Here is a 65,034-nt window from a genome sequence, read left to right as displayed (position 1 = left end):
CCTTCAATAATAATAATAATAATAATAATAATAATAATAATAATAATAATAATAATAATAATAATAATAATAATAATAGTTGTATTAGTAATACCTACTTATACAAATATGTGTCTAATGAGGCAAAACAGACCACAGCTTCGCTGCTTGTCCTTCAGATTCGAAGAGCTCATGAATTTTTTTATATTGAAATCTATGGTTTGCCTAAAGCTCTTCTTGTCAGTAATGATCATGGTATAGTTGTCTAATAAACAGGGACACCGGCCACGTAAATACTAAAAGTTCAAGAGAGCAAAAGATAATCGTGAACAATGATTGCCTGTAGGAGCAGAAACGTATTCTGTTCTTTTAATTTTTTTGCAATTTTGTAGCCGCTGTCCATGTTCTACGCAAATGTCGTGTCTCCCTTTTTGCAGCACGAAGCAGTTGCACAGCCGATTTTCTTCACTGCGCGTCACCGGGATCCCTGAGTTTATGCGCCGGTCTTGGCTATATGTGCTCCAACCGGGTGATGTCACAGGTATGATGTCATCTTGGAGTGTCCGCTTTGAGAAAAGCGCGCGCGTTTTTCTTTGAATTCCCAGCTGTTTTTGTGGCTTCGTCGGTGTAATATTGGTGCAACCGCACTTGCTCGTTCGCAATGCTAAAACCTGGTGTGGGGCCCTTCAGGCTTCATAGCAGTTGTAGCTTCTTGTTGCCAGGTAAGCTTGGATACTGATGCGGGGAACCTTCAGCATCCGCTCATGCAATCGTCGTTTTCTCGATAGTCTGCACATAATACAACATTAAAACAGCCATGCGTGCGTTGCTGATTGGAATGTTTTATGTTCACCGACTCACAGAAAGGTAACGCCCGTTTGAAAAGACGACTGCTAAAAAAAAAAAAAAACACGCGGACGGCGCCGAGACAACAAAAACGAGCACCGTCACTTGGTAACTGGACACTGACGTGAAAGCAACGCCATTTGTAAATGGTTTATAGTTCCCTGTAGCGCAGCAGACCATATAGACCAGAATTTCCAGCGCCCGTATGCGATCGCCATAGTTTTGTGGTGGTGGTGGTGGTGGTGATGATGATGATGATGATGACGGGACTGCGGGAATAGCGGCGGGCCACTGTGTGTTTACGGTTGTCAATCGCCTGCGCTGACTGATTCGGAAAGCGCTGCAGCCGTCTTGTCGTCTCTGAATGCGAGTAACTGTCTTCCTTAATGGGATGGTAACTCAGATCAGAAATATGTAACATGGAGGTGATTTATCGATAGCACCCTTCCGCGTCGTCTACTTCAAAGCAGTTGCCAACAGCGTCGTCTGCTTGGCTGCAGTTGCATGACCGTGCAGTTGGCCAAGCTTTCTTTCTGCGAGGTCTCATTAACTATACATACATTTAGGCACTTGACGTAATCTATGAAGGTACTAGACTACATCTAGTACGCTATACCTTGTTTTTTTAAAGACGAGTATCATATTTGTGTCGTAGGCTACCGCCATATTGTGTCCCATAGACTGCGTAGTGATCTCGATCGCCATGTGATTTTAGTATACCACAATCGATATGATTACATTAAGGTATTTTCTATAGAATAAAAGCAGGAACAGCGCAACACAGGACGAGCGAGTATAGAGCACAGGACTCACTCGTCCTGTGTTGCACTGTTCCTGTTTTTATTCTAAAGATGAACCTACCAGCCCCTCGGACACACTGTCATTTTCTTTGTTTGGCAAGCTCCGCGCAGTCACAGGGGACAGCTTTACCTCCTAGTATTTACGTCTGACATTCCTTTCTTTTGCCCTTCTCACTACTTCAGTGTAGGGTAGCCAACCGGAGTCTTGTCTGGTTAAACTCCCTGCCTTCCTTATACCCCTCCGCTCTCTCTCGCTTTCTCTCTCTCTCTCTCGAGAAGCAAGCAAGAAAAGCATTTCACACCAACAACGAACATATTTAGACGCATAACCAATTAGTGGGCTAGTGCAGTCTGCACGAGACAGATGCGTTGCAATTTGATGTCACCTGTGCTGCCAGTTACAGGTGCTTTATTATTTCAACGCGAAAACGTTAAGGGCCCCGTGTCGAAGAAAATTAGGTCTGAGCGTCGGCGTCGGAGTCCAGCATCCAGGATCGGACATCGTTCCATAAACAAAAAAAAAAGAATTTACGAACCACCCTTACCCAGGCCCTGTTAGATACAGGACATTTTCCTGAGCCTCCTTCGAGTTCACCAGACCACATCGAATTGCGCCACAGCTAATTAAGGAGCGCAGAAGCACGTATACCACATTTCCGAGGCGCGGCACGTGCAAGCAAGTTGGCGGCCCCCACCTCGTACGCCTCATCTGGAGCTATTCACTGCTTGACTCTTCCCGAAGGAAAAGTCAAGCAGTGCCAGGCAAGAGCCTGGCACTGTACCAGGTAATGTGGGTCCAAGAGGCAATACGGGTGTAATGCACCGTGAAGCCCTGGCAGCGATCTCCCCGTTCGCCTTTGTCCCGGTAGTTGCACACCGGGAAGGCAAGACCACAGAGAGAAGTAAGCACTCGTACAATTGGGGATCAAGGAGCAACCCTCTCCACCGGGTGTGACACAATCGCACGGGCGCCTACCATTGGCCGAAAATGGCATCACCTGACCGGGCTCGCCGATTGGCCGAAAATGGTGTCACCTGAAGCGGGCTCGCCGATTGGCCGAACGTGACGTGACCTCGAGACACCGAAGGGCTTAAAGGACACAGACCGGGAGCAGCAAGAGAGCATTCCTAGAGCACTCCTTGATTCATCTCTTTCGAGCTTCTTGCCACGGGCCGCAGCGTCCGAGTTGCTGCCGGCGCGTAATGACTTTTATGACTGTTAATTTCCTTGTACGATCACTGTAAATAATGTAAATAAACCTCCAAGTTTTTCATCCCGACGTCCTCCTCAACTCTTACAGCCCTCTATGTGGCCCAAGGAAGTTACTGAACTAATTGTATTCACACATCCTATAGACAGAATAGCGTCGGATTGTAATTTGAATATACCAGAAAACATAATTATGTTGCGCGAAAACTCCAACAAACCCCTTCCCCAGCATTTCTACCATTCAGAGAGCTGCCATGGCGTCCGCCATTTGCGCGCGCCGGCGCGTGAATATCTTGGGGTCCACGGAGTGGCACGCCCATTTCCTTGAAACACTTCCAGATGGCGTTTGCCTCCGCCGCATCGCGGCCCACGCAAGAGGCCGCGTTTCTGCCAGAAATCCCGCTTTCGTGCATAGTGTTCACCGCGAGCGTTTCCCGGTAAACGTTACGGCTACATACGCAGGCGTGGCCGGGAAGCATGAGAAGCAGTCAGGGATCTTTGAATGCTGTCGCGTTCCACTCTTAAAGGCGAAGCTTAAGCACCCTCCAAATTTTCTTCCTCGCAGTCAACAGGGAGCAGAGAATAAATCAATTTAATATTCATGTACGAGATCTCTGAAGGGGGCAGCAGTGCTGTCAGGAACGGCTGAAAATGTTTCTTGCGTGGCTGAGCGTGAGCATCACACAATTTAAGCAGTTCAAGCACTCACACATTGCGCATAAGCAAAAAAAAAACTATCAATCAAATGAAGCATTGACGTGTGCGCAGCTCTGTTTCTGTGCGTGCTAATCATATGCTACCTTTTCTTTTTCGTGCTCACCAGTATAAGAATTCGGCTTATTCATGGGCATGAAACACACAGGACGCCAGAACCGAAAAGTTCCGTGCAGTCTTCTTTATTTGCCGTAACGTAACAATCAGTGCGCAAAATGACGAAGTCAACGCGCGCACCCCGAAGCTTTCTGCTTGCATTTCTTTCATATGCAAAACGCAGTTTTGCGTACGGGTTGATCTCTGTCGGCTTACCGTTCGGAAAGTGAACCTTGCAGACCCCAAGTAAAGAAGCCGAGAAGTCTTACACGGCGCTGTAATGCTTTCTATCGCAGGCCCGCAGCACGGGAGTGCAAGACACCCAATGTCTCGTAGTTCACGACGACAAAACGAATACCCACCCGAGAAAGCTCACCGAGCACAAAGACGTTTTCTATTCAGAGCGGCTATCCTATCATGGCATTTTGCAGGCCCCACGGGAACCTTGTGTGCACAGCGAAGACACTACACACGCACACGAAGTTATTGTGTCTCCGTGAACGTCGATGGCACGACTCTTGCGTCAGCAGCTTCCTCTTTCCCTGGTTGCTGGTGCCGCCACCGACGGCATACTGTCCCTCGGACAAATAACCTGTGTGCATACCGCTAAGAATACGTCAAAAGCAACCACTTCCGCAGATGCGGCAAGAAGTCGTCTATAACCACAGCAAAAGTTGACAGTCACTTTAGCATACGTGAAGGAAGATAAAAGCGAAAGCCTGCGTGCTCACGAGACATTCATTAAATGGTTTAAACATTCTCATTAGAATGCATTGTGCCTTCCTACATCTAGTAATGACCACTGATCCTGCGTGTTTAATGACAAGTTAGATAGGTCGTGGCAAGTCAATGAAGACAATTAAGACACATAGGCAGATTCACTCAATGAATTTTTTTAACAGTTTAATCAATGAGGGTCACTACAAGCCTTCTCCTTTTTCGTAGCTCAGAGAAAATGAGAGGAACACGGAAAGGCAAATTAGACAGACAGATACCGCTGACTTTCAACAACAGATTTATTTACAGTTTTCGCAGGCATACTTATAATACTCAAAACGTCATGAGACACGGCAAATACGAACAAACTGGGAAAACGGTACGCAGACACTTTTGTGGGTACAGTGATTATTCAGGAGCATTTCCGTTCAACGCTAACAGAGATAATCCAGGTCTTTTTTTATTATTGATAAAGAAATACTGGCACATGCACTTGAATTTTGGTGCCACAACGCCGGACGGTCAAGCACCGCACGCGCAGCCACTTTCTCCCGTCTTCCGCTGTCCCCCATAGAAGGCAGCAACTGGGGTCGAGAGTAGCGGTGCAGCTGATACTCGTGCTACGAGGCTATCGAAAATCTTCTGCATATCATGAGATGGCCGGTACCAATTAGAAGTGCCGAAACTGTCCTTTCGGGTCAAATATAACATCAATGGCACACTCGTTGATGGTGAACGGCCACTCGATATCAATAAACATTCTGCTCAATGTAACACTGCGCGTCATTCTGCGCATCATTGCTGTAGAATATATACGCTGAGCTATTGTTTGATCATGAAAGGCGAGAAGGTTACGCAGGTTTCTTCAGATTGTATTCACGAGTGGATGGCTTTGCACATTGAGTACAAAGGAAGAGACCGATACGAATAGCACTGCCAGTTGCTTTGCGCGGGCATTCGTAACTCTTGCCAGCGGGAGTGGCAGAAGCGCACCACCATGAACGAGGAAACGCGCACGGAATCTGGTAAGCGCAACCACCACTTGTGTTTTCGTCAAGTTAGCGCACGAACGCTGCTGAATCGATACCGCCGCGAAAACGACGATCAGGATTTAGTGCCCGAAGAGATGAACTTGCTCGTTCCGTCATCCTTGCCTTCATTTTGGCAGAGCCCAGATGCTTACAATGCTCGCAGTATCCCGTCCTCCGACACTGACCCTTCGCAATCAAGTGCAATCGCACGCCAGCCTGCATGCGTGGACTCGAGCTTGGAGGGTGAAGATCAAGCAGGGAAAATGAACGTCACCGCATGGTCCAAGGACGCTCAACTGTCTTCGCTGCGAAGTTCTGAAGCCATAAGCGACTCTGAGGATGAATCCACTGGTTACCTCGACGAGACTGGAAGCAGCAGACTCACGTGCTGGATCTGTTATGAAGGCGACGAAAAGGATCCACTCGTATCCCCCTGCAGCTGCTCTGGCACCATGGGCTTCGTGCATGTGTCTTGTCTGGAAAACTGGCGGAACGACCAGAACGTAGACTACTGCGATCTCTGCGGTCAGCCTTTCCACGTGGCGGCCCAACCCAAAAGCATGCGCCGGTTCCTCCACTATGTTTGGCAGAGCGAGGAGCCCCAGCGACTCGCATTGCTCTGCGCCATATTCTGCTTGGCCATGATAAAATCAGCCATAGTGTTCTCCTTGGTCAAGCTTGTGGCAGCGTTGGGAGGGATTCAGTCGGAGGGTGTTGTCTGGCCCATCGTAGTTTTAGTAGGCAGCGGCTTCCTTGCTTATTGCTTGCAATTTTCGTTCCAAATAGTGCGCAATCAGTACCATTCGTTCTGGACGTGGACTTTTGCAAACCCAGCGTGCCGGTTCGTGGCGGAGCCTTCGGCCAGTGAAGTAAATGTTGGCCAGACAGAACGCAACGACGCGCGGGAAGCCGGAGAACCATCGACGTGCGGTAGGCGTTGTCTCCGCTACCATCAACAGGAGGGCCGATCTTATGGCTACGAAGGATTCTGAAGATAGAGGCGGCTAATAATTGTCGTTAGAACCACTGCCAGAGGTGCTTTACCAGAAGACTTCCCATCTAGGTCTACGGGCCGCAGAAGACCAGCTACGTGCTTGAGACTCTAGTGGACTGCACCGATGGAGCGTTGAATGCATAGAGGTGTTCCGTATGCTGCTTGATCATTTTATTGCTTGAATGTGGTGACGGCGAGATATTATGTATTTCAGTGGTACACATGTGCTCGATAAACACAAGCCTCGTATGTGAATCTGGTTCTAGCATGTTTAATACTCCAGCTTCGTCCAAATAAAATCCTTGTTTTATGTATCATAAAAGTTGTAATGTGCGGACAGAAATTCTTTCAGTTGGAATTTTCCAAGAGTTAGTAGTAATGAGCCGAAGGAACAAGCATTAGCGGGTATGAATCTCCGTTTTCTACGTGCTCTTTTCGGCACTATCGTACTAGCTGGAGCAAGAGACGCTTAAAATGTCGTGGCTACGCAGACGCTCCAGTTCATCAACAAATAAATGGTATTCGAGCGCTCGGCAAGTGAAACATTCACTCTCTCGCTTGTTCCTTTGGCTGCTTACAACACTACCGGAAACCAGCGCTGGCCTGGAGACCCCACGATAGTTTCCATGTGTAACTAAAATATGTTAACACCGTCGGGTGGGGAGGCTACGAAGATTGCACGACATATTTAACGATAAGAAACGCGTGCCTGTAACAAAGTTTGCTCAGAACGCGGCGCCCAACCAAGTTCCGTCCATGGCCATGCGCGTCGCGCTAAGCGCATCCGCTGCTACGTCCTAGCACGTAGCTTTCCTGCCATGTTAGGAGCCATGAAAAGTGTGTTCAAGACGTTCGGTGAGTACGGTGACACGAAATCGCAGCATGTTCTACTGGAAACTGTGTCTACCGCTCGCTATGCTGTGTGTTACGGCACTGCTGATGGCGCGTGAAGTTTTAGCGCTGGTTGCCCATAGGCAATCGAAAAGCGATAAAGAGTGTCTATGGCCGCTACAGGGCGTCGACACCTCGACATGCGTGGGCGTCTCATGCGGCCGCGATTCGCACATTATGTGGCATCACGAATGGATGTCTACAGGTGAGGCTGTATATTTTGTTTTCTCATTGACACGTATTTCGGGATCGCCTGTGAAAAAATAACGCAAATGCTGTCTGTTCAGGTAGATTATATATGACGGCGAAGTTGCACACTTTTCGTCTATTCCTGTGCTCAGCCTTTTGTTCGCGCATGTCTTCCTAACATACGCGAATATAGGCCTCGTGCACTGCAGCTTCAAGCCGCGCACGTAGCGCCCTCTGCCGCGGGTGACGGCGATTATAGGTTGGGGGTGAATGCGAAGTGGACGCGTTGACAACGTAGGGGAGCATGGCGCCTCGTCGCGTGGTTGTGAAAACCGGGTCCAGGAAAGGCAATTCGCCGTATTGCTGCGTTTATGGCTGTCACAACAGCTACAGGAACACTGCTGGAAAATTGCCGCCGATCAAATTCTACCGTTTTCCTAGGAATCGTATGAGACTGAAAGAAGACAGAGGTGGATCGCAGCTGTCCGCCGAGCAAGGTAAACATGTCTTACTATCGATTAATGCCGGTATAATGTTGCACATTGGGCTTCTTGGTATATCATGATGGAGGCAAAGTAGTTGCGCATCAAAAACAGAACAAAAGAACACAGACAACACACACCAAAGCGCCAAATGTGTGTGTCGTCTGTGTTCTTTTGACCTGCTTCTGATGGGCTGTGCCTTTTGCCTTTATAATGCCCGTCTGTGCGCCTTACGTATTCAGACACGTTATCTTCTTGCTTTCTAACAGCTCAGAGGGAGAGCTGTGGCAACCAAAAAGGAATGAAATGCGAATATGCAGTGCTCACTTCGTGGGAAACGAGAGAAGCAACATCGCTCAGCACCCAGCGTACATTCCAACAATATTTCCACCTTGCTACAAAAAGAGTGATGCCGCCTTGCCCCAGACCATGTTTTCACTTTTCAGAATAAAAGGAGAGGTCGAAGTGACCCTTAGCGCACTGTGTATGCTGTCCTCCTTATCTAGTTTTTTTTTAGCAACTCTCGGTCGAAGCTGTCGTCTGCTAGATGCGCCGTCGACGGCACCTGGATCATGTACCTGCGTTCCTCAAGCTCCTTAATGGCAACCCGCCGTGGTTGCTCAGTGGCTATGGTGTTGGGCTGCTGAGCACGAGGTCGCGGGATCGAATCCCGGCCACGGCGGCCGCATTTCGATGGGGGCGAAATGCGAAAAACACCCGTGTGCTTAGATTTAGGTGCACGTTAAAGAACCCCAGGTGGTCAAAATTTCCGGAGCCCTCCACTACGGCGTGCCTCATAATCAGAAAGTGGTTTTGGCACGTAAAACCCCAAATATTCAAAAAAAAAATTCCTTAATGGCACAATTTACACCTGCAAACTGCGAGAAAAGAGCTGCAGGGTTCACCATCTGCAGAATTGGTTTTCGCGAAGGTCGACTTGCAAAATTGATTGCGTCAATCAGCGGCAAAGTCGCATCACACACACAAAAAAAATTAAAAAACGAACTTCCCGTACGGGAAAAGACTTCCTTGATTGATTTTTTGACATCGACGTTGGGACGCGATGATGGTTTCTTCCATGCGCATGGAACATCCATGCACGATGTATATTCGTATTCATTTACGAATATCGCCATGGCCGCGGCGTGCTTGCACCAGCCTCCGCAGCCAGCTTTGCATGTACAGCTTGCGTGCAAAATGTTTCTGCAATTTTCTGACAACTAAAAAAGAAAAAAAATGAAGCGGTTAGCGATATTGAGGCACTTATTTATTTATTTATTTATTTTTGAAGAAAGCATTGGTTCACCTGAAGACGCACATCGTAGTCCACGCTTTTCATCTGCGACACATTTGCCGACGATGTCCGACGGGCCTCTTGCGTTCACCGATTCTTCTCTTACTGCGTAAACGTGCCTGCTATAGTACAACCTCGCACCCATGCGTAAGCAGCTCTTCTTGGAGTAGCCATCGATATTTTCTATCTTTAGAAAGCCGCAAAACAACACACGCCGATCACTCGTCAACGCCATCTCCACCCATAGCGCAGTGCGCGGCGCGGCCGTAAACAGTAGTGCCCCCAAGCTGAAATCTCCGAGGATGGCCGCATGTGGTGCTGCATGTACCGGTACAGTGGCGCCGCGTAACCAGAGCTCGAGGCCTATAAAGAGACAGTCATTCCTTGCAAGTTGCGTGACAAGTTTAACTCACCATGTAGCTGTCAAGCGAAATGCGCCAATAAAGTTCCACAGCGAAATTGTATATGACTAGCCGATTCGTCCGTCTGTCGGTCGCCTGGGTGCGTTCGCAGATCGTTGTTCGGCGCGTTCGTTTGGTTACCGGCGAACGCGATTGGCCTACTCCGCGCAGATGTCGCCAGCCGCGGGGCGCGGCCACGATTTTGGTGACGTCAAAATGACGACACGCTCCTGTCAATCATCGTGCAACCGAGCACGTCGTCTACTAGGCGCCGAATCCGACGAAAGTTGGGAAGTTTGGACGATCATACGTCGGTACGAGACGGGATTCGCAAGGCGCGTCTGGTGGATTGGATTGGATCCAACCAGCGGATGCGGAATGGCACATTCCAGGGCGCTATTCTAGACACGCATGGCGGCTGCACGGCCGCCATTATCCGCCATGTTGACTCTCTGATTGGCTGTGGCGAGCTCACGTGCCTTCAAATTTGTGCCGGGAAACAGAAATTTTGCGAAATGTCATTTTGCGTTTTCATCAAGATGACGAAACGTGACGTGAAGCTGCAAATTTTATGGACTAATGCATTTTTTTTGGTCCTTGGCAGAAATATTGTGATGTTAGCGCTTCAAAAAGAATGTGAGCGGTAACATGTAGAAGCCAGTGCAATGCATCTGCAATTGCGCGAATATGTGGTGACGACCCAAGATATGCGCCATGCCAGCTTGCTGATTGCCTGAAGGGATATCTCGTGAGGATCGATACAGGAAGGGCTGTTTCGTAAACGTCATTTTGACGATGCGTGACGTTGCGCTGGGCCGCCATTGCTGAGATTTTCCGCCATAAATTTTGCTGCGACGAGCCGCGCGAATTATGCTAATGAGCAGCCATATGCAATGGCAGCCGAGAGGAATGCGTATCGCCACATTTTCGCCGTCGTTTGGCGCCACGAAAATCTTTTGTTCATAACGCGGGCTCATAGTATTTGCATGGCTCTCGGGTGGTGTTGGAATTTGTGTTTGGGGCCATCATTTTTTAAGAGAACGCGTTTATACAAAATAATATTGGTTGAACATAGCAAACTTTCGGCAATGTTGTCCACTTTTCACTGCTGCATTTGTATTGTAATCAAGGTTAATGCCTTTTCGCACAATGAAAAGTTATGACAACGGCCTCTTTCTAATTTATAAAAAGAAATGTACGCAAGGCGGCGCCTTAAAGTTTCCTCCCGCGGTGCGAGTAACCAGCGAAATGAACAAGAGATGGCAGCGCCGGCGCTCGCGTCGCGCTAGTGGATATCTCTGGCGCCCGCAACGCTATCGGTGATGTTCGGCCGTTTCTCAGCCAGCCGAGTCGGGCTCAGTCACTTTCGTTTCAAGAGATAGCGATAACGTGGTCTAGAACGTGCGCGCCTCACCACTGGTAGGTCGCGTACGTTGTCTCAAGCAAGAAAACAAGAGCGTTGGCGCCAACATGCGATGACTGATTCCATTTTCCGGAGACACGCATCCTAGCTATCGAAGCAGACGACGTCTTGTACGCAGCAGACGACGGAAACGAGAAGCGTTTTCGACGGAATAATTATACGCTTTGAGATAGCTGCTTTATTTTTACTGCGGAGGAAAACTGTTTTGCTTTACCGATAACGCTACATTCAGTGCCTTCATTTCAGTTTCTTAAGCGAAACGTCAAGTTGGCGTCACGTTACGTAAGCAAAACGAGGCCACCAGCGCCATTTTGTTTGCGTCGCGCCTACGTCACGCATCGAAGAAAATGGCGGAATGTCCAGAATAGCGCCCCCAATCCATAGTTTAATTGGAGAAAATGGCGCTTGCGTTGGGAACTTTGCTTGGGGTGCTATTCTCGACACGCATGGCGGCTGCACCGCCGCCATTATCCGTCATGTTTACTCTCTGATTGGCTGAGAGCTCACGTGCCTTGAAATTTGTGCCAGGAAACGGAAGTTTTGCAAAATGCAATTTTGCGTTTTCATCAAGATGACGAAACCTGACGTGTAGCAACAAATTTTATCGACTAATACATTTTTTGTCCTTGCCAGGTATTTTGCGACGCTAGCGCTTCAAAAATAAGGTGAGCGGTAGCGTACAGAAGCCAGTGCATTGCATCTGCAATTTCGCGAATATGTGGTGGGGATCCAAGATATGCGCCATGGCAGCTTGCTGATTGGCTGAAGGAATATCTCATGAGGAGCGTCAAAGGAAGGGCTGTTTCGTAAACGTCATTTTGACGATGCGTGACGTTAATCTTGGCCGCCATTGCTCAGATGTTCCGCCATAATTTTTGGTGTGACGAGCCGCGCGAATTACGCTACTCAGCAGCCATATACAATGGCAGCCCAGAGGAATGCGTATTGCCACATTTTCCCCGTCCTTTGGCGCTATGAAAATCTTTTGTTCATAATGCGTGCTCATAGTATTTGCATCGCTCTCGGGTGGTCTTGGCATTTGTGTTTGGGGCCACCATTTTTTAAAAGAACGCGTTTATACGAAATAATATTGGTTGAATATAGCAAACTTTCGGCAATTTTGTCCACTTTTCACAGCTGCATTTGAATTGTAATCAAGATTGATTCATTTTGCACAATCAAAAGTTATGAACGGCGTCTTTTTAATTTATAAAAAAGAATGTACGCTAGGCGGCGCCTTGAAGTTTCCTCCCGTGGTGCGAGTAACCACCGAACTGAACAAGAGAGACGGCAGCGCCGGCGCTTGCGTCGCGCTAGAGGATATCTCTAGCGCGCGCAACGCTATTGGGGATATTCGGCCGTTCCTCAGCCAGCCGAGTCGGGCTGAGTCACTTGCGTTTCGCGAGATAGCGATAACGTGGCCTAGAACGTGTGCTCATCACCACTGGTCGGTCGGGTACGTTGCCTAGAGGTAGAAAACAAGCGCGTTGGCACCAACATACGATGACTCATTCCATTTCCCGGGGACACGAATCCTACCCAATGAAGCAGGCGACGGAAGCAGAAGCATTTTCGACGGAATAATCGTACGCTTTGAGATAGCTGCTTTATTTTTAGTTGGGAGCAAGACTGCTTTGTTTTATCGAGAACGTTAGGTTAGGATCCTTCATTTCAATTTCTTAGGTAAAACGTCAAGTTTGCATCACGTTACGAAAGCGAAACGGGGTTATCAGCGCCATTTTGAACGCGTCGCGTTTACGTTACGCCTCTAAGAACATGGCGGAATGTCCAGGATAGAGCTATGAGGTCTCGATTTGGCTACACTTTCTGCACTAGTTCAGGGGGTGCTGCACTCTAGCACTCGATTTGCCAGTGCAGCTAGCGCCACCTGCACTTCGGCACTCTATTTGACGTCGTGTTGCACGAGTTCATGCACACTTCGGCACTAGACGCCGCGTGAGTTCCTTTCTCGTGCACGTAGTGCAAGGCGCTTGATGGCAGACGACGCGTACGGCTCCGTGGCCATGCGGGTATTGGTAGACGGGATAGAAACGGCAGTGTTTCCCGTGACAGAGAATGGCTGTCACGTGCAGTACGACGGAGCATTTCTGTATGAGACAGAAGGTGAGTGCTGTTATTTCAACACGTTGGCGATCGGAACGTTTGTATTGATTCGCTACAACTTTTCTTTTTGCTTAGATGGCCTTCACATCACCATTGGACATGAGGCAGCGCCAGTGTCACCTCCGCTTGCGGCAGCGGCTGGCTTTGATGTCGCCAGTCAGGCCGTGCCTTCGATAGCAACACCATCTATGGCCACACTGCCGCCGACATCCACGCCGCCGCCACTGTCCGCAGACAGTGAACGCGAGGTGTGGAACCCCAACAAATCAAAGTTCCTTATCACAAAATATAAGGAATTCAAGGAGGTAATTGGCAAGAAGGGCGGCTTCAGGTAAGTCGCCTACATTGCTACCAACATGTCAAATGGCAACTAGAGAAGCGCTACTAATCTTGTGCACGCTTCGGTAATTGCTGTGTATGCACGATAAAACATCACATAACGCAGCTGCAGCTGCGCTTGTTATTAGTAACGCAGCACGGACGCCAGTTTTCTTCAGGATGTGTACGCAGCATCTTGTTAAGGGCGCTTTTCGAGTTCGGCTGCTGCCAAGTGCACTAGAGGCCGGGATTTTCCCACAGGTCACAGTCGTTTGTATTAATTTTTACGAGCTTACCGCTACCACGACATTAAGTTTACGCGAAACCACATCGGTCCGTCGTTTGAAACGTTGTACCATATATGATTCAGAAAGGTGTGAAAACCGCGCTTGGTCATGCTTTCTGAATAATGCCGAAGTTCGAACTAATTTCCAGGTACTAATACATGAATTTTTTCCACAGGACCAAAAAGGCTATGTGGGAGAAACTGGCCCATGAGATTAATCAGGAGTTCTGATGTCATATGACGCCTCTGCAAGTGGAAAACAAATGGAAATCAATGGAACGAGCGTATAAGAAAACAAAAATAAGGAATAGTTCATCCAGCCATTCCCGTGCAGCCTGCGAGTACGAAGGGTATGGGCAGCAGACGTTTTCACATCATTGTTTTACTCATGTCCCGACCCAGCATAATTTTTTTGAATGCGGTTTCTTAACAGAGAGCTTTCCGAAGTGTTGGAGCGGGAGCACCACATCACCCCTGTCGCACTGCTCGCCCCGGTGAGGATTGTTGCGTAAGTTTTCATTTAGCATTATCTGTATCTTATCCTCAAAACAATTCTAAAACGTCACCTGATCATGCATGCAAATTTTGCTGACAGCATATTTCAATTCCACTTTATGTGCATTCACACATAGCTCTTAGCCAGCTTTAAACTTGCATATTGTGTGCGTGCATATTTTTTACTTAAGACACTGCTCCCATTAGTGTGGCATGCAAGGACAATTTATTATTTGTACAGAATTGTTAGCAGACCCTAAACTTGCTGTGTAAATCCACGTTTTTGTGGTAAAACACTGCTTCCATTAGTACGGCATACACGGACCATTTATTATCACAGGATGAGGTCACTAATGTGACCTCGTCTGTTTCTCCACGTGCAATTGAATCCTCTTTGCAATGAAGATGTATTCAGCTGTAAGAATATTTGCACTTTACCGTAACACTGCTTCTGATTACAGCATTGGTGTGAGTTGACGGTACCCAGAACATGTACAAAACAATTTGACACTTGTTGACATTAATAAAACTTTATTCATGGAAGTAACAGGAATGGCGAAAACATCCTGCCGGAAAATGGGCCAGCTGATGACCCAGCTGAGGAGGCACCAGCCGAGGAGCTACAAGCACCCCGCAGAAGTGAAGTTGAACCCAGGAGAGGTCGTGGTGGTGGCCGCCACAGGGGCTCGTCGATTGGCAGCCTGATCAGTGTTTTGCAGGAAGCCATCGCTGCGAAACAAGCAGCACGACGAAAAAATGAAACTACTTGAACGTCTTGTACGCGCTGCCGAGGGCAATAAATAAGTACTCCTACACCGGCAGTTTGTTTTCACGTTATTCCCATGTGCACTTTAGCATTGATGTTGGGCAATGCGTCGCCTTCGGCTTTCACATTGCAATGTGGATGTGTCGCATTCGCTTGGCTCATTATCATTGCCAACATCGTCGTGAGGGGGCAGGTCTGCAAGTTCTGCAATGAAGTCTCTTTCAGAATTGCACATGTTGTGAAGTACACATGTTCCCATAACAATGAGACAACCCTGCATAACTGTCTTGGCATCAACAAGATACAGCCTTCTGAAGCGTTGCTTCAATAGTCCAAAGCAGTTCTCAATGGCCACCCTTTGCTGACTGTGAAACTTGTTGAATTTTTTTTCCATGTTGGAAAGCTGGAGCCGTTGTCCTTGTATGGCGTCATAAGCCAAGGCAGCAAGGGGTATGCTGAATCTCCAAGTATATAAAAGTCACCGCACTTGGCTGCAGCCTCTTCAAAGAAGGTGCTTCCTCTCAACACCCAGGCGTCATGCGCAGAACCAGGGAAGCCAATAAAGACATCCAAAAATCTGTTTTGGTCGTTGCAACCTGCTTGGCGGATTATAGACGCCCACTTCTTCCTGTTTATGTATGATGCAGTTTAAGAATCTTGATGTGGCTGCCATCAAAGCATCCCACGGTGTTGCGGGGGCCTTTCCCGCCGCTTTTTGTCAGGAAGGCCATTTTGCTGCGGGCCATGTCGGCAGCGCTAGGCCAGCATATCACTTTAGCGCTGATCGCCTGTAGAAAATTGAGCGCTCTCTGCATGCACAGCACAACTGATGATTCAGAAACGTCGAATCTATCTGCCACCGAGTACATGCTTGTTTGTGCACCAAGGTAGCTCAAAGTTATGAGGCAAGTCTTTTCTGCTGTGATCTGCGGACGGCCGGAGACACTTTTCGGGTAGAATGGCGACAACCTGAACCACGCGCACAGACTGTCAAAAGTCTCACGCGAAAGCCTAAACAGCATTTTGAATTCAAAGTCCAAGTATTCAGTTGTGACCTTCTCAAAGTACCCGTTGATTCGGTGACGGTCGACCCGTGCCACTTTGCACAACGCAACGGAAAGAGCTGCGTCGAATTCCCCGTCACTGTCGGAGTCAACGAGTTCCATAGCCGTTGCCAACAAAGACGCCATTTCGAACAAATGCACAGCGTATCCGTGTTCTTAAAACTAGTAATAATTGCGCACACGTTTGAACGCACACGCTAGCGGCACACACCAACAAAAGAAAAGCCACAGCCGCCCAGCCGCAGCAGACGAAGGCCTGTACGTTTCTGCACTTTTCTCCTCGATTTAACCGCTGCACCGAAAGCGCTAGTGTCGCGCTACACTCACACTTCAAGAACTGGCGCAGCACTGGCACGGCACTTTTCTGGACTAGTGCAAAAAGTGCAGCCAAATCGAGGAGACCTATGGAGGCTAGGAAGTTCTCCTATTGTCAGGAGCGGTTGCCCTTTTCCGAAGCGCCGGAGAAACCAGTTTGGATGCTTGGCGGGGTAGTTCGAAGAGGGCGCTGCGCTTCTGTGGCGGGTTACCGACGCCAGCCGAAGGAATGCAGACACAAGTCGTCGACAGTTTTGGGTAGCCCGTGTACCGACGTAGTTCACTTTGTTCCAGCCTTTATTTTCTTTGACACCGTAGTGCCACGGCTTGGTGCGATGCGACGTTCTGAACTTCTGTGACAATGCCTTCAAAAAAAGAGAGGACATGTTTTGTTCCACTTTGTAAGGGCGGTTACAAGTCGTCTATAGAAAAGGTGTCGTTGTTCCGCGCTCCATCCGACCCTGTTCGCTTGAAGGCATGGGCGAGGAACTTCAAGAGAGACGATAAAGTGCTGAGTGAAAGTTGTGTTGTGTGCTCTCGCCACTTCGAGGAGCGGTTCATCCAAAGGAAGTTCAAGCACGTAATTAATGTCGACATTGTAGAGCTCGACCGTGATCGTCCGGCGCTTACTGAGGACGTCATTTCTACTATTGTTCCGGACGCACCACCTAATCTCACGAAGCAACTACCGAAAAAGAGAGCAGAAAGAAACATGGCCAACAGCGATACCCCGCCAGCGAAACGCAAGGCTCCGAACAACGACCAAGCTGAAGCCGTTGAAACACAGGACTGCACTGATGAAACGCCGCAAAGACCGCGCCCGTTCGAAGAAATCGAATTACCGTCGGCATTCTGCAGCAAGATTTCACTGCCATGTGATGTCACTGTTTTGTGCTTCGCGTGGCACACCGGCACGCATCCCAGCGATGACCGTGTCTTAAAACACGTTACTTTTTCGACGTCCACGGAAGCTGCTGCTACGCAGCAAAATTCTCATATTTGCACCGTGTTTTGCCGCGGCAATAAAACAGAAGAGTTCTGTGTAAACAACGAATGCAATGCTGCCCAGGCATTGAAGAAGGTCGACGAACTACAACTTTGTCCAGGATATGGTATTGAGCCTGTCACCGGCGGTCAGTGCATGCAGTTTGGTTCAGAGCACTTCGCAAAAAACTGCCGTGGGGTCAGCCCCGATGGAAAGCCCTGTTTGCACTGCAAATGTACCAGGAAACTTGTCAAAAACCAAATGTGTAGATTGAAGAAAAAGCAAGCAAAGACAAATTTCAAGCGTCGCATGGCCAGGAAATCGCTTCAATTGTTCCGAACAAAGAAAAGACTGGAGCAAGCACAAAGGAGTGTACAAGACCTTAGAACAACCAACCAGAATATTTCTTCTGGAATTTTGGACGACAGAATAAAAGGTCTTCCTCCGAAGCAACGCCTCGCTGTGAAAGCATGTTTAGAGGCGGCCACTAGAAAGTCAACGAGAGGCATGTTGTATGACAAAACATGGGTGTTTGAGTGCATACTCATGCGCATGAAGAGTCACAAGCTTTATGAATATGTAAGAATGATGATGATGATATGTGGTGTTTTGTGGCGCAAGGGCCAGGCTTGGCTAAAGAGCGCCATGACAAGTGGTGATGTTGACGATGTATGGTGGAAGATGTGACTTGGCTGTAAAGTGGCCTAAAAATAGTCGCTGTAGAGTGCGTAAAATCTACTTGCTATAAAATTATGGCGATGACAGATGACGAATACTATGAACATTAAAATCCATCGTAAAAGAATGATGCAGAATAGAAAATATATGAGATGGTAAAAATGCCTGGAGAACTGTTGCCTCGCCAGAGCCCTTGAAACACAAGGGCCTAGAGGCACGTGCTATACGAAAGAACTATCACAGCGCCATCCTCTGAAAAGAGGAGACGCTACGAACATGTGGGGCTAACAATATGCAACACAACATCTTTCAGATAACTTAGGACTGCGTTAGTGTCGAAGAGTGGTTCTGGGCCGAGTAACATTACAGGATGAAGGGGAATATGCTGCCGGTATGCTAACGGAAAGTGTTTCTTTCTGTCAGATTCGGCTTTCCGACACTCCAGGAGGACATGGAGGACGGTCAGCCTCTCTCCGCATCTCCCACAGGCTGGAGGCTCACTTCCGGTGAGTAGGAAATTATGGGTGCCAAACGTGTGTCCTATTCTGAGACGACAGAATAGGACATCTGTTCGGCGTGATTTTGTAGTAGACGGCCAAAATCCTAACTGTGGTTTTATCAGGTGGAGCTTATTATCCGTTTCCGCATCCCATATGTGTTGCCAGTGATCTCGCAGCCTCCTTCGCAAGAAATGCCTCAGATCTGTGACAGGCACTGCAGCGGTAGGGTTAACAGCTTGCAATGTGATTGACGTGGCCATCTCGTCCGCCAGAACGTTACCTTCGATTCCCCTATGGCCAGGGACCCAGCATATTATGATATTCTGGTTAGATGAGTACGCTTTGCACAAGACCGAATATAGTTCATTAAATACGGGATTTTTATGTTTGCTGAGTGACATTAAGGCCTTCACGACGCTGAGAGAGTCTGTATAGATCGCTGCTTTTGGAAGTTTCGATTTTCTTATGTGCTTTACAGCAGAGAGTAATGCGTAGGCCTCGGCCGTAAAGATACTTGTTTCCGAATGCAGTACATCGGATTCCGAAAACGATGGGCCGACGGCTGCATAGGATACCCCGGCATTTGACTTCGAAGCATCTGTGTAGAACTCTGCGCAGGAGTGCTTGTGCTGGAGCTCTAGGAAATGCATTCGGATTTCGGCCTCAGGAGCGTGCTTTGTAACTTTTATAAAGGATATGTCACACTGTATCACCTGCCACTCCCAAGGAGGTAAGAGCTTGGTTAGGTGCATTAATCGATGCTCGAGGAGTGGGACATCCATTTCATCGCTAAGCTCCTTCACACGCAGCGAGAAAGGCTGTCTTATGGAGGGACGATTGCTGAAAAGTGTAGCGCACGTCATATCGGTAACGTTATGAAAACATGGATGTTCAGGATTGGAGCGTATTTTAAGGAAATATGTAAAGCTGATGTATGATCTCTGTAGGTGGAGAGACCATTCATTTGATTCTACATATAGACTTTGTATGGGACTCGTTCTGAAAGCGCCAGTGGCCATTCGGATTCCTAAATGGTGCACTGGGTCTAGCATCTTTGGTGCGCTCGGGGCGGCAGAGTGATAAATCACGGCACCATAGTCTAGTCGCGATCGAATGAGGCTTTTATATAGATTCATTAATCACTTCCTGTCACTACCCCACGTAGTCTGGGATAGAAGTTTCATTATGTTCATTGTTTTCAGACATTTTTCTCTAAGATGTTTAATGTGGGAGACGAAAGTGAGTCTGTAGTCAAGTATGATACCTAGGAATTTGTGCTCTTTGCTGATAGGTATTCGTTGTCGACACAGTTCTAAGGAAGGATCCGGAACCAGGCCTCTCTTTCTTGTAAAAAGAACGCAAGAGCTTTTGTTAGGATTGATCTTAAATCCATTCTTGTCTGCCCACACTGAGACTTTGTTCAGGCCATGCTGTACCTGTCTCTCGCAGACTGCGAGGTTACAAGATTTGAAAGCTATTTGAATGTCGTCCACGTAGACAGAGTAAAAGATGGCGGGTGGTAATGAAGCACGAAGCGTGTTCATCTTCACGATAAAGAGCGTGCAGCTGAGCACGCCTCCTTGGGGTACGCCCGTTTCTTGCGTAAAAGTGCGTGAGAGTCCATTGCCGACTTTTACCCGGAAGGTACGATTTGACAGATAGCTTTCTATTATATTATGCATATTACCGTGGATGCCCATTTCTGACAAGTCTCTTAAGATTCCGTAACGCCACGTCGTATCGTACGCCTTCTCCATATCGAGGAATATGGATAAGAAGAATTGTTTGTGTACAAATGCGTCCCGGATATTTGCTTCTACACGTACAAGGTGGTCAGTTGTGGAGCGTCGTCCTTCTCGGAAGCCGCGCTGATACGGATCAAGAATTTTGCTCTGTTCAAGGAAAAAGATGAGTCGCCGATTTATCATTTTTTCGAACACCTTACAAATGCAACTTGTGAGGGCTATCGGGCGGTAACTTGCCACTGAGGAAGGGTCCTTGCCTTGTTTCAAAACAGGGATCACGATGGCTTCCTTCCATGCAGCTGGAAGGTACCCTGCATCCCAAATGGTGTTGAAAAGTGTGAGTAGTGTAACCTGCGTGTCATTGTGTAAGTGGTTGAGCATTTCATACATGATTCTATCAGATCCTGGTGCGGAGCTGTTGCATGCGCTCAAGGCAGCTCTCAATTCGGCAATACAAAAAGGACGGTTGTAAGGCTCATTCTCTCGACCTTTTCTTGTTAATGGCTTACGTTTTTCTGTTTGTTTGTATTTGAGAAAGGATTGTGTATAATTTGTTGGACTTGAAACGCTCTCAAAATATTCCCCAAGTGAGTCTGCCTGATCTTGTAGGGTATCGCCTTCTGTGTTTACCAAAGGGAGTGCATGTGCCTGTTGCCCTCTTATCCTATTGACCCTGTTCCAGGCTTTTGCCTCATCTCTGAACGAGTTAATATTCCATATAAACTTCTGCCACCTTTCTCGTCTGGCCTATCGGCGGGTTCGCCTGCCTTCGGATTTTACTTTTTTTAAAGTTGACTAGATTCTCTGCAGTGGGAGAAGCGCGTAGCAACCCCCACGCCCTGTTCTGTTTTTTACGAGCGATCCCACAATCGTCGTTCCACCATGGGACACGCCGTTTGCAGGCCAAGCCTTTTACTTCTGATATGCATTTAAATGCGACATCTATTATGAATGCTGTAAAAAACTCGACTGCAGCGTCAATTCCTAACGAAGACAGGTCAGCCCATGAGATACTACTTATAGATCGAAATTTCTCCCAATCAGCTGTCTCAATCTTCCACCTAGGAGCGTATGGTGGATATTCGTTTTCTTTGTGTGATCTTAGCAGTACGCGGAAGTGATCGCTCCCGTAAGGATTGCTCGTACCTTCCCATTTGAGTTCAGGCAGTATAGACGCGGAAACTATACTAAGATCTATTGACGAAAAGGATCTGTTTGCAAGAGAGTAATATGTGGGTTCTTTCTTATTTAGAAGGCACGCTCCAGAAGAAAAAAGGAACTGTTCAACGAGACGACCTCGCGTATCGATGCGAGAGTCTCCCCACAAGGTGCTATGCGCATTGAAATCGCCAAGAACAACATAAGGTTCTGGCAATTGATCTATATAGGATTGAAATTCATGTTTCGTTAATTTGTAATGTGGGGGTATGTAAAGAGAGCTAATGGTGATGAGTTTGTTTAGGAGCTGTTGACCTGTCGACCCTCCCATAGTCCAGATGGTGAGGTCGTCAGCATATATTGTGTGACCAATCCCTTCTATTTGCTTCAGTTGCTTTGGTAGTGAGCTGATCGCCAGATTGAATAGCATCGGCGAAATGACGGAGCCTTGTGGCGTTCCCTTTCGCGGTATGTCGAATTTCTCAGAGCGTAAGTTGCCTATCCCCACTGTGGCTGTACGTTCTTTCAGAAAAGCTTTGATGTAATTATATACTTTTTCACCGCAGTTATATACGTTGAGGTGCTGCAGTATGGCTTCATGTGACACGTTGTCGAAAGCCCCTTTCACGTCAAGTGCGAGGATGGCTCTTTTGCTGTGCGTGTCCAGCTTGTCGATGACTTTTTCCTTGATTTGCAGCAACACGTCTTGCGCGGACAGGTGAGCCCGAAATCCGAACATAGTGCTTGGTACGTGTTTGTTGTCTTCGAGATAGTCGATCATGCGGTTGTGCACCATGTGCTCGTAGAGTTTTCCAGCACACGAGGTTAGGGATATAGGTCGAAGGTTCTGCACGCTGATGGGCTTGTTGGGTTTAGGTATCGTGGTTACCTCGGCATGTTTCCATTCCGGTGGTACTTTACCTTGTTGCCAGCACTCGTTGATGTATTTTAAGAGCGCGTCTACAGAGGGTCCGTCAAGGTTCCGGAGTGTCTTGTTGTTTATTCTGTCGTACCCCGGCGCCGTGTTGCGGGTGAGCTTGCTCAAGGCCCTCTCGATTTCTGCTTCTGTGAAGGGCCGATCCAGTTCTATATTTGGGTTGCCTCGATACTCGTCGAAGTGCGAATCTACAGTTATGTTTCGCTCAGTACCGAGGAACTTCTCCTTCACTTCTCTGATAATGTCTTCCTCTTTCCCCGGGTGGTTGTGTATGAGTCGCTGCATTTTCTGTTTTGCGGCGTTCTTGTTCTCCTTCTTTGATAGGAGAGTCTTGAGCACCGCCCAAGTGCGCTTGCTGCTTAAGGTACCTTGAAGTTTGTTGCATGTTTCGCGCCAGTTCTTTCTTTCAAGTTGTTCAGAGTACTCTTGCGTTTCCTTGATCAGCTTAGAGATTCGAATTTTGAGTTTCCGGTTGCACTTGTTACGCTGCCAGCGTTTGGCGAGACCCCTCCGCGCCTCCCACAGGTGGAGTAAGTGCGGCTCGACCACGGGGGTGATTTGCGACAGCTGGATTGTCCTCGTATGCTTCTCGGCTCTTTCCACGACTCCTCTGATCCATATTCTTATGTCGTCTATCGTCGCATTAATGGCACTCTCATCTTTGCGAAAGGCCTGCCAGTCCGTGATCTTGGCTTTTCCTATCTTCATCATTGCTTTGTGGTGCGGAATGATCGTTTGCACTATATAATCGTCGCTACCAAGATTCTCGTCCATGCAGCTCCACACATACTGTTTGAGTCCGTGTACGAATGTGAGGTCGGGGCTGGTGTTTCTTGATACACTGTTGCCGATGCGCGTGGGTGTCTGCGGGTCGTTCAGTAGCGTGAGGAGGTGTTGTTGGGCTACGTTGTGCACATCTTCTCCTTTTTTCTTTGAGGCCGCATAACCCCAGGCCACATGGGGAGCATTAAAATCTCCGACGACTATCAGCCCGTTACCCTTGCTCAGCTTCTTCACCTCTCTCATATGCTTGTCTAGATCCTTTAGGTGGTCCTTTGGTGGGCTGTACACGTTTAACACAAAGAGGCTTTGCTGCTGTTTTTTCTCGGGTACGATTTCGACGAGGGTGTGTTCGATGCGGTGTTGGATGTCGTGTCGTTGAGCGTTGATGGCTTTCTTGGTCAGGATTGCTGTCCTCGTTTTACCGTCAGTGACGTGAGTGAGGTAACCACTGACCTTGAAGTCTTCTATTTCGGTTTCTTGTAAGGCTATAATGTCTGGGTCAAACTGCTTGCAGAATTGTACAAGGTTGCTTCTCTTACTTCGAATAGAATGACAGTTCCATTGCCAAATTTTGAGCCGTGGGTGTTGCTTGTAGTCATCTTCCTCTTTAGATTGCCTCGCCATCTTGTTCGCTTAGGGTCTGCATTATCTTGGCTTCTCGCGCAGGGTACTTAGGTTTCTTGCGAGCATTATCTCTTTCTTCTAGCATGTGAATGCGTTGCAGAAAAGAAACTTCTTTTTGTAGGAAAGTGGACCCAGATCCTTGGAGTTTTTGCTGCCAAGGGCAATGTCAAAGCTGCTGTTTTGTCGAAAATTCTTGTGGAGGCCACTATATTGGCTGAGAGGTCTGGTCGCTTTGTTCACTACTGGACCAGTGACAGTGCCCCTTGGAATCGGAGTCTGTGGAAGCTGTTTGGCATTAAAACTAAGCAGTTTGGGTCCTCACATTTGTACTTAATCCTCTATTGCTTGATGAGTTGCTCTCATTACCACAATTCTCTTTACTTCCGCAGCTTCCATGAAGAAAATAACGTGCAGAGTCCCCCAACCAGTTGACCCAGGAAGAAGCCTCCTTTTTATTTCCGATTTTCCGCACTTGGTTAAATGTGTACGGAATGCTTTTGTAACTGAAGGTGTACAAATTCCAAGTGGCCATGCCAATGCAGATGTATTCATAGAAGCATGGAAGAAGCACATTGATTCACTAACATTCACTAACTCTTAAAGTAATGCTACACATTACCCACTCGCACATTCATCCAAATGCATTTTAAAAAATGCGCGTGTACCTCCTCGCTAAATAGCCTTCCAGCTATTTAGCGAGGAGGTACTAAAGGGGATTTTTTTTCTATAAAGTTCCTTTGGACAGGCACTTTAGAACAACTAAGCCGACAAAAGAGGTGGGAAGCTTATGGAAAAGTTAATATTTATAATGAAGTCAAGAACACCATCTAAGGGCCTCCGACCCAACTCTCTAAGTGCAATGTTTCTTGAAGAGTTCATTGCATTCCTTGCAGAATGGGAAGATTATGCTGCCAAGCATGGTGGTGGATTTCTTAGCTCAGGAACTGCACTTGGTCTGCGTGTGACAATAAAAATACCCTGTCCCTTTTACACTACTCAAGTAGCTCACTAGGCTACAAGTACTTATTAACAGCTAATCTTAGTCAGGACAAAATTGAATATATGTTTGGTGTCGTAAGGCAATCCTTTGGTTGTAACGACCATCCTTCGCCTGAACACTTTTTAATTATAATAAACAGTTTGCCATTCTACAGTCTGCCAAGGCATCCTAAAAATGGGAACTCACCAGGAAATTTGGTAACCGCACTCTTAAAGCCATCTGATGTTGGAAAACGAAAGGCGGACCACCTAACTGAAATTATTGATGAGCTATTGGATGATGGCAATTTGGGGTGTGCAGAATCTGTGTTGAAAACACAGGGCAAGCAGTTGGATCATGACAACTGTGTCGAAAAGCACAGTGACAGACGATTAGTATATTATATAGCTGGCTATGTTGTCAGAAAGTCTTTAAAAAATTTTCCATGCCCAGAGTATGCCTCTTGCCTTTGTATTTTGCCCCTACACGCAGATTGTGATGTAAATTCTATACTAACAAGGCAGTTTGGTCGTGGGGGCTTGATCTACCCTTGTAAAGCTGTTGAGTAGCTTATTTGTAAAGTTGAGGACACATTTACTGTGTATTTCAGCAGGAATCAGCTTCATGCTGAAAGTATGGTCTGCCTTTTGCATTTCCTTCAGGGAGTGAAGCTTAAAGAAGTGGGTTGCAGTGAGCATGGGCGGTGTTTGACAACAAACATAATAAAGTTCTATGCCCTGACGAGGCTGCACTTTGCAAAAGCAAAGAACATGGAATGGAGCACACAAAGAGAAAAACAGAAGCTCCTGAAAATGAGGCGATGCCAGTAGAACGACAGTCGTGAAAATGCTCCCTGCTTTTGTACATACCTACCTTCGTTGCGCAATAAAAAAAGAAAAACTTGTAACATAGGTTTTCAAAGCTCTCCCCATACAGCGTTTTTGCGGACCGTAGTGTGCAATTTTGTAAAGCTGCAATAGACTATATGCACGAGAAAAACGGAATGCATTCAATTTTCTCTCTCCACGCTTGTGGGCTGATTAGTGCCGTTTCTCCCGCGGAAAAAAAAAATACCAACCCCATTTTATTACGGCTGCTTGCGTAGCTTCCGTCACTTTGGTTAAAATGGCAGCACAACAGAGACGAAGGCAAGGCACATAGAAACACATGACAAGTGCACCATCTCGTTTCTGTGTCTCTTCATCTCAGTTACGCTGCCATCATAACCAGCTATGGGCGAACTAGCCCAAAACAAAGTTGTATTTCACCGCTCGTCGCGATAAGAGTGCTCGCTAATTCTGCAAGGTTGACTGGTCCTCATAGATCATTGCGTGCCTGTTTTATGAACTTGCAAATCGGCGGAAAGCGCCAGTCGCTTGCGAGCGCCCGCTGAAAAGCGCGCCGGAGCCCGCAAGAGAAACCCGCCTGCGAGCACTGGCGCCATCTGCCGGAGCATAGCAAAGTATCTCACGTCGGCTCGCGCCTTCACGACACTAGGATAGGCTTCTAGCCGCTATACGCGTAGTGGGCGCCGATGGAAGCGCTACTGGTGGCGGCCTTGCGCAGAACACACGGGAGAGGAGCCAGCCGCGCGCCGTAGTTTGTTGGGTCGTTGATAGTGCTTCTCTGTCTTATTCGCGTTTTCAGAGCAACATAGGCAACACCCTTCGCAGGTGTGGGGTTTTCAAAGCTTCAAGGAATGTCGAAGACTTGTTGCACGGTGGGGGGCTCAAATACCGGCGAAAACGTGCCGGCGATACGGTTCTAATCATTCCCCGAAAATCCTCATCAGCGGGAGCAACGGTAGCAATGGATCGTCGCTTGGGCGGGAAATTTCTTGTTTTCATCCTTTCCTTTGTGTCGTCTGTGTTTTTGTCCACTCGATCATAGTTAGACGCGTAAGCGACGAAGTTCGTCTGCAGTGCAGGCTTAAAGTCATTTCCCTAAAGTTCGGAATGCCATTTGCCGCTTATATTGTTTTCCGCTTCATTACTGCGTTGCACTAGCTAGGCAGCACGACTGCACGAGCGCATTGTATGGCATTTTAAAGCTACAGAAGTTGGCAAGAACTGAAATTGTTAGTTTTATGTGGCCCGGTAAATCCTCGCACCAGCTGTCGCGCACTTCATATTTTTACATCTATTTTATGCGTGGCTTCGCACATGTTTAACTGCTGCTAGTTGCTTCATGCATAACCCTTGTTGATTCTATTGAGCTGCGAGGTTTTCACCCTGCCTCGTTTGTAAAGGGTATAAATCACGCTATGTCTTATCGGAATGATACCAAACAAGTGCTTCTTTAATAGCTTTATTCTTTTCGCCTAGGGGCATCTTAGATATTGGGTCTTTTTAGAAAATGCCTTTAGAAAATAGTTAGTTCAGGGCGAGAATTGCTCATAGTTGCTGCATATGGTATTTTTGTTCCATTTTCCACTGAAAAGTTCGCGTCACGTTTGGGAAGTCATCACACCTCGATGCTGTCTGAGCAGACTTAAAACGTCGAGTGATTTATTGGTTTCACAACGTAGGGGTCGCTTCTTGCATGTGAATATTGTACTCAACTGGATTATTTCTTATTATGTTTAGGCTACAGTGGACCAAACCCGGCCTTGCCGCCAGCGCTCATTTAGTTTGACTGGCGCTGCTCTGCCTTTAAATATATAATTTGGCACCTCTCTCTAGTAAAATTTAAAAGAATGTACTGAAAAGCTAGCAAGACTTTAGCTTTGTACTTATCCAAGCAGCTCCCTTGGGGAATTTAAAATTGCAAAAATTGCAGCGGGAACGGCAGCTCGTCGTCGGTACAGCGCTAACACGCGCTTTTGTTAACCCGTGCGTTTGGTGACTTCGTTGACTATAGCGTACGCGTTTCTATCAATAAATTCGCAATTACTCTTCTTGAGGCGACTTTGACTGAACTTATTCAGCGATGTCACATGTATTCATCGGCAGAAAAATCAACGGCATATGCAGACATCGCACCGTGAGGATTTGTTTGATATAAGTCTGCACTAACGAAGGGTGCTTATTATTGAGGTACACAAGCAGCATTACGGCAAAAGTACAATAAAAAAACACGATCGAGACATCGCATTAGTCAACAAAATTTATCGGCTAGTTCACATGAACTCCACTTAATGTAAATGGGGTTCATGGCGTTTGTCTGCGGGACGCACCTTGCACGTATGTGGACCATGTTGTCCCAAACGCCAGGTTGAAGCTTGAAGCGAAAGAGGGCGCCTTATCACCGCATGCGCGGAATGCTACGCGGATTGCCTTGCAGTTCTCAAATAGTCGTGCTGCCACCGCGCACAAGCCCGAAACTGAAGGAATACGCATGTCGAACGACTTGTTGTGTACCATTATACCGCTTTTTGGATATGAAAGAGAGGTCAGCAGAAAGCTTTTGGGTGCCCGTGTCGACTACGTCATTTCGCGCACTGATTGTTGCGTTACGACAAATGAAGAAGCCTGCACGGAAATAGTCGGCTCTCGCGTCCTGTGTGTTTCATGCACATGAGTGAGCCGAATTCCAATACTCGTGACCACGGAAAAGAGAAAGCAGCATATGACTAGCGTACAGATAAACACGGCTGCGCGCACATCCATGCCTCATTTGATTTATTTATTTTTTCTGTCTTAGGCGCAATGTGTGGTTGCTTGAACTGCTTGAATTGTGCGACGCTCACACTCAGCCACGCGAGAAACCTTTTCCGCCATTCCTAACAGAACTGCTGCTCCATTCAGAGATGTCGCACATGGATATTGACTGCGTGGCGTCAAGAGACGCAGATGACCAATGCACTTCTACGTAAACCTAACGGTACATATATATATATATATATATATATATATATATATATATATATATATATATATATATATATATATATATATATATATATCAATCAATCAATCAATCAATATTTATTTTTGACAAAAGAAATACAAGATGGGTATAAGTACAACATTCGGAGGTCCCGAGGTAACAACTGTCGGGGGGACCTCCTAACAAAACATGAAAAGGGGATAGTAGGATCGAGGCAAACAGTGAGTCATGTGATATATTGCTATACAGTTTCTACATTGGAAATAAACGATGAGATAGAAAAAAAAATCGGTTAACAATATCACAGGTATATTCACAGAGTTAAGAAAAAAATAATTGATGAAATCTTAAAAATAACATGCAACAATTAAAACGAGGATAAATGGCACGTAAAGCTCACAACGAGGAGAAGTATCATTTAAGGCAAAATTTAGTAACTCAGTAATTGACAAGTACATTGCGTAATGGTAAAGTGAACAACATACTAATTAATTCTAGGTTTGTTAAATTATGCTACGCGTCAGATAAAGTGTTCATGAAATGCTCCTTCGTTCTACGTTTGAATGATAATAATGTAGATGTCTTCATGTCAGATGGTATAGAATTCCAAACAGAAACGCCTGAAAACGCGACGGTAAATTTCCCATAGTTAGTTCTAGCTTTTGGAAGAAGAAGATTGAGTTGAGTTGAAAATCTTGTGTTGTTATAATTGATGAGGCTAGAGCGACTAAAACCTGGAATATTAAACTGGGTATTTATAAGACGAAACATAAGTAGCGACAGCTTATGATTGAATAACATGCGTAAAGGTAAAACATTTAGGGAACGGAATATTGGAGCAGAGGGAGATGTATGCGATTGGAATGAAATTAATCGTAATACCTGCTTTTGCAAAACTTCTAACTGATGAAGATGTGTGGTATATGTATTACCCCAAGATGACAGGCAGTATGAGAGATGACTGTGTATATACGCGTAATATAAAGACATGAGAATGGTTTGCTGGAAAAAAGAGCGAGTTTTTATTATGAAGTGAATACCAAATGAGATTTTTTGAATAAGTGATTGAATATGACACTGGAACTTTAGGTTTTCATCTAGTACTACACCAAGAAATTTAGTAGACGTGGATCTTGCAAATACATTATTATTTAGAGACACTACAATAGAATCAATGTGCAAAGATTTTGAAGAATGGAATACCATAAATGTTGTCTTAGATGGGTTAATGGTTAGCTTGTTTTTTACACACCATGAATGAACATTCGTTAGGTCAGCGTTAAGTTTATCCTGCAATGCAAATAAATTTTTATCAGATGCGAAAATGGTGGTGTCATCAGCGTAAAGAAGGCAGTGCGCATGTGTTAATATATCTGGCAAGTCATTAATGAATATGAGAAATAAAAGTGGCCCAAGTATTGATCCCTGGGGGACACCTGTATTTACAGTTTTTGAAGAGGACAAGACACCATTAAATTCGACTATATATTGTCGGTTAATTAGGTAGTTGCGAATTATTTGTAAAGGCGGTCCAGAAATGCCATATGATTCAAGTTTACTTAAAAGAATACGATGGTTAATTGTATCAAACGCCTTCGTGAAATCAATAAAGAGAGCACCAACTAAGAGGCCTTGATCGATGGCTATTTTGACCCTCTCGGTAAATGTAATAAGCGCTAATTCAGTTGAAAAATTGTCACGAAAACCAAATTGATCAGGAGTTAAAAGATTAAATTTGGATAAGTACTTAGTTAAGCGATTATGTATAAGTTTTTCGATGACCTTACTAAAGAAAGACAAAATGCAGATAGGACGATAATTACTTGTGCACTTATGGTCACCTTTTTTAAATACTGGGATTATTTTACCTGTCTTGAGGCGGTTAGGAAAGATGCCATCTATAAATAGTCTATTTACTATATGTGCTAACGCAGGTGAGATTTCGTTAGACACAAGCTTAATGCTAGAGGGACGTATCAAGTCGAGGCCCGGACCGGTAGTTTTAAGAGAATTGATAGTGTTACATACTTCCAGATATGTTGTGGGGAACAGGTAAAATGAATGAGAACAGCGCGGAAAACTAAGCAACGTTGAATCAGGCTGACTACCGTCTGCAATACTAAAATGGTCACTGAAAACATTAGCTATGTCTTGAGGGTCAGTAATATTAGCAGAATTGTGCTTCATACACGATATGCGATTTTTAGTTGTACTGATGTTTAAGAATTCTTTAATAACCTGCCAGTTTCGTCTGGTATCACTTCCATTTTTTCTAATTTTATTTTCGTAGTAATTACGCTTGACATTTTTTAAAGTGGCTGTTAGAACATTTGAATATGTGTGGAAGCGCAATCGCAACGCATTAGTGAATGGCTGGACTTTAAGTTTCTTACGAAGATTATCTCTTTTTTTAATGGACCGCAATAAAGAATCACTAATCCAAGGCTTTCTTGGTGAGCTAAACCAACGCGTCACCATAGTGTTACTTGTGCATAAGTTAGAGCATTCAGATATTTTTTCGAAAAAAGATTCAAAAGCCCTTTCGCCACATTGCTCTTCAAGCACGTCAGCCCAGTCAATTGCACGAATCATACCAGTGAATTTATTAGAATCAAAGAAAGTCCTGACATATTTTGCTGGTTGAGAAGGCGTTACGGAACCTATGCAAAAAAATATAGGGTAATGGTCTGTTACAGCATATTCCACTATTCCAGCTGTGCTAAGATCAGTAGGTATGCTAGACAGTACATGGTCAATTAAAGTATTAGGTCCGCCTATTTCACACCTCGTTGGAGCTGTAATTTGTGAGGAGAGACCGCAGCTAAGATAAGTACGTAAGTACTCAGAGCAACATTGACTGTCAGGGCTGATAATGTTGATGTTAATGTCACCACATATCACAATATCCTTGTTTTCATCAGTGACTGTGTTTAGTAACTGCTCAAATTCTTTACAAAATTCGATGTAAGAGGAAGAAGGTGAGCGATAAATGCATGCAATTATGATGTTACGTTTGGTAGGCAGCTGCAGGTTATTACTCTCTACTTCTAGCCATACTGATTCACAGAGGCAATGACGAAAAAAAAGATCATGGCGACGTTTATATGACAATAAGTATATGTATATATATATATATAAAGACATACATGGAGGAGAAAAATTATCAAATATTCCAAATGCACTCGTTGAAAAAGTGACAGCTCCCGACCGGAATATGCGTGTTTCGTTTAAAAGCTGCACCAGCCCCAGGTGAACCAATCAACCTTGGCCGCACACGTCGACGGCACAGAAAGCCACGAAAGCGTTGTCGAAAGCGTTGTTGAAAACTTCAAGTCGACAGGTCTTGGCAACCGTGTGTAGACTCGGTGCGAACTTTCAAATGTGCGCGAAACTGTGCTCTCTTTATCTCCTCTCTTCCTCTTTTCGTCCCCACACCCTCTCCCCCAGTGCTGGGTAGCAAACCGGGCGTGCGTCCGGTTAACTCCTCTACCTTTCCTCTCTTCTGTTTCTCTCTCTCCGAGAAAAGCAATCAAGGCAATTATTGGTCGTTAATATGAACAACAGTGATAGGGAAAATATAATGCATATGTACTGACATTGAATCGGGGAGACAGGGAAGTCTTTACCTATGTAATCTCCGTGGCTTGTTTGGTGATCTCCTACAAAAGGCAAGCAGGCGAAATGAAGTAGAAACATACAAGCACATACAAGTCCAATCGAACGATTTTTGCTGTTTGAATCTTATTCCGCTTCAGAATTCACTATTACAAACTATCGAATAGCTGTTCCCGTTTGAATGTAATACATAGAAGCTTTTTTGAATTCTCGTACGTGAGGGGCTGATGCAAGTCAGGACTGCTATTCCGAATTATTGTGATGTTGTAAAGTCATGGCTGTTGCGGAGAGGCGCACCAGTTCCTGAGAGAATTAACGCACGGGTGCTAATCGGTTGTGCTGAACATGTTCGCAGCTGTCATTCAATATAACAGCCCCGTTTTGGGGCAGCCTGTAAATCTGCTATCTTGATTCAGGCAAGGAAAACACCTTTTTTGGCAGTATCACCATGTATGCGACCAATTAAAACTGGGTGCTCAATGTGGCACCACACTCACCTGCTTCAGCGAACACTGCAGACCTACAAATATCTCTACGTGTATATATGTGATATCATAAGAAGCGAACAAACACTGACACTAAGGACAACATAGGGGAAATTACCTGTGCTTAATAAATGAAATAAAGAAACGATAAATTAATGAAAATGAAAGTGGATAAATAAACAACTTGCCGCAGGTGGGGAACAATTCCACAACCTTCGCATCTCGCGTGCGATGCTCTACCAATTGACCTACCGCGGCGCTGTTTCCCCAACCACTTTCTTGGGTATTTATGTTTCCTCGTTATCGAGGGTCTCGAATCCGGCAACATTGATGCCTTCAGGTAGCATATGTGGGTTTATTGACCAGTCGCCTTCACCCAAAAAGGTCACGTTCGCGTGACGCTTGCGCAGAAAGGACGTTCCACGTCCGCCACCAAGGTATGTGAGTGGTGCCGCTGGCTAACACTCCCAGGGTTCTACTAGGAAACATAAATACCCAAGAAAGTGGTTGTGGAAACAGCGCCGCGGTAGGTCAATTGGTAGAGCATCGCACGCGAAATGCGAAGGTTGTGGGATCGTTCCCCACCTGCGAAAAGTTGTTTTTTTATCCACTTTCATTTTCATTAATTTATCGTTTCTTTATTTCATTTATTAAGCACAACTTACTTCCCCTATGTTGTCGTTGGTGTCAGTGTTTGTTGGCTTCTTATGATATGACTAATAAAAATCGGACCCCTCGGTTAATCTTGTTTTTTACGTGTATGTGAGGCATACCATTCCTTTAATTGCTTCATAATTGTTCTTATATTACTGCGCCGGTTAACTGAAAGCAGCCGTTTATAATACAGAAGCTGTGTAGTTGAGCGGACGCACAGTTCGGAATGGCATTACATTTATTTATGAAATATAAGATAAGCTTAACACATTTTTCTCATAAATCAGACTCGAGAATAACTTATTTGGTTTACACCCCTGAAGAAACCGAATGACGCAGCTGCCTCCTTTTATCTATATTTCTTTTAATTAAAATAATTTGCCGTTTTGCGTCTGGCGATATAATTACTAAGCACCCTTTTCAGTTCACCACACCTGGGGTTCTATAAGTACACCTAAACAGAAGTACGCGAGTGTTTTTCCATTTCGTTCTCATCGAATTCCGCAAGCTGGTTTGAACCCGTACGTGAGATCGAGTTTAGCAGCGCAACGCTTTCACTATGTCACCACTAATAAGGCTACAGCGCCGCCTTTTCTTTTTCATTATTGTTGTTAAGCGTGCATTGGACAAAAAGATTCACACGGCTTACAAGCCAAAGATTAGTATATCTAATGGCCACCTAAAACTGTTTTCGGCGCCCGAAATCCGACAGCAGTAAATTTATTTATTTATTCAAAATACCCCCAAAGGCCCTCATTACGAGGGTATTACATGGGGGGGGGGGGGGGGGTCAATCACAAGCACTGGTTGTAGTTTGTACATACTAAAAACAAGAGAGGTTAACAGAAGTAATAATACAGTGAAACATAGTTAACATACAAGATAATTAGGTCACAATTATTACAGAGAAAACATTAGTACATATTAGGAGAACATAAGGCAACTGCACTAAAAACACCAACAAATATCGAAAAACACTGTAAAAGTCCCAAAAAAGAATAATAATACGATTAGTCGACAAGTCGTGAGCGAATTAAATGTTGAAACTTAGTCAAGTCTGGTTCCGTGGCAATGACTGATGGTAAGGCGTTCCATTCAGTTATTGTGCGTGGTAAGAACGAAGATGCATAATGGGATGACTGGCAGTTAATGCGTTTGACTTTGTATGGATGGTCACGGCGTGGAAAAATAACTGTTGGTGACTGAAAGAAATCATCGTGAAGTGATGGATGGTGATAAAGCTTATGGAAAAGTGTTAGGCGAGAAATTTTACGGCGAAGTGCTAAGTTGTCCAAGTCAGCTTTATTCTTTAACGCGGTGACGCTGGTGTAACGTGAATAATCTGAAAATATAAATCGCGCAGCACGGTTCTGCAAGGCTTCGATGTTACTTATGATATACGTTTGTTCGGGATCCCAGATGGCAGACGCGTATTCTAGTTTAGGACGGATTAATGTTGTGTATGCTAGTTTTTTAACATGCATTGGGGCTTCTTTTAAGTTATGTTTAATAAGTCCGAGAGTACGATTTGAAGAGGCAAGGGTAAGGTTAATATGATTATTCCATGATAAGTTTGATTGAAGATTGATGCCAAGGTACTTGTAAGTAGTTGCGAGTTCCACAGGGTTGTTATCAAGGGAGTAGGTGGTTAGAATTCGTGGCCTATTGGTGAAAGACATGAGTTTAGTTTTGGAATTATTTAATGGCATTAACCAATTAGAACACCATGCACTTATTGCGTCCAGGTCAGTTTGTAGTAAGTGGCTATCGGTGTTACTTGTTACACATCGGTAAACTACACAATCGTCTGCAAATAGTCTGATTTTAGATGAAACGCAACTGGGTAAATCATTAATATAAATTAGAAAGAGTAAAGGACCAAGTACGCTGCCTTGTGGAACTCCAGACGTAACATCAGCATAACATGAGTTAGAATTGTTAACTGATGTAAACTGAATTCTAGATGAGAGAAAATCGGTGATCCATGCAATTATAGTAGGGTGAATGTTAAGCTGTGAAAGTTTAAGTACCAACCTATGGTGTGGAACACGGTCAAATGCCTTAGAAAAATCTAAAAATATTGCGTCAACTTGGAACCCGGCGTCTATTAGTGCGTGTATGTCGTTAATAAATCCGGCAAGTTGTGTGTCACATGAGTAGCCCTTGCGAAAACCGTGCTGATGCTTAAAAATAATGTTATGGTCTTCAAGGAAGTTGATTACTTGACTGTGTATGATATGTTCGAGTAATTTACAAATAGTGCTGGTTAAGGAGATGGGACGATAATTAAGGGGAGAAGCGCGATCACCTGATTTGAAAATGGGTATTATTTTAGCAATGCGCCAGTCATTAGGAATACCACCAGTTGATAGTGACTGGGAAAATAGAGCTGTTAACAGAGGACAAATACTATGCGATGTATTCTTTAAAATTTTATTGTTGAAACCTAGATGGTCGGCACTAGATGACATTTCAAGATTGGTTAGTAGAGATAAAACACCAGCCTCACTGATGTCTACCTCATGCATTGTGATTCCCACTAATGTCTTTAAAGTTGGCAATGAGTTAATGTTTTCATGAGTGAAAATTGTTACAAACGTATCATTAAGAAGTTGAGCGCAATCTGAATCGCTGATGGGAACACCAAAAGAATCAGTAAGAATGATGTCAGTGCGAATTGCAGGGTTCACCACACGCCAAAAGTGACGAGTATTAGTTTTTAGCATGGATGGTAAATCATGAGAAAAAAAGTTTTTGCGAGTGGATTTTAGTAATGCCTTATAAGCCTTTTCACATGCTTTGTGTTTATCATGAGCACTCGCTACACCAGTCAGCTTAGCCTGCCTGTAAAGTTTTTTCTTTTTGTTATTAAGCCGCCGAAGCTTGTTAGTAAACCATGGAGAACTGCTTTTGTAGGAAATGGATAACACAGGAATGTAGGTGTCAATGAGTGAACTGAGGGTGGCCTTAAACAGGACCCAGTTCTGTTCAATGGAACGGGAATGAAAATCATGCAGAAATTGACCTGAAAATGTGGTTAATTCATTGTTAATTGCGTCGAAATTGGCTTTACCGTAACACCTTATTTTCTTTTTGGTAATTATTCTTTTGCTCACGCAAAAGTTAATGCATCCAGTTATGACATCATGGTCAGCGATGCCTGCTTCATGAGTTATGTCAGATAATATATCCGGATTATTAGTTAAGATTAAGTCTAGTATATTGGCAGAAGTTTCAGTGGATCGTGTTGGTTGACTAATAAGTTGGGTTAATGAAAAGTCAAGACAAGTGCTGAGAAAGGTATGCGCGGCCGCATCCGTGGCCGATACGGAGAGCGTCGACCAATCTATATTAGGAAAATTGAAATCGCCAAATATGATAATCACCGACCTCGGAAAATGCGCGCACACCTCGCTCAACACTCGATGATACTCTTCGGAAAACGCGCCAGACATGTCGGGTGGGCGATAAAAAACGCCAATTATCACACCAAATGCAGCACCCTTCAGGGAAATCCAAATACATTCCAGAAAAGAATCGATAATGATGGGTGCGGCGATGAATTCTTCCTTTATCGCGATGAGCACACCGCCCCCTCTACGCTGTTGCCTATCACATCGAAAAAACTTGAAAGTGGATTCACTCGTAAAGATGTTGTTATCGTGTATGGTGTTGTTAAGCCAGGTCTCGGTAAGTAACACTAAAGAAGCCTGGAATGAATCGATGAGCGATGAGAGTGCAATACCATTAGCGATAACACTTCTAGCGTTGGTGTATAAAAAGAGAAATTTGTTATCAGTGCTAGAGTGCAATTTTACGGGTGATCCAGTAGATGAAACTGAGCTTAATGAAACAAAGGAGGAGGAACATCATTGATCCCTGCGCCGAGAAACAAGAACAGCCTGGCCTTCATTGGTGTTCCACTCGTAAACTTCGTTGTTTAAGTGCAGTTTGTTGAAAACCAGACGCACTCGGTCTCCGTCTTTCTTCATAGTTCTCGAGAACTGGAGAAGTTTCCGTCGCTTTTCGCGAACTGTTTCCGAGTAATCTCGCGAGATGCTGAAGTTAGTGTTCTTCAACTTATGGCCGCGGCTCAGAACCAATTCAACTTCTTTTTCATTGAAAAATTTGGCTATGATAGGCCGCTTCTTCTCAGACGAAAAGCGGCCCACACGATGTGCTCTCGAAATCGACGTCACGGTAAGCCCAAGTTTTTGGGTACAGAAATTACTTACGAGTCGTTCTGACTCTTCCCAAGTTTCAGACCTCGCCGAATCTGTTAATCCATAAAAGAGAACGTTAGACCGCCTAGAGCGATTTTCGAGGTCGTCAATTTTTTCCTGTACGCCTACGAGACCGATGTCACTGCTCGTGATGGACTGCGCACATGGGGCCGCTGCAACTTTCTGCTCTAGATCAAGGACACGCTTTGTCAGTTTTTCTAAATCATTCTTTAACTCAACGTGCATATGAAGCACCTTGTTAACAGATTCTTGCAGCGCAGAATTACTAGCTTCAACACGCAAGATAGAGCCAGCCACAAGGTCTAGCTTTTCCTCTTGAGCCTTGGTCATGGGTCCAGGGTTTAGCTCGACATCACCATCCAGTACAAGCAGGCACAACAGATACGATGCACAAGCGCGAACACTTTTCAAAACATGGGGTGGCCACGACACTGCTAAAAGACAGACATCATCGTCACGATAGGAATAAGCGTCATAGTAGCTAACCTGTACAAACATCAGCGGTGAGCGCAGGATCGCAGTGCCAGTGCCGTGGCCCAGGGCGGCGTTGGAATGCGCGCACTTTTGTACTGCCCGCTCAGCTGACTCAGTCCCACGTTGCCAGACGGAAAAATCTGCGGCGTCCAGAAGTGGCGGAGCATCCAGCAGAGGTGAAGTGGCAAAAAACGGTGTTGATAAACCGCAGTCCGTTGACGAAAGTGCGCCGAGCCAGGGGGAGCTTGTATCGCTGTGCCATTCACCGATGGGTGTCATCGGGACCGGTTGCATCGAAGAAACAGACCATGGCCGGCCCAGGAAAATCGGCAGCAGGACCTGTACAAACATCAGCGGTGAGCGCAGGATCGCAGTGCCAGTGCCGTGGCCCAGGGCGGCGTTGGAATGCGCGCACTTTTGTACTGCCCGCTCAGCTGACTCAGTCCCACGTTGCCAGACGGAAAAATCTGCGGCGTCCAGAAGTGGCGGAGCATCCAGCAGAGGTGAAGTGGCAAAAAACGGTGTTGATAAACCGCAGTCCGTTGACGAAAGTGCGCCGAGCCAGGGGGAGCTTGTATCGCTGTGCCATTCACCGATGGGTGTCATCGGGACCGGTTGCATCGAAGAAACAGACCATGGCCGGCCCAGGAAAATCGGCAGCAGGACCTGTACAAACATCAGCGGTGAGCGCAGGATCGCAGTGCCAGTGCCGTGGCCCCGGTACCGGTACCAAAGAACCGGTACCAATTGCTCTGCATTCTGTTACGCGAGGAAGATGGGAGCATGAATGAGATGTTGCACTGGCAATTTTTTTTTATTTTTCTATGAGATCGATACTTCCCCCTAAATCTGTGTACAGGTTTGGATGGTGCAGATGTGTTTTATTTGTTTGAAGCGGCAAACAGGAAGCTTACATATGTTTTTTTTTTTTCGTCTGCGTTCCGCAAGACCTACTGATGAAAAACTCTATGCGCAAACATACACACGAGAGATACATACTGCTTGAAGAACAAGAAAAACATTTGGTTACCAAAGGGAACCATACAGTAAAATAGAATGAAAGCCGACACTGCGGCTGCAATGCACGCGCAGTCACCTAACGGCATTAAAAATAAATAAAATGAAATAAAGAAGAGAAAGAAAGGCACATGCTCCTAAGGCATAAATACATGTCATATTCAAGTATAAACACCATTGCAGCGTTCTGATGGCAAACAGCAGCGCGCGAAGCAGTACGAACGACCCCGCCGAGCAGAATCGCCAGCAGTTTCCAACGGCACGACCTTGATGCGACCCAATCTACTTCGATCGCAGCGCCGCCACATTATTTTTCGTCGCCGCACGCATCGCTGCAGAGCTTACGCCGTCCGAGCCGCTCGTTCCACTAACCGTATTCTAGTACACTCTAGCGGCCACCTATTGGCGGCGAGGAGTTACGGAGTCGCCATCTGTCGGAAGCGCCTCGCTGGCGTAGTATGAGGGATCACGTGGCACGCTCCTCATAGGTTTTGCTGTCAGCGGTCACTGAAAGCACCACGCGCGAGCTCTCCCGGATATTTTTGTAAGTACTTTCGAAACGAGAGCAGTCTCTTAGTGTCTAAATAATAATCTTGGGCAAACTGAAAGCACACAATCGTTTACAGACGCTATCTCTTTACCGAATACGTACAGTGAACGCCACTGCGCGCGGTTGCCGCGATGGAGTCTCCCGAACCGGCTTCTTGCGTGAAAGGTAGGTAAACGCCGAGAGCAAACTATGTGAAATAGGTTCTTATTGTGTTTGTATAACTAAATGGAGCGTAATAGAACGAAGCCTCAATGCAGCGATCGCGCAGATTCACAGCGACCGACTGCGCGTCTGCATGCTTGTCCGCGCACTGTTTCGATTTCTCCGCACGCGCGTTTTCTCACCGTGCCATGAGCTTTAGGCCGCAGAATATGAGCATTTGACAGTATACAAGCAACCATTGTTGCGTGGGCGCTACCAGAGCTGTTCAAAAATAATTTCATTGTAGAGACTTCGACGCCTACGGGGACTGTAATGTGCCGTCGCGACGATTCAATCTTTCTTCTAAATTCTTTGACCTTTCAATATTATTCCTCGAGTTGCGTCGCACTGTATGTTTATCGGTGTTCTCAGCGTGCAATTTCCCGCTGCTCCTTTTTTGTAATCCAGTGCATTAATTCATAACACAAACATGACCATATGCCATGCTTTTTTTAAATGTGCTTCTAACCGCTGCCTTTCAACTCCACTGAACTTGCCAGTATCTATAGCATCGACAAGTTCATAGACCAAACCGTCATTACATTAGTCGGGCAGCGGACTCGGGCGAGCGTCTCAGTGCGCGTTTTCAGAACATCGCAGACCGGGCGTCGTAGCAGAAATCTTCCTCGCGTCTGTGCTTGTTGCATATCCGAGTTGTAGCCGATGACTGTTTGCCGGTTTTATGTTTCGCGAGCCAAGCTTCACACAGCGTCTTGTCCTGCGGCTACGTGTGAATAAGGCTGACACCGGCCTCCGTTACGTGCGTCCGGCCCTGCGGCACCGAGCAGTACCCTACCATGTTTCACACCTTCAACGGCAGCCACTACCTATTGTAGTGCTTTGAAGCGTTGTGAAGGAGACACTCGGAGCGGGAAAATTTCGCCACTAAATGAGGACCGCAGCGTACGAGGGAATTTAAACTCGTTTTCAGCTCGCTTCGGCGCACCCGAAGCAGCCGACGCGGCCGCTATGTCCACGTGATCCCTCCTAGCACGTCACGCCGACGGTGGCGCCAGCTTTTCCAGTGGTGGAGCTCGAGGCCAATAGACCGTTTTTTCGTAGGCGCCGCCATATTGTGAACGCAGTGGCACCGCCTATGAGCAGCGCCATACTGGCTTGGGTGAAAGCGGTCTTTTGCACGGCAGATATACGCTCGGCGGTAGGTTCTGGCGTTTGTTTTCGCGGTCGTGCGGTCTGTTTAGTATGACGTCCGTCTTCTACGTGGTAAACGGTTCTGCGAGAGGTGCTGAAGGGGTTTAAGGCGTCATGGCCGTAATTTCTGCTGGCGTTGAGGTGAACGGAACACGCAGCGCGATGTGTGCGCGCATATTTGAGCCTACAATCAGCCTCGGATATCAATTGTGTATTTCTGAATGTTCCAATCACAAATGTGACCTTATTGCAGTATTATCCTCTATATTTCTAAGCTGTGGTTTAGGAGCCATGAAATATACGCGACGATCCTAACAGCGTGGGTACCGTTCTGCTACGATAGGAGCTGTGCTGTTATACTTTGACAAGCGTTCAAACTGTTCGCTGTTGGGTACATTTCATGACTACTTGGTTGGATGGATGAGGTTTCCACCCATGAATAAAATAGTTCTGGCTAGTAATAGCAGCATACCTTACAGTCTGAATTAAGCTTGGCCACTAAAGCGACCGTCACGAACTGCGCGAGCGTGCTAAGCAGTAGTAGGCACTGGATTACAGACGTCTTTGTTCTATATAGCGCATGGTCCAAGCCTACGGCATCAGCGCTTATATATTTATAAACTTTGTGCGGCGTTAGCCCGTTTTCTCTTGCTTTTTAGAAAAAGAGGATGATAATCGAATTTTTTTCGGTTGTGTTCGTTCAGTTCTCTACGACGCACTCACACGTATTACGGAAATCTTGCGCTTAACAATAGCCATCGAATTCTTTTTATGCGAACCCTCTAATATATTATGGCTGTATATATACAGGCCAAAAAGGCAATGCCTAGGCACACAGTTTATATATGTATCGTGCTGGCTCACCAACCGCAGTGATCGCTGTGTTAAGCAGCGTCATGGGCCTCGTGCAGCAAGGCTAGCTTAGATACATGGTAATTTCAAGCATACTAGACTCGAAATGCGTGAGAACGATGCCAGTGTATCACAAATATTTGATAGCGCCTGCCGCTCAGATGTTTCGTGGTTGCCTTAGGTTGGCCGTGCACGAGCATGCGCTCCTATGTCTTACTCCCTACGCCAATCTATCAGACCGTGAGCTGATTTACCATTTAATGCTCGTAATAAAGAGACGCCGGTTTTCTTTGTTGAATTAAAATCGATATAAGCAATATAGTAAACAACACATACACGCACCGCGACTGATAATGCGCGTACACCGCGGGTGATTATGCGCATCACATTTTTGCGCCCCCAAGGCATATTTCTGCCTACAGTAGTTACTGATGCACCGAAAGGCTTCCCTGACGACCTAATATGGACTAACATGGCGTAAATTTCACAAAGTAAGATCTAAAACATCTAGAAATTGTTCCGCAGCACGCGACAGCAATACTTTCAAGCAGCGCCGCACCGAATCGCCCAAGCCAGAGAGGAGGAAAGGTTCTCCGCGCCCCCCTATCCTCCTCGCCCGATGAAATGGTCTATTGGTGCTGGAAATTCTGGTCTATAGAAGCTGCTGCGCTACGGGGAACTACAGACCATTTCTGAATGGCGTTGCTTTCATATCAGTGTCCAGTGCAAAAGTACCGGTGCTCGTCTTTGTTGTCTAGTCGCCATTCGTGTTTTTCTTTTTTTTTTCTTTTGTGGCGCTGCCGCCTTTTCAAACCGGTGTCATCTTTCTGTCAGTCGGTAAACATAACACATCATAATCAGCAACACACGCATGGCTATTTCGACGTTGTTTTATGCGCAGACGATTGATCAATCCACGACTGCATGAGCGGGTGCCCAAGGTTCCCCGCATCAGTATTCAACCCGAACAGACAACAAGAAGCTAGAACCGCTGTGAAGCCTAAAGGCCCCCACAGCAGGTTTTAGCACTGCGAACGAGCAAGTGCGGTTGTACCAGTATTACACCGACGAAGCCGCAAAAACAGCTGAGAATTCAAAGAAATACCGGCGAGCTCTTCCCGAAGGGGTAACCCAAACAACCACCTTAAATGACGTCACACCTGTGACATCACCCTTAGAGCACATATAGCCAGCACTGGCGCAAAAATTCAGGTATTCCGGTGAAGCACAGTGAAGAAAACCGGCTGCTCAACTGCTTCGCGCTGCAAAAAGGTAGACAAGTCATTTGCGCGTAAAGACACGGACACCGACAACAAAAATGGTAAAAATTTGAAAGAACAAAAGACGTTTCGGCTACTACAGGGAATCCCTGTTCACGATAATCTTTGTCTATCTTGAACTTTTGGTATTTACGTGGCCTGCTAGTATGACGCTGCTAGAATGACGACGATGGAATGAACACCACGGTATGACACGATGTCACGAGGCCGTTGCAATGATAATAAAGGTGCGCCAGAAACATCTCACATTTTTGTTTTGAAAATAAAACATTTCATTGGAACGTGCGAATACTTGTTTGTTCACAAAGGTGTATTTTTAAAGATGAAGTCTTTCGAAGCGAGTTACCACCACTTTCCTGTATCGGCCATGTTTCTAGCTTCACGTGGGTGCGGCCCGCGACGGCTACGGGGACTCCGTGAAAAGGGCGGTACCCTAACGCGGTTCCTCGGGACCATTAGTAAAGTTCTTTGTCTGTCTGTCTCTCGCGGGCCGATATGTGCTACTGGGTATGTGCCCTAGGGACCACAGGTCACCATGATGTTCCAGATATATATATATATATATATATCTGGAACATCATGGTGACCTGTGGTCCCTAGGGCACATACCCAGTAGCACATATCGGCCCGCGAGAGACAGACAGACAAAGAACTTTACTAATGGTCCCGAGGAACCGCGTTAGGGTACCGCCCTTTTAGGTACCGCCCTTTTCATATATATATATATATATATATATATATATATATATATATATATATATATATCAAGCAATACATATAAACTTGCCGACGACAGAATTCCAACACACGACCCTTTTAGCACATCAGCCCAATACTCTAACATTAGTCCATAGGCACGATCCTCTTGAGGTGGAATAGAACATACTGAAGAATTTGCCGCATGCAAGCCAGCGCGTTCGGCAACGACGGCTCATTGCGCCGATTGCGCTTTTGAATGTTTATAGCTTTACTTTTATCATTTCTTATTCAAGATCCTCACATCCTCCGAGCTGGAGTATTGCGTGAGAGAGTCTAAGAAATCCTAAATATATTAAAAAGGAGAGCGAGCCAGCTCGTTACATAAAACTTGGCATTACGAAATGAACCGTTATGAATTAGTTAGCAGTAGGAGTCACAGTTGTTGCTTATATATACATCTTTAGGCTGCAGAAAATCAACAGCTGTTGAGATGCACATGCGATTGTTACTATTACGTCTCACACACAATAAAACTTAAGAATGAAAACCTACTCCTTCGTATGCAGATATCACTCAACAATACATAGACATAGACATTCTGTAAAGAGAATGGCTACTTAACTTCTACAAACTCCCTGGATCAACAGTCTATGGAGACATCAAAATTAATATTAAAATGATTAATCACCTAATTACTCAGTAATCTATCTAAAATAATTCATACAAACCCAGAATTATAATTCACTCTTAATTATAAGCTTCACTCACATGGAGTGTGCCGATCTGGGCTGGTTGGTGCTTCTTTAGGACGGGAACAAACCGCGCTTGGACGGGGACTCAGTGAGGATGAAAGATGTCCTCACTATGGACTGTCTTCTTCACCTTGTCGTCCAACAGCACAAAGTTGGACGCACATACTAGCGGCCCACAATCAGTTCAACTGACAACAGCAGGAAGAAGCGACGGGGAGCCCTATGCAATGGATGTTGGCCGCGGCGCTGTTGTTGCATTGGCAGGCATCCAAGTGCCGGACCTTTCCATACTCTCGGTCTCACGGCAATGCATTTAGCGTGCCACCCTTGAACACACTAACCGTTTCTGCTACACTGTAGTTATAATGAACAATGAGGCTTCAAAAAGAATTTATTAGAAAATATCCACTCGTTGCGGAGTGCTATCGCATGTCACTGTGGGCGAAGTACTCTCAAGCTGCATAGCGAAGGCATCTTCGAACTCAGCCAGAAGCGTAAGCGCAACGATGTTTTCCTTTCTTCTGGCAAGTGCTTGTATAGGCTGCGGCGTAACGCCGAAAGCGTTAGGTGGATACAGACGTATTACGTAATGCTTTACCAAGTCCGCGACTTGAAAGAAAAGAAAGAAGAAACGCCGCGGATAACCGGACAAGGGCGGACACTACACCGCTTTTATCTGTAGACTCTCCTTTGCCTCGCTGTCTTCCTTCGTTTTCGTGAGTACGATCCTATACCAAACTTAAATTCCGGCGCATTTGGAATACAGCCCGATTTTATTTATTTTATCTCGTGAAAAATTATAATTGCTCTCCGATTCCAATTTGGCTGGTTTTGGTTGGTTACCAGAGATCGCTGACGTAACTTGTGCAGTGAATCTGAATGTTCAAGCATCACTGGGGGTGAAAATATTTCCAGATCAACATTTTCATTGTTCCATTTTCGTTAAATTTTGAAATTGTGCGGTCATTCATGCTTAACGGGAATACTAAGACTTTCACCAATTAGGACACACGCGTCATAAAAATGTACTGCAAAATATATTGGCGCTGCTATTAAGTTGAAACAAGAGCCTCCCTTGAACAGTTCGGAACGAGAATATCTGCAACGCCAATATGTATAATTTAGCATACTTTGGGGACTGATATCTCGAAAGTGATTCTACTATAATTCTACTGGACAGACGTGACTCCCCAAACAAGCTCTACAAACTGACGAAGTGAATATTTAAGAAGAAATGCGATATTGGCGCATTTCTTTTATTAGCTGCATGGCAAATTAAATTTGTCGTGCAAGTTACAAGTTATGCCTGCTTCTTTATATACAGTCTACATGAACAGACTTAATTGCGTTATTTTTCACAGGTGATCTCGAAAGACTCGTTTCAATAAAAAAACAAATTCAAAAATAAATAATTCCCATACTCCCTCGTAGAACTGACATATAATAATTATGCGACGCAATGCGCGGATAGCTGCAGCATGAGATGCCCACGCACGTCCAGCTGATTGTGCCTTGTAGCAGCCACAGACGCGCTTTATCGCTTTTCGATTGCCTATAGTGGTTTAAGACGTCGAATGAACGAGCGAGAGAGAGCGAAAGTACTACTAGCCGAGAGCTCAAATACCATTTATTCGTTGATGAACTGGAGAGTGTGCGTAGCAATGAGTTAGTTCCCGTCTCTTGCTCCAGGTAATACGATAGCGGCCAGAAGGGCGCGTAGAAAACAGATTCCCACCAGCCAATGCATTTCGGCTCAGTATACCTGAATACGAAAGACTAGTATTACCGCTTGCAAAATTTCAAATGAAATGTAATTGCATCCACAGTTTGCACCTTTTATTATACATAAAACTCAGGATTTTATTTGGACGAAAGTGGACCATTAAAAATGCTAAAACAATATTGGCATACGAAGCTTGTGATGTTCAAGCACAGGTAACGAAAATAAATCGCATAAGAAATAGTTACACTAGAAGCATAGCGTGGGAAGGACGATCGCCAAACACTAGACAGTTCTAGTCCAGTCTTTGTCGATCGTCCTTCCCGTGCTATACTTCTAGTGTAACTATTTCTTATGCGATTCATTTTCGTTACCTGTGCTTGAACATCACAAGCTTCGTATGCCAACCAGCCCAAGCCTATACTCTTCATAAGAAATACCTCGTCTTCAACAAACCCAAGCATTAAATTGATCAAGCAACATGAGCAACACCTCGATGCTTTCAGCGCTACCTCTGCACAGTCTGCAAGAGTCAGGCACGTAGCTTGTCTTCTACAGCCGGTAGGCCTAGATGGCAGGTCTCCTGGCAAAACGGTTTTGGCGGCGGTTCCAACAGCGTTCAATAGCCGCCTCTATCTTGACGCTCTGCAGTAACCATATGCCCTGTCCTGTTGATGCTAGTTGAGACAACGTCAACCGGACGTCGATGGCTCACCGGCTGCACTGGCGTCGTCGCGTTCTGTCGGACCAGCACTCATTTCTGTGACCGTCGGCACTGCCACGACCCGGCGCACCGGGCTCTCAAACTGCCACCTCATGAACGAATCGTACCAGCTGCGCAGCTTGCGGAACGAAACAGTCAGGAAATAACCGTAGAATGCGCCGCTCGTGAAATCCACGACTATTTGCCAGGCAAGACCATTCGACTCAAGCACTCCCAATGCTGCCAACAACATGACCAAGGAGAACGCTATGGCTGATGACACCATGGCCAAGTAGACAAGGTCGCTCAGCAACGCTTGTCGTAGCCGCCCCTCGCTCTGCCAAACATAGTCGAAGAACCGACGAGCGCTTATGGGTTGGGCCGCCATCTGGAAATGCTCACCGCAGAGCTCGCAGATGTCAACGTTCCGCTCGTTCAGCCAGTGCTCAAGGCAGGACACATGCACGAAGCCCATGGTGCCAGTGCAGCTGCAGGGGGACACGAGTGGATTCTCTTGGTCGCCTTCATGGCAGATCCTGCACGTGGGTCTGCTGCTCGCAGCCCCGTTGAGGTAACCAGTGGGCTGATCGGGAGAGACGCAGTTCCGCGCGGAGTCATCCTCTGAGTCGCTCCTAGCTTCAGGACTTCGCAGCAACAGCAGTTCAGCGTCCCTGGACAGTGCGGTGACGTTCGTTTTCCCTGCGGGCTCTTCGCCCTCCAGGCTGGAGTTGACGTATGGTGGCGGGTGGGTGACTGCACTTGATTGAGAAGGCTCAGAGTCAGAGGACGGGATGGCGCGAGCACCATCAGTCTTTGGGTATTGCGAAGCGGAAGGCAAAGGCGCAGGAACGCGGCATTTCTTCTCGTCGGATACTGACTCCTGATCGCCGTTTTCACGGTGGCATCGATTTCGTAGTGTTCGTACGTTAACTTGAGGAAAACACAAGTGGTTGTCACGCTTACCAGATTGCATGCGTGTTTCCTCGTTCGATTTCTTGTAGTGGTTGCTGGCCATTGTGCTGTGTTTCTGCCACTTCTACTCGCCAAAGGTACGAATGCCCGCGCGTAAGGGCTGGCAGTGCTCTTTATACTGGTATCTTCCTTTGTACTCCGCAGTACAAGGTCATCCACACGGGAATACAAGTCTGTGGAAATCTGTGTCACCTTCTCGCCTTCCATGAACAAACAATAGCGCAACATATATTTTGCACAGTAATGGTGCGGCCAGTGACACGCAGTGTTAAATTGTTCGCAGTGTTTATGCGCATCGAGTGACCACCCACCATCAACTAATGCAAGGTTGATGTTATATTTAAACACAAAGGGATGTTTTGGAACTTTTAGGTGATACTGGCCATCTCATGATAAAGGAGCTGCTGCACTACCGGGCACTGTGGGCGATACTCAAAAGGCCTTGCTACCATATCAGTGTACACTTCAAAGGGCTTGTGCCATCTTCCACTTATACGTCTAACAGAAAACATTCTAATCAGCAGCGCACGCATGGATGTTCCAGCGTTGTATTATGCGCAGACGCTTGACAAAACCGCGACTGCATGACAGACATGTCGAAGGTTCTGGACGCTACTATTTAACCAGCCTAGAAAACAAGAAAGACGGCACCACCACTGCGAAGCCTCATGGGTCCTACACCAGGTTTGAGCCTTGCAAACAAGCAACTGTGGTGCCTAGATTCCGCGGTACCTATTCTGTCTGCAAAATATTTCACCGATGTCGCCGCAAGAAATGCTGAGGAGTCAAAAAAAACCGGGCGCGCCCTTCTTGATGGGGCCACTCCGACAACCACTGGAGATGATGTCAGACGTGTGGCGTCAACCTGTCAGAGCCCAAATTGCCAGCACCAGTGCGAAAGCTCAGGGGTTCCCGCGAAATGCAGTGAGGAGAACACGCTCTGGAACACTGCAAGATCGTAGACAAGAAAGATAAGGACCAGCTGCGTAAAAACACGAACACCCACAACCAGAATACTAATAGCATAAAAGAGCAAAAGACCTTGCGGTTCCCACAGTGAAGCCTTGTTCACAATCATCTTGTGCTCTCTTAAATATTAAGTATACTGGTGGTTGGTTTCCATGTTAATAATAATATTTGGGGTTTTACGTGCCAAAACCACTTTCTGATTATGAGGCACGCCGTAGTGGAGGACTCCGGAAATTTTGACCACCTGGGGTTCTTTAACGTGCACCTAAATCTAAGCACACGGGTGTTTTCGCATTTCGCCCCCATCGAAATGCGGCCGCGGTGGCCGGGATTCGATCCCGCGACCTCGTGCTCAGCAGCCCAACACCATAGCCACTGAGCAACCACGGCGGGTGGTTTCCATGTTGATTACACAACTATGTCATGGGGATTCCTGACTCGAAGAGTATTCGTGAAATCATAAATTTCAAGAAACAAATGCTTTGAAGGTCTGAAACACATCTTGCAATCTATATGAAACGAGAATTTTAGGTACGCGGTTAATTAAAGGCTATGCAACTATACAGTGATTGTGCAACAATCAGGCTATACAACAACTTAAAAGGGTTTTTATAATGACCCTATTTGTTGTTATAGTTTTTTGTTTCAGCACAAAGGCCTCAGCTTTAAAATCACGAAATATTTGTACTTTTGCGGTAGAAGGAGTCAGGGCTCGCTAGAAGAAGCGGATCCCACGCATGGCAATAATAGATTGACGACGAAGTAATGACAATGGCCGAATGACGACGACACGTGAGGGCGGCGGCGTGATGATGGTGAAACCATCACCACTGCATTACGCCCAATGTATGACCACAATGCAATGACGAAGATGGAAAGAGCCGACGGTATAGAGACAATGCCATGACGTCACTGGAATGACGATGATGGTATGACAACCACGGCGTGATGACGACGGCATCACATCAATGCTATTACGATTCTCGAATGATGACGACGGTATGAGAACTACCGTGTGACAATGGCATGTCGAAGATGGGATGACAACCATGCAGCGAACACGATAGCATTGCAACGACGGTGTGACACGATATCGTGATGTTGACGTAATGGCAATAAGGCTACGCCAGGAACACCTCGCCGTATTGTTTTGAAAACAAAATAATTAATACTTCATCCCAACGTATGAATATTTGTTTTCGTTCTCAAGGGTGCACTTTTAAACATGAAGTCTTTCTTATGGGTAGTCTTTTCATATTGGGCATGTTTCTAGCCTCTTTCGTGGGCCGAATCCAGTGATAGTCCAGCCTACAATATTTTGGCCACTATGGGCTACTGGGTATGTGCCCCAGGCGCATACTAACAAGCAGAGCTACTTGCAAATCCAACTTGCAATGCACGCATTCTACAGAAGCAACTTGCAGTAAAGAGGAAGAGCAGGGGTACTGCTGGCTGCGAAGTCGTGGCCGAGTATACAGGCACTTTCATAAGGTATTCACATAGCGGCTAAAGCAGTCATAGCAGCGTCTACAAGCACAAAAACAAACTCTTTACCGTAAAATTATTCATAATAATACCAGAAAACACACAGAAAAGAAGAAGCAGTCGTGGCCGGGAGGTAAATATACAGTATATTAGAAGGGCGATGGCTTAGAAATCCATTGGCTTCTTCCCACACAGGCTGAAATAGTGTCCACGGCGTGAGTAATTTTTGCCAGCCTGAGTGGGACCTTGTGCATTTTTGTAGAGGAAGCGAATGCACGAGGAACATTTAGTTAACGCATGTTCTAAATGACTTCGCGTAAAGTTAAAAGGTGGTCACATGCCCGACCGACACGCGCCTAAGGAAAACAACAACACCAACCTGCAACCTAATTTGTTCAGAGCAGGGACCATTCAGAGTAGGAGTACTTTCAGCTGCGGCAGTTGTGACCGAGCGGTTAAGGCGATGGTCTAAAATTCCGTCGCGGTCTCCTCCCACACATTCGTATATTGTCGACTGCACGACTTAATTTTTAATTTTTCGGCAAGCCTGGGTGGGATCTTGAGTTTCCAGGGTGGTCACATGCCTGACCGCCACACACCAAAGGAAAACAAGAAAAGCAACTGTATTTGTTCAGCGTAGTGACCAGTAAGTTCAGGCACGCTAATAACAGTTACACTCGTGGCCGAGATTGCACTTCCGGCCACCGCAGTGATCGGTCAACATGGGCTCCCTCGGATCGAGAACAGCACTTAGGTCATGTGACCAACATAGTAGTTTCTTTGCGTGATTGCCTAAAGGCGAGGCCGTATCGTTGAGAGCGCTTCCGCGGCGCTCTCGACCGTCTTTCGCAGCCGCCGGAGGTGATTTCCTTAGGGGCATACAATATGAGTCACCTGTGGGAGTAACTTTCCTTGAGAAAGAGGGAGATACTGGCTGCAGACGCCTTAAAAATCAATAACGATAGCTGTGTGGTTATAGACTCCTGCGACCGAGGTGTACGTCTGAACCTCTACTGGCCACTTTATGGTGTACCGGAGGACGATGTGCGAACGGCTCTGGAGGCCTTCGGAGAGGTGAGAGAAGTTACCTAAGAAAATATAAGGTGAAATGATGCATCGATGAATGGTCGACAGCGTGGTTCCTGACGTTGAACCTGTAGCTGGGCGTTACCATCGAAGATCTGCCTCATCAGTTGCGTGTCGGTACGCTGAAGATGTCACACTCGTCTACGTTCCAGGCAGAGTTCCACTCTACCTCAGTTGCCTCGGCATCCGTCACATACGTCGCGAGTGCCGTGTTCCACGTTGCGGGTTTTGTCGTCGTTACGGCCATGGCGAGACGCAGTGCGTGCGCTCTTACGCCAGCGTAGCAAGCCCGGCCAGGAGAGATTTGGTTGCCGAGCATATAATAGACGCAGTTGATGCTGAAGAGTCTACTTGATGACATGGCGACGAACGCATGACGGAGGCGCCAGAGCGTCTGCACACCCCATGTGAATACGCCAGGGAGCTGAGTCACGAAGCAGTAGCACAGGCCCTAGCAGAGCCTGATGCTACCGCAGCATGCTTGGATGCACCGAAAGACGACGAAAGCAAGACCCAGAATTACACTGATGGCACTTCTCCAGACAACATGAAAGCCACAGAGGAAGCGTCCATCGACGTCGATGTGGCACCGCCTGGCAGCGGTCCTGTAAAGAGCAAGCGAGAAGAAACTGGAGACACCACTACAATTTATATGGTAGCAAGCACAGGTGAACCGGCCACAAAGGCTGCAACATCCCGACGGCAGTAATTGAAGCCAACTCCACAATTAACGCTGGACCGACGGACTAATTCAACACATCCGGCCATTTAGCGGCGGCGTTTTTTCTTGTTTTTGTATTCCGATGTACGTGTAACCCCGCTGATTGAACGCGTTATAAGCTGAAACTTCAGTGCATATGGAGCCAATTTTCACCGCTGATGGGCCTGTTTGACGTAAAAATGGGAATTAATATTGGCGATCTTGAAGTTAACTAGCCTACATCAGATGCCAGTTAACTTTAAAAACGCCGCGCGTATCGCAACCTGTATTACAATAGGCCATTCGGCACAAAGACGGCGATACGAACTGAGTCGCATTCTCTTAGAAAATGATAATTATTTGTTAGCGGTCCAAGCGACCAAAATCGAGTGAGGAAACTGATTAAATCATTGAAGTATGTTGTGACAATGTATGCGTCAGTGATTCTGTTGGTAGGCCAGGTGGTTATGCTAACATTATACAGAATAGCGTTGGGTCATTGGAACAATTGCCCAACGCTACTACATGATTTCCTTACACTACATGATTTCCTTGTAAAAATGACCGACTAGTGTTTTTTTTGTGATTTTGTTTTTCCTGAAATATACTGGCGTGTTTTTATCTGTCAACGAAATAGAATATGTGAAAGAGAATCCTTTTTTATTACCGTGCGACCTTAGAAAGTGTGCGGCGTCTCAACCGTGCTCTTCGGACAATGGAACGACAACATATTAGTGCAGACAAACACAAGGGCGTTTATTGCCCCTTTCATACAATAATGCCCGCTAGCGGAATAATACAAATATATCACGCCGATGGGTGTGAACGAATCGAGGAAGTCCGACTCACAGCGACAGGATATCGAGTGAACATGACCGTCCACATGCTGGACACCAACGTCTCATCGTTCGCGTGTACAGTCATGCGAACGGTGGCGCTTTCGAATGGTCCTGTTCGTCCACCCCAGTGTCCCGCTCCACAGCCTTTCTCGGGTTGGGCCCGCGAATGGCGTCTGCCAGCGTGCAAGGTGACAGCGCATGTCGTCGACCCAAGCCAAAGAGGCAGCGGCTACTCCATTTTACGCTCGAGTAACCTCGCCGTTAGGTGGGTTTAGGAGCGAAACATTCGCGCTATCTCTCGTACTATTCAGCAACTACACCCCACCGCTGGCGGCGCTCGGCTAGGCGGCGAAATTGGTTCACAGGAGATGGGACAGTCATGTGCACATTGGACCAATTATATGTCCTAGTTGAGTTTGTACTTTCATGTTCCCAAAACCATACTCAGCACGTGAGATTCAGTGGTCGCTCTTTATCATGCTTGCCATAGGTACAAAGAAAGAAACCAACGCACAAGCGCTCCTTACAGGTGGTTAACCAGCGAAGCTGAAACGTGCTGCACCGCTGTTTATCACTGAGTTAATCCCGATGGTTCACAAAACGACGGCTTGGTAGGCTGCTGGATCCTCGGTACGCAGTTGCTGCTTGCACTCGGCTGCACGAGCCTGTTCTTGTGGCCGGGCTGCAGCATAGGCACAGTTTGACAAGCTTGTTCCCCGCTCTGCTCGCCACGCTGCTGATCGAAAGCTGCCTGCTCCCCAGGAGTACGTATGACACGTGTCCTACCGATTTCGGAGCCGGGGACAAGTTGCTGCGCGCGCACTCGGTGGCGACTGAGAGCAACAACGTCACTGCTGGTGCAGCCAATTGCCCGCCTCTCTTTTTCTCTTTTTTCGCGCGTGCACGTGGGGTTGCGCAGGAGGAGTTTTCGGGGTACAGGTGACAGAGGGGCGCACGAATTGGCTAGCCATATACAGCTTCGCGGTAAAAAGTGTCAAAGTTCAGCTGAGAGCTGTGGAAATTAAGCACCAAATTACGACAAGATGAAAAATTCTGAGGTTTTACGTGCGAAAACCACGATTTAATTATGAGGCGTGCCGTGGGGGGGACTGCGGGAATTTGGACCACCTGGAGTTTTTTACCATGCACCTAAATCTAAGTACATCAGGGGTTTTTGCATTTCGCCCCCATCGAAACGCTGTCGCCATGGCCAAGATTCAATCCCGCGACCTCGTGCTTGGCAGCCGAGCACCATAGATACTAAGCAACCACGGCGGTATAAAAAACGTACTAAATGATGAGATTTTGGTTGCAAAAATAAAGGAATATGTAGACAATATGTGATCGAATCAAACATGTAATTTGAAGCTTGTGTAGGAGCAGATTAAGTGCGACTTTAACGTCATGCATTCGAAAGAGCAAGCATTTTAATGCAGAAAGAAAAACAGCAAGAAGAGGAGCCGCATAGCGCGTTGGATTACATGGTCAGCGCAGAGAATGCCATGTTCGGGTTGTTCTCCAAAGAAATTGAGAAAACAAAAACAAGGTGAAGGGAGCTCGAGATCATAGAAGCAGAAAAGTATCGTGGCGCAATGATAAGGGCGATGTGCGGGCTGCTTATGATGGTTGAGACGCCCACCAAACGCGCGCTCAGCAATGAAAGGAAACATGCAATATCGAAAGAAATTAACGAAATTAGTTTTCCAAATGACCATATTTATGTGAGTGAAATAATGGCGCTTGCCTTTGTTGAATATCATGGAAAACTAGTTAGTCATAAAACATGCGATACTGAACAGATTTGAAGTGAATCTTTACCACTTATGCCTAGGCTTGATGGCAAAATAAAACAATCACTTGAAAGGCCAATAACAGTCGCAGAAGTTGAACAAGTGGTAGGCGATCTGGGTTCTGGTAAAGCCCCTGGTCGAGATGGGCTCGGTGCAGCTGTGTACAAGTTCGTCAAATGTGAAATGGCAGAATGTCTAGCCCGTGTTATAAAAGAATGAAAGAATACTATGAAAAGAAATTAACACCATCGTCCTTTCGAACAACTCACATGATACTGCTTTCGAAAAATAATGACACATTGAAGCTGCTTTCAGTAGAAGCATATTGACCGAAAATTTTAATGAATATCGATTACCAGGTCTTCATGAAAGTTTTGACTCACCGTTTCCAAAGCGTTATAAATTCTCTTGTAGGTCGACATCTTATCTGCGAAATTAAAGGTAGATCCATTTTGTAGTAGGGTGATGCTTAGAGAAACAAGCAGCGCTAGGAAGTCTTACCGCACTGTCCAGCATTATATTGACTGTAATACAGCACACTGGATTCCAGTTCATCTCGATTCCAGGTCATCTCGGTCGACTGTCCAAAATTCAAAAAATTGCCCAAACTGCATGACCATTGTATTTTGCCAATATATGGAAAGACATTGTTCTTCATATTGTTTAAGGGTATTACTTGCAAAAATATGTCTCTAATTACGTCTCGCAAATTAATGTTCATCCTTTTACAGAATATGCAGGCAAAAAGTAGAAGTGCGCAGAGCTCAAATTGAAGAGGAGCACAGGCTCCGTGCTGCAGAAAATGGGACCCAAGAGCGACTCCCTCCAAGGAATCAAGTGGCGAGTAAAGATTCCTACTCACTGCTTCATCGTTTGTTGTGCTGAGATAGGCACTGTGACGCATAAATTTAGCGGAAACAAGAATACATGAATGTGAAGCGCAATCTGTCAGCTAAGTTTGATGAACAAGAAGGAATAATTTATACCCGTAGCTGCTACCATCTATTCCAAGTTACATGTGGTAAAAGAGCAGAAAAAGGTTATCAGAATGAATCGCAACTGACAAGGTCACCAACTTGAATCACATCGAGGCGATATGTTAGAAATAGTGTGTGATGATGAGTTGTGACGCACATGGTTCGTCGCGCAAGCTTCAGCACCAGCCGCGATGTATCGATATATCTCATCCCCTTGCACTTACTTCTGAGCAGGATTTCCGAGCTGTCAAAAGATTGTGAGCAACCCCATCTCGTGCAGTGAGCATGCAAGTTGGCCGGTGCATTTACTAGGCTGAGAGCATATCTGTTATCTCTGAGCCTCTGATTCCATCACTGGCCCATTTGTCCAACTTAAGCACAGTTGCATCTGTGCGGCACCTTGTAAATGACTCCCTCTTTTTTCTTACATGTGCGCAAATTCGTCATGTACGAAGAGGCAGTCGTTTACAAGATACTGCTCACCAGCAACCATGCTTACGTAGGATAAACGGGCTGGTTCTTGAATCAGAGGCGCTGGGGACATACATTCTGAGCCTAATAAACGCATCAGACAACTTGGCTCCACACCGCACGAGATCCGGTTGCACACGGTGTTTTGACAGGACAAAATGCTGGTCAGAAAAAAAGTGGAAAATGATGAGCGAGAAGGTGGTGAAGAGATGGTGCTGAAGCTTACATGAACGAGCCATATCTGTCATTACCTCATCAAGTGACTTGCCTCTTCGGTACTGATTCATTCCGAGTTTCTTTTCTCCACTTTTTTTTGTGCATGTAACTTCCAGCTGATGGTAGCGGCTATGGGTATAAATCCGTCTTATTCATTACATGCAGCTGACAGTTCGCGCTTGACTTGTGTGTTTAAGATTCCTCTAAATCTGTGGGTCATAACGCAACAGTGAAGCTACACTAACTAGAGCCATCTTAAGCTTTGCTTTCTTTCATTACTCACTACTTAATTTCTTCGAATATATATTTTTGGTTCTAACCAAGCAGGCAGGAAGGAATCGGAGACAAATAAAGAGTGCGAAGAACAGTATTGCGTCGTTATTTCATTGCATGCGTGCATGCCAGTTCCCGGTAGGTGGGCTACACAAATTCTCTCTAGTGTCTGCTTAATTGCTGCATCCTGTGATCACAATCTCGACAGACTTTCTGTAGAAATGCTGCATCCTGCAGCTACACAGATTGAGCAAACTTTCTGCAGAAAGGGTGCACCAGTTGCCCGCTGGGAGGTGACAGGGGCTAGCATAAACTCTGTCAGCTGTTTTCAGATATTCTGCATGCTGGGTGACTCGTGGTCTGCAAACTTTCTGCAGGAAGTCTGCAATGATTTTTGTAAGAGAGCTGGCATTCGGCTTGCCATGGCAAGCTGCCGCACTTAGCGGTTGCACTTCTTTTTAAACTGCGCTGTGGTGATTCCCGTAGTCGACGTGGCTACCGTCCACCGCTGCATGTTCACCTGCTGGTTATGCGTCGAATCGGCTGCACCGTCGGCCTGTTTCTTCTTATTGACATCGCACCATCCCACTCCCTCACCGAAATCTTCCCGCCTAATCTCTGCTCCTTGTACCTGGACGACTTCCATTTAACGCCGGGAAAAGCCTGGCACGTTGCGGTCGGAGATCGGGAGCTCCAATGCAGTCCGGCGACACGTTAGGCTTGGCACGCCCGGCCTCCGCGGCGGCCGGGCAATGGTGGCGTATACATGGAGATGCAAGGCTTAGCTTTCCACGCCTGCGTGGCGGGGTAAAATACGCTGATAATCGGCCAGAAAATGGACCCACCTGGCAAAACATGGTGACGGGGCAGTCCTTGAAGCTTCCACCGATCTCTGGTAAGAAGAATTTTCCCGAAAAGTTCGATAATCCGCCAAAAACACAGGGAAGTAGCGGAGCCGACACGAAGCACGTCCGCACTCCTCGGTCTTCTGCCTCCCACCAGGTATGAAAAGGTTCTTTTTCAAATTACACACCGGTACACTGTCAGCTGCAACGTTCTTAGAAGAAATGGCTTTTACATGCAATGGGGCTCACATTCCTTCATATGCAAACAACCTGACACAATAGACCATGTTTGCTTTACACTGCCGGGTGGGACTTTTCTTCTGGAAGGTTTTACAGTCAACAATAACGAAATAATTTTCTCTTCACTCACACGGCATAAGATATCTACCGATAGTTGACGAGGACGGAACACCTTTAGGTCAAATCGTGGTAACTGGCCTCAACTGTATATGGAGAATCACCATGGCAGTCTTCAATAGCGATCCCGATGGAAGACCAACCCGTGTATATTTTCAAGAACAAATAACGCGTTTTTTTTATGTGGTTGCTACGCAAGAGTGTCCTCCACCTTCGATGATCAGGATAGAAACCCTGGCTAATCTTAAAGGATTTCAAACAACATATGATCTTATATAACAGGCGCCTTTTACTCATTTATTCTTAATGGATGAGAAGTTCATCTGTGTGCGTACATATGTTCCTTATGTGACCCTTGCCATGTATGCACTGCTGATTACGGGAAATAACGAAAAAAAAAAACAGTCGTGGCCGAGCGGTTGAGGCGATAGACTTGAAATATATTGGGGTCTCACCGCACAGGTTCGAATACTGTCGACTGCATGCATAACATTTTGGCGAGCCTGTGTGGCTTCGTGCGCATTTTTACAGAGGAAGCAACTGTAGAATATTTAGTTACCACACTTTCCACCTCTCTTCGCGTAACATTGAAGAGCGGGCACATGCCCGACCTCAACAAACCTAAGAAACAGACGAGTGTCTTGCAACTGAACTTGTACACAGTAATGGCCATTCAGAGCAGCTTGTCGCCAGTTGCAGTGGTGGCCGAGTGGTTAAGGCGATAAACAAGAAATAGATTGGGGTCTCCCCGCACAGGTTCGAATCCTGTCGACTGCGGGCATAAACATTTTGCCAGCCTGTGTGGTTTCATGCGCATGCGCAGAGCCGCGCGCGCGCGTGGCTGCGAAGGAGAGCAACGACGTCACTACTGGCGCAGCTAACCCAACATCACCTAGATAGCGCAAGGCCTTTTCACACCGATCCATGATGTCATGTTACCTGGCCTGGCTGCCACATTATCTAATGAGGATGCTCCCGAATAGGCAACAGCGATTTTGGCGTCACCGCTTCTATCACGCCAGTCTTGTCAATGGAAATTTCGGGCCAGGCAGCGTGACTTCATGAATGGGAGTAAGTAAGCTTTGCTCTACCTAGGTGGTCTTGGCTAATTACGTGCCTCTCTCTTTTTTGTCGCGCATGCACACGGGGTGGCACCGGAGGAGTTTTCGGCGTCCAGGCGACCGACAGACGGACGAATCGGCTAGCCATATAAAGTTTCGCTGTGGAACTTTATTGCCGCATTTCTCTTATCAGCTACATGGCAAGTTAAACTTGTCGCGCAACTTGCAAGGAAGGACCGTGTCTTCATATTCGCGTATATGTAAGGAATAGATACGCGTACAAAAGGTCGAGCACAGGAATAAATGATATAGACGAAAAGTGCGCAGCTTCGCCGTCACATATAATCTACCTAAATAGACCGAATTGCGTCATGTTTTCACAGGCAATCCCGAAAGACGTGTCAATGAGAAAACAAAATATACAGACTGACCTGTAGAATTGACATCCATTCCTGACGCCACGCAATGCGCGAATCACTGGAGCATGAGATGGTCACGCACATCGAGCTGATGACGCCCTGTAGCGGCCATAGACACTCTTGATCGCTTTTCGATTGCCTATGGGTAACCAGCGCTAAAGCTTCACGTGCCATCAGCACACAGCATAACACACGTGCCCTCACACACAGCACAGCGAGCGGTAGACACTGTTTCCAGTAGCAAATGCTATGATTTCATATCAGCGAACTCACCGATCGTCTTGAGACATACTTTTCACGGCTCCTAACAAGACAAGGAACCTACGTGCTAGGACGTAGCAGCGCATGCGCTCAGCGGAACGCGCATAGCCATGGACCGAACTTGGCTGGGCGCATCTGGCTAAGTAAATTTTGATACAGGCAGGCGTTTATTATCGTTAAATATGTCGTGCCATCTTCCTAGCCTCCCTACCCGACGGTGTCAGCATATTTTAGTTGCACATGAAAACTATCGTAGGGCCCTCAGGCCAGAGCGCTGGTTCCCCATAGTGTTTTAACAAGCCGAAGGAACAAGCGACAGAGCGAATGTTTTTCTTGCCGAGTGCTCGAATACCATTTATTCGTTGATGAACTGGAATTTCTGCGTAGCCATGATTTTTAAGCGTCTCTTGCTCCAGCTAATACGATAGTGCCGAAGAGAGCGCGTAGAAAACGGACATTCCTACCCACCAATGCTTGTTTCTTCGGCTCGCTATATATGTATACGAAAAGCAATAGTATTACCTCTTGAAAAATTCCAACTGAAAGAATTTCTGTCCGCACATTACATCTTTTATGATACATAAAGCCAGGAATATATTTGGACGAAGGTAGAGTATTAAATATGCTAAAACCCTATTCGCATACGAGGCATGTGATTATCGAGCACACGTGTACAATATAGATACATAATCAACATGTCGCCATCACCAAATTCAAGCATTAAATTATCACACAGCATGAGGTACACCTCGATGCATTCGACGCTACCTCGGTACAGTCTGCTAGAGTCTCAAGCACGTAGCAATTCTTCTACAGGCTAGATGGGCGGTTAACATAGGTGGGAGGTCTTCGGGTAAAGCACCTTTGCAGCGGTTCTAACGGCATTTATTAGCCGCCCATATCTTCACGATCTTTCGTAACGGTAAGATCGGTCCTCCTGTTGATGCTAGCAGCGACTACACCCACCAGACGTCGATGGCTCTCGGGCTTCCCGCGCGTTGTTGCGTTCTGTCGGGCCAACACTCACATCTCTCACCTAAGGCTCCGCCATGACGCGGGGCACTGGGTTTGCAAAATGCCACGTCAAGAACAAATGGTACTGATTGCGCAGCCTATGGAACGAACATTGCAAGCAATAAGTGAAACTACGATGGCGAATCGCCAGGCATCCCCCTCCGACTGAACCCCTCCCAACGCTGCCACCAGCATGACCAAGGAGAAAACTATGGCTGACATCATCATGGCCAAGTATAATAGGTCGCTCAGCAATGCAAGTCGCTGGTGCCTATCCCTCTGCCAAACATAGTGGAAGAACCGGTGCATGCTTTAGGGTTGGGCCGCCACGCGGAAAGGCTGACCGCAGAGCTCGCAGTAGCGTACGTTCTGCTCGTTCTGTGAGTGCTCCAGACAAGACGCATGCACTAAGCCCATGCTGCCAGAGCAGCTGCAGAGGATTACGAGTGAATCATCTTCGTCGCCTTCATGGAAGATCCAGCACGTGAGTCTGCTGCTTCCAGTCTCGTCGAGGTAATCAGCGGATTCATCCTCAGAGTCACTTATGGCTTCAGAACATCGCAGCGAAGGCAGTTGAGCGTCCTTGGATCATGAGGCAACGTTCATTTTCCCTGCGTGAACTTCACCCTCCAGGCTCGAGTCCACGCATGCAGGCTGGCTTGTGATTGCACTTGATTGTGAAGGGTCAGTGTCGGAGGACGAGATACGGCGAGCATTGTAAGACTCTGGGCTCTATCAAAATGAAGACAAGGACGACGGAACGAGCAAGTTCTTCTTTTCGGGTACTAAATCCTGATCGTCGTTTTCGCGGTGGTATCGATTGAGCAGTTCCGAATGCCTGCGCAAAGCAACTGGCAGTGCTATTCGTACCGGTCTCTTCCTTTGTACTCTGGAGTGGAATGTCATCCAGTCGGGAGTACAAGTCTCAAGAAACCTGTGTCACCTTTTCGCCTTTCGTGATCAAACAATGGCTCAGCGTTTATATTGTCCAGCAATCGTGCGGAGAGTGACGCGCAGTGTTACATTCAGCAGAATGTTTGTGGATATCTAGTGGCCATCCGCCATCAACGTGTGTGAGATTGATGTTATGTTTGACCCCAAAGGACGGTTTCGGCGCTTTTAATTGATGCCGGCCATCTCATGACATAGACAAGATTCTCGATAGCCTCGTAAGCGAGTATCCGCTGCGCCGATTCTCTCGACCCCATGCAGGTGCTGCCTTCTGGGGGGGGGGGGGGGGGGGGGGACAGCGGAAGACGGGAGAAAGTGGCTGCGCGTGCGCTGCTTGTTCACATAATAATGCGCAAGCCTTAGATGGGTCATGGGTCAGAAAATTGGCGGTCCGGCGTTGTGGCACCAAAATTCAAGTGCATGCGCCAGTATTTCTTTATCAAAAATAAAACAAAGACCTTGAATATTGACACGGATATACGACGCATTGGATCGGCTCTGCAGCGCTAAATACTTCTCCTCGATGGACCTCAAGTCTGGCTATTGGCAAATAGAAGTCGACGAAAGAGATCGTGAAAAGACCGCCTTCATCACCCCAGATGGCCTCTACGAGTTCAAGGTTATGCCATTTGGACTGTGCTCGGCGCCTGCAACGTTCCAGCGCGTGATGGACACGGTTTTAGCAGGATTGAAGTGGCAGACCTGTCTCGTTTACTTGGATGACGTCGTTGTATTCGCCGAAAGTTTTGACGATCACCTTAGGCGGCTTGCCACAGTACTAGAGGCCATCAAGTCATCAGGGCTCACTCTGAAACGGGAAAAGTGCCGCTTCGCTTACGATGAGCTTCTATTCCTAGGCCACGTCATCAGCAAATCCGGAGTACGCCCCGACCCGCAGAAAACAGCTGCCATCGCAAAGTTCCCGCAGCCCACCGACAAGAAGGCAGTGCGTAGATTTCTTGGCATGTGTGCCTACTACAGGCGATTTGTCAAGGACTTTTCACGCATCGCTGAGCCGCTGACACAGCTAACTAAATGTGACGTCGAGTTCAAGTGGGAAACGCCACAGGCCGACGCATTTCAAGAACTCAAACGACGTATGCAGTCGCCGCCCGTACTTGTGCACTTCGACGAGCACGCCGATACCGAAATACACACTGACGCCAGTAGCCTAGGCCTCGGTGCCGTCCTAGTCCAGAGAAAAGATGGACATGAACACGTGATAGCTTACGCTAGCCGATCATTGTCAAAAGCAGAAGGCAATTATTCTACAACCGAAAAGGAATGCCTCGCCATCGTTTGGGCCACAGCGAAATTTCGCCCTTACCTATATGGCAGGCCATTCAAGGTGGTCAGCGATCATCACGCGTTGTGTTGGCTAGCTAACCTAATACCCGTGTCACACGGGCGTTTGGAAGGCCTTCCAACCGATAGTCAGTTGACTCAAAGGTCAAGTTCGAGCTGCTACACGGGCGATTTCGACGGCCGCCGAGTCAATAGTCTATCGAGTCAACGGAGCACCTTACAACTCTATCGAAATCTCGATGGCCTTTGAGCAACGGAAACGGAAACAGCGCGAACATGCCCTCTCGTTCACAGTGTGCTCCAACTCACGGTTAGAAAGAACAAATCAAACCAAAATGCTCTAAAAATACTATATATGAGTGTTATCAATTATTCAATAAAGTATTTTTGCCACTTGATATGCGCGAGCTACACACACTCTCGACAACAGCGACGTAAACGTTGCCGCAGTTTCGCTACTCAACTTAAAAACTAAACATACATACAATGTATAAACAATTGCTTTAATGTATAAAGAAACATAAAAGAAATTATAGTTCTTTTAAGTGGTTTTAATGTTGTTTAACTTTTTGTGACATGAAAACGAAAATAAAGATACGCAGCGCCACACAATTTGGCGAGAAACGCCGGAACCACTCAACGGCCTTTCAAAAGTGCCGTGTAGCAGCGCGACAACTCCTTTGAGTCGATAGAGTTCTGGCGTTTCGAAGGCCGTCGACTGGAAGGCCTTCCAAATGTGCCCGTGTGACACGGGTATAAAAGACCCTTCAGGACGGCTGGCACGTACGGTGGAGCCTCAGGCTACAAGAATACGACATCACTGTAACCTACAAGTCCGGGCGAAAACACTCAGATGCCGATTGCCTATCCCGCGCCCCCATTGACCCGCCGCCGCAAGATGACGAGGATGACGACGCCTTCCTTGGAATAATAAGCGCGGAAGACTTCGCCGAACAGCAACGAGGAGACTCGGAGCTAAAAGCCCTAATCGAGTATTTGGAAGGGCACACCGACGTTGTTCCAAGGGCATTTAAGCGTGGATTATCTTCGTTCACGCTTCAAAACAACCTACTCGTGAAGAAGAACTTCTCACCAGTTCGCGCCAACTACCTTCTTGTTGTTCCGTCGGCGCTACGTCCAGAAGTACTGCACGCCCTACATGACGATCCGACCGCTGGGCACCTCGGTTTCTCCCGGACGCTATCGAGGATACAAGAAAGGTATTACTGGCCGCGCCTAACCGCCGATGTCGCCCGTTACGTCAAGACATGCCGCGACTGTCAGCGACGCAAGACACCACCGACAAGACCAGCGGGATTACTACAGCCGATCCAGCCTCCTTACCAACCTTTTCAGCAGATCGGGATGGACTTGTTGGGACCGTTTCCGACATCAGCTTCCGGAAATAAGTGGATTGTCGTGGCGACGGACTATCTCACCCGCTTCGCAGAAACTAAAGCTCTACCGAAAGGCAGCGCAACCGAGGTGGCTAAAATGGTGCTCCAGAAGTCCTCATCACCGACAGAGGAACGGCCTTTACAGCGGAGCTCACTCAAGCCATTCTGAACTACAGTCAGAGAAGGCACAGGAGGACAACGGCCTACCATCCGCAGACGAATGGTCTTACGGAGCGGCTGAATAAGACCCTCGCCAACATGCTAGCGATGTACGTCGGCGTCGAACACAAGACGTGGGATGCCGTCCTGCCGCACGTAACATTCGCTTACAACACGGCGGTGCAAGAAACAACACAGATCACGCCGTTCAAGTTGGTTTACGGCAGGAACCCGACGACGACGCTCGACGCCATGTTGCCGCACGTCACTGAAGAAGAGAATCTTGACGTCGCTACCTATCTCCAGCGCGCCGAAGAAGCCCGACAACTCGCCCGCCTACACTGTAAAATAATTTACACCCTAAAACGTGAGAAAGGGTGTAAATGTGTCTATAACTCACACCCTTAGGGTGTACGTCATATGTATAACACCCTTGG

At 46.6% G+C, this 65,034-nt stretch overlaps 1 pseudogene; it reads left to right on the top strand.

The window, feature by feature from the left end:
* The first annotated feature begins 16,796 nt into the window (after positions 1-16,796).
* On the top strand, positions 16,797-25,654 carry LOC139053754 (uncharacterized; annotated as a pseudogene).
* Positions 25,655-65,034: the final 39,380 nt, after the last annotated feature.

Source organism: Dermacentor albipictus, unplaced genomic scaffold (assembly GCF_038994185.2).
Source record: "Dermacentor albipictus isolate Rhodes 1998 colony unplaced genomic scaffold, USDA_Dalb.pri_finalv2 scaffold_187, whole genome shotgun sequence".
Classification (NCBI taxonomy): domain Eukaryota; kingdom Metazoa; phylum Arthropoda; class Arachnida; order Ixodida; family Ixodidae; genus Dermacentor; species Dermacentor albipictus.
This window is presented reverse-complemented; position numbering and strand designations above follow the sequence as displayed.